The 72089-nt window shown below is 48.4% G+C and overlaps 2 protein-coding genes and 1 non-coding gene across 3 annotated transcripts; all 3 read right to left on the reverse strand.

The window, feature by feature from the left end:
* Positions 1 to 27559: 27559 nt before the first annotated feature.
* LOC123451503 lies at positions 27560 to 27712 on the reverse strand. Its single transcript, XR_006632358.1, has one exon. It is a non-coding gene; the product is annotated as a U4 spliceosomal RNA (small nuclear RNA).
* Positions 27713 to 28353: 641 nt separating this feature from the next.
* LOC123447450 (coatomer subunit alpha-3) lies at positions 28354 to 33400 on the reverse strand. The gene is made up of 3 exons (XM_045124054.1): positions 33016 to 33400; positions 31938 to 32432; positions 28354 to 31435 (listed from the first exon to the last, which is right to left on the reverse strand). Exons 1-3 carry the CDS (start codon positions 33221 to 33223, stop codon positions 28485 to 28487), a joined length of 3654 nt encoding a protein of 1217 aa, XP_044979989.1. The 5' UTR covers positions 33224 to 33400; the 3' UTR covers positions 28354 to 28484.
* Positions 33401 to 38693: 5293 nt separating this feature from the next.
* On the reverse strand, positions 38694 to 40104 carry LOC123447451 (HMG-Y-related protein A-like). The gene is made up of 2 exons (XM_045124055.1): positions 39749 to 40104; positions 38694 to 39616 (listed from the first exon to the last, which is right to left on the reverse strand). The coding sequence occupies exons 1-2, from the start codon at positions 39821 to 39823 to the stop codon at positions 39002 to 39004; spliced, it is 690 nt and encodes a 229-aa protein (XP_044979990.1). The 5' UTR covers positions 39824 to 40104; the 3' UTR covers positions 38694 to 39001.
* Between the last annotated feature and the right edge of the window lie 31985 nt (positions 40105 to 72089).

Raw genomic sequence — 72089 nt, forward strand, 5'->3', positions numbered from 1 at the left:
GAGAGCACTGAGACGTAGGGCTATTACCTCCACCGCAGAGGGGCCCGAACTCATACATCCTCGCCGTAGCTGGGACTCTGCCCATCTCATTCGTACCCTACACATCTACTGTCAGGCTTATACCCACGACAGTTGGCGCCCACCGTGGGGCAGGCGTCTAAGCGACTTCCGGCGAGTTTGCGACTACTTCCTTTCGTCATGTCGTCCGGTGGAGATTCGAGCATGGGTCACCAGATCTCCTTCGGCGCTCTCTCCTTCATCGTCGACGATTCGGCGTGGCTTCGGGATGCGCCCCTCTATGTCGAGGCGCTTCCCCGTTGCGGGGCTACGCACTTCCGCGCCGGCGCTCGCGGCATCCTTCTTCTCCAACAGTCGACTCCTGTGTCGACCTGCACCGCCGCCACGAGTCGCAGCAAGCGGTCCCGCCGTCCGCGGCTCCAGCGTTGGGTGCAGCATGACCAAGCACGCCAGAACGTGTCTTCGCAAGTGGCGGTTCTTGAGTCCGTTGTGGTTGCCCCGCCGTCCCAGCACTCGGACTCGATTCCGACTGAGTTTCCTTCCGAGTATGCAGGTCGCGAGCCTGCAGCAGAAGTACACATGGCCAACTCCCATGAAGATCCCCGTCAAGCTCGCCGAAGCGAGCACGAGGTCGGTGAAGCATCCGGTGCGCGCCGTCCACCTCGCCGTTCCGCCAGTCGGCACACTCGGCGGAGCAAGGTGGAGTTGTTCCGCACGCCCCTCCTCAACTTGGCTGCAGCTGCCAAGATAGCCGATTCCCTCCAGCCGACTGATTCAGAGGCAGGAAGGGGGATCGAGCAGATCCGAGCCCTGTTGCACGCGGCGCAGCAGCAGAATTCGGCGGTCTCCCAGTCTAACAACTGGATCTATAATAGTTCAGTCCACGCGAATACGCATCGGTCGGTTCGCATCCCAGGTTCCCATCAGCGGCACAGAGGAGGCAGCCATTCCATAAATCACGAAGATCGCCGCCGTTCACGCACCCCTCCGCGGGGTGGGCCCTACGGGCCCCGACATCATGCTGATCGGCGTTCAGTCGGTGACACTTACGACCCAAGGCCCGACGCAAGAGGGCATATCGCCCAGCGGAGGGTCGACAGGGGTCGGGCCCACCGCGATGGTCGCGATATCGACCGTCCAAGTGGAAGCAGGGGCGCCGTTTCTGGTATCGAGTGTTTCAGTCGAGCTATCCGTTCGACTGACATCCCTCCCAACTTCCGATTGGCGACGGGAATTAGCAAGTTCACAGGAGAGTCCAAGCCAGAAACGTGGTTGGATGACTACCGAGTGGCAGTCCAGATCGGAGGAGGGGACGACCATGTCGCCATGAAGCACCTCCCTCTGATGCTCGACGGCTCGGCGCGAGCGTGGCTGAACCAGTTGGCCCCTCAAGCATCTACAGTTGGGCAGATCTGGCCCGAGTGTTCATCAGGACCTTCGAAGGGACGTGCAAGCGCCCTGCTGGCCTTGTGGAGCTCCAGCACTGCGTCCAGAAGCAGAATGAGCCCCTGCGTGACTTCATCCAGTGCTGGACAACTCTCTATCACACGATGGAGAACGTCACCGAGCATCAAGCAGTCTGCGCCTTCAAGGCAGGCGTGCGGTACAGGGATCTGTACCTGAAGTTCGGCCGAACAGGCGACATCTCCATGAGCAAGATGATGGAGATAGCAACACGCTATGCAAATGGTGAAGAAGAGGACCGCATCCGAAGCGGCAAGCACAAAGCAGTCGCTGATGGCGATGGGGGCAACACTCGGAAGCAGAAGCAGAAAGCTCCGACCGCTCCGCAAGCAGAAGCTGCAGCCGTAACCAATGCCAAGTTCAAGGGCAAAGGGAAGGCTCAGTTCACCCCCAAGAAAAAGCAGTTCAATAACCCCATCCTGGACCAGCCATGTCCGGTTCATACGAAGATGGATGAAGAAGGCAACCCCATATATGCGAAGCATACCACTCGACAGTGTCGCCTCCTGATCCAGGGGTTCAGCAAAGGGCAACCGAGTGAGAAGCACCATGAACAGGATGAGGAGGATAAGGAGGATCCGTTCCCACAAGTCCATGCAACCCTGATGATCTTTGCTGACGTCGAGAGCAAGAGCCGACTGAAGCTGGTGAACAGAGAGGTGAACATGGCCACCCCTACCAACCCCAAGTTCCTCAAATGGTCTCAGACTGCGATCACCTTCGACCAGTCGGATCATCCGGCACATGTACCCACCCCGGGAAGACAGGCCCTGGTCGTCGACCCGGTGGTAGAAGGAGTCCGACTGCGCAAAGTCCTCATGGATGGCGGCAGCGGCTTGAACATCATGTACGCTGACACCCTCAAGGGGATGGGAATCCCGATGTCCAAACTCAGCGAGAGCGGCATGCAGTTCCACGGAGTCGTCCCTGGACGGAAGGCCAAATCACTCAGCCAGATCACGTTGGACGTCATTTTCGGCTCCGATAAGAACTTCCGCAAGGAAAAGCTGACGTTCGAAGTGGTTGACTTCCAGAGCGCTTATCACGCAATTCTGGGTCGCCCAGCGTATGCGCACTTCATGGCCCGTCCATGTTACGTATACCTGAAGCTGAAGATGCCAGGCCCGAAGGGTGTGATCACCATCACCGGCAATCGGCAGCGGGCTGAAAAGTGTCTGCAGCCGGGATCAAGAATCGCCGACCAGCAGATGGTCGTCCTCGAGCTGGACGAGTACAAGAAAACAGTCGACCCCGCCGACCTGATGCGCTCGAAGAAGCCAGCTTCAGAGTCTGCATTTCAGTCGGCGGGAGAGACGAAGAAGGTCAGCATCCACCCGACGGACGCCACTGCTGCCCCGACGAACATCTCCACCACCCTCGATCCTAAATAGGAAGCCGAGCTCACCCAATTCCTCCGTGAGAACTGGGACATCTTCGCATGGAAACCCTCCGACATGCCAGGTGTACCCAGGGAGTTGGCTGAGCACCGACTGCACGTGGATTCCATGGCTCGGCCTGTCCGAGAGCGCCTGCGCCGGTCCGCCGCGCACAAGAGGAAGGCAATCGGGGAAGAGGTGGCCAAGCTGCTGGCAGCCAACTTCATTCGCGAGGTTCACCACTCCGAGTGGCTCGCCAATGTTGTCATGGTGCCCAAGAAGGACAAGTCACTCCGAATGTGCATCGACTTCAAGCATCTCAACAAGGTCTGCCCGAAAGACCATTTTCCGCTCCCCCGCATAGATCAAATTGTCGATTCGACTGCGGGTTGCGAGCGTCTGTCATTTCTCAATGCTTACTCGGGCTATCATCAGATCCGTCTGTATGGTCCCGATGAGTTAAAAACAGCCTTCATCACCCCATTCGGGTGCTTCTGCTACATCACTATGCCATTCGGTCTGAAGAATGCAGGAGCTACCTTTATGCGCATGATCCAAAAATGTCTCCTCGACCAGATCGGTCGGAATGTGGAGGCGTATATGGATGATATCGTAGTCAAGTCCCGCAAAGGTTCCGACCTGGTGACTGACTTGGCAGAAACATTCGCCAACCTTCGTAGGTACGATATCAAGCTCAACCCCGCCAAATGTTCATTCGACGTTCCCAGCGGAAAGTTACTCGGTTTCTTCGTTTCCGAACGGGGGATCGATGTCAACCCCGAAAAGATCAGGACCATCGTCCGAATGAAGAGGCCGGTCAGAATACACGATGTTCAACGGCTCACAGGTTGCCTAGCGGCTTTGAGCAGGTTCATCAGTCGACTCGGCGAAAAAGCACTTCCTCTGTACCGACTCATGAAGAAATCAGATACTTTCGAGTGGACAGATGAAGCCCAAGTCGCATTCGATGACCTCAAAGTCCTACTTTCCACCCAGCCGGTTCTTACTGCTCCGCTCAGTAAAGAGCCCCTTCTTCTGTATATCGCGGCTACAAATCAAGTCGTCAGTACTGTTCTTACAGTCGAACGAGAAGAACAAGGCAAAGCATACAAAGTTCAGCGTCCAGTGTACTACATCTCCGAAGTCCTGACTCCTTCCAAGCAGAGGTATCCCCACTATCAAAAACTTATCTACGGGATTTACATGACTGCGAAGAAGGTGGCCCATTATTTCCAAGACCACTCGGTGTCTGTCGTTTCTGATGCTCCATTGTCGGAAATTCTCCACAATCGAGATGCGTCAGGTCGAGTGGCGAAGTGGGCGATGGAGATGCTGTACTGCGATATCAAGTTCGAGGCCAAGAAAGCTATTAAGTCTCAAGCTCTGGCTAACTTCATAGCAGAATGGGTAGAACAACAGCAACCGACCCACATCTGCTCGGCCCATTGGACAATGTTCTTCGATGGGTCCAAGATGTTGAATGGCTCCGGCGCTGGCGTTGTGATCATATCACCAAAAGGCGACAAGCTCAAGTACGTGCTACAGATACACTTCGATTCCTCCAACAACGAGGCAGAGTATGAAGCTCTCCTCTATGGGTTGCGTATGGCCATCTCACTCGGCGTCCGTCGCTTGATGGTCTACGTGGATTCGGATTTGGTGGTCAATCAAGTGATGAAAGAGTGGGACGTCAGAAACCCCACCATGACTACATACTGCAATGCAGTGAGGAAGCTTGAGAAGAAGTTTGAAGGTCTAGAACTTCACCATGTTCCAAGACTGAAGAACCAAGCAGCTGATGAGTTAGCAAAACTCGGATTCACTCGGAGACCAGTCCCGAGTGACGTCTGCCTCGAGCACCTCCACCTCCCCTCACTCAAAGAAGATCCTTTCACAGAGGTGCCGGTACAACCAAAGAGTTCTACGGATCCGACTGAAGTCGATGTTCGTGCTGTGGTTGATCTGGTCATGGAGATTCTTGTCGTCATCCCCGATTGGACAGTGCCGATCGTTGCATATATTCTGAGGCAGGAACTACCAGAAGACGAAGTCCAGGCCAGGCAGATAGTCCGCAGGTCGAAGTCATTCACTGTCATTGATGGCCAATTGTACAAAGAAAGTATCTTAGGCATTCTTCAACGATGCATCTCCCCAGAGGAGGGGCAGCTGATCCTGGAGGATATTCACTCGGGGACCTGCGGTCATCATGCTTCTTCGAGAGCAATCGTTGCCAAGGCATTCAGGGCTGGTTTCTTCTGGCTGCAGGCTAACGAGATGGCTAAAGATATGGTTGACCGATGTGAGGGTTGCCAGTTCTACTCCAACAAGTCCCACAAGCCGACATATGCGTTGAAGACGATCCCTCTTGTGTGGCCGTTTGCAGTGTGGGGATTAGATGCAGTCGGCCCATTCAAGACAGGCCAAGGTGGATACACACATCTGTTGGTGGCAGTCGATAGGTTCACGAAATGGATCGAAGCGAAGCCCATCAAGAAGCTCGACGCCTCAACAGCCGTCAAGTTTGTCAGGGACATCATCTTCAGATTCGGTGTACCTCACAGCATAATCACGGACAATGGGACAAACTTTGACTCGGACAGATTCAAAGGTTTCTGTACAAGCCAAGGCATCCGAGTGGATTTTGCTTCCGTAGCGCATCCTCAGTCCAATGGACAAGCGGAGCGGGCAAACGGACTTATTTTGCAAGGTTTGAAGCCCCGACTCCTGCGAGAGATAGGACATGCCGCTGGCGCTTGGGTTACCGAGCTACCTTCAGTGCTTTGGGGACTTCGCACAACCCTGAACAGATCTACAGGGCGATCACCGTTCTTCCTCGTTTATGGAGCAGAAGCGGTTCTTCCGAGTGACTTGCTTCACAATGCGCCACGAGTCAAACTCTTCTCCGAAGCCGAAGCAGAACAAGCAAGGCAAGACGGAGTGGATCTTCTGGAGGAGGAGCGCGAGATGGCACTAGCTCGCTCGACCATTTATCAACAAAATCTGCGGCGTTTTCACGCACGCCACGTTAGAAGTCGCACGTTCCAAGCAGGCGACCTGGTGCTCCGAATGGATCAGCAAAGACCTCACAAGTTGGCTCCGGACTGGGAAGGACCCTTCATCATCTCCAAGGTGATGAACAACGGAGCATACAGACTCTACAACATCGAGAGGGAGACACACGAGCCGCGTGCATGGAACAGAGATCTCCTGAAGCGCTTCTACACGTGACCGTCGACTGAAGCAATGTAAAGAACAAGTATTGGTGAAATAATACAAAGAAGATTGAGTTTTTTGCAGGTTCAAAGTTCTTCCGCAGTCGCAGACTCCGGTCTAAAAAAAATAAAAAAAAGCTTAGCTGTGATCCAGAATCGCCTAAGTATTAACCTTCTCCGGGTGTGCGCTACACATCACACTCGGGAGCTTAGCCGCGATCCAGCATCGCCTAAGTATTAACCTTCTCCGAGTGTGCGCTACACGTCACACTCGGGGGCTTAGCTGCGATCCAGCATCGCCTAAGTATTAACTTTCTCCGAGTGTGCACTTCACGTCACACTCGGGGGCTTAGCCGCGATCCAGAATCGCCTAAGTATTAACCTTCTCCGAGTGTGCGCTACACGTCACACTCGGGAGCATAGCCGCGATCCATAATCGCCTCAGTATTAACCTTCTCCGAGTGTGCGCTACACGTCACACTCGGGGGCTTAGCCGCGATCCAGAATCGCCTAAGTATTAACCTTCTCCGAGTGTGCGCTACACGTCACACTCGGGGGCTTAGCCGCGATCCAGCATCGCCTAAGTATTAACCTTCTCCGAGTGTGCGCTACACGTCACACTCGGGGGCTTAGCCGCGATCCAGCATCGCCTAAGTATTAACCTTCTCCGAGTGTGCGCTACACGTCACACTCGGGAGCTTAGCTGCGATCCAGCATCGCCTAAGTAATAACTTTCTCCGAGTGTGCACTTCACGTCACACTCGGGGGCTTAGCCGCGATCCAGCATCGCCTAAGTATTAACCTTCTCCGAGTGTGCGCTACACGTCACACTCGGGAGCTTAGCCGCGATCCAGCATCGCCTAAGTATTAACCTTCTCCGAGTGTGCACTACACGTCACACTCGGGGGCTTAGCTACGATCCAGCATCGCCTAACTATTAACTTTCTCCGAGTGTGCACTTCACGTCACACTCGGGAGCTTAGCCGCGATCCAGAATCGCCTAAGTATTAACCTTCTCCGAGTGTGCACTACACGTCACACTCGGGGGCTTAGCCGCATCCAGAATTGCCTAAGTATTAACCTTCTCCGAGTGTGCGCTACACGTCACACTCGTGAGCTTAGCCGCGATCCAGAATCGCCTAAGTATTAACCTTCTCCGAGTGTGCGCTACACGTCACACTCGGGGGCTTGGCCGCGATCCAGAATCGCCTAAGTATTAACCTTCTCCGAGTGTGCACTTCACGTCACACTCGGAAGCTTAGCTGCGATCAAGAATCACCTAAGTATTAAACTTCTCCGAGTGTGCGCTACACGTCACACTCGTGAGCTTAGCTGTGATCCAGAATCGCCTAAGTATTAACCTTCTCCGAGTGTGTGCTACACGTTACACTCGGGGGCTTGGCTGCGATCCAGAATCGCATAAGTATTAACCTTCTCCGAGTGTGCACTTCACGTCACACTCGGAAGCTTAGCTGCGATCAAGAATCGCCTAAGTATTAAACTTCTCCGAGTGTACTCTTAATGTCACACTCAGGGACTTAGGGAATTCCACGGACCCTCAATGAGGCTCACGCAGATGTCAAAACAACTGACATGTTTCGAATGTTTGCCTTTGGCTTCACCAAGAAACGCCAAACAAAAACTCGAATCAACATTGCAACAGAAGAGCAAAAATTTGATTCAAAGCTCTAGCACAGATAGTTCACTCGGTGCGGATCAAGCTTACCCGCACCGATCTAAGAATGTGACGGCCAACAGCAGTGGCCAAAGTACCTTACAAATAAACACTCGGCATACCGAGGATAAAGTTTTCTTATGCGTCAGTTGGGTCGGCGCCAGGACTGGAGGGCTCCACGAAGGTGTCCAAGTCGATTCCGTCGGCGATGCGGGTAGCACTCTCAAGGAACGTCTCCATGAAGTCTTCGAATCGAAGTTTCTTCGTGTTGGCGACCTTCAGTGTCTTCAGCTTCTCCTCACGCACCTCCTTGCAATGGACTCGGACCAAGGACAGAGCAACATCTGCACCGCAACGAGCTGCAGATTTCTTCCATGACTGCACTCGGTTGGGAATCTCCTCCAGTCGGGTCATTAGGTTCTCCATCTCCTGCCGCGACTCATCTTCTGGCCAAAGCTCCTTGTCGATTCGGTCGACAACTTCTCTCAGTTGATCGATGAAAGGACCCACTTTGCCTACGCGGATATGCGCCCGGAGCAGATCCCGATGGGCGTCCTCGCCGAGTGGCACGTTGTCGCGAATGGACCGCTCCACGTCCGCTACTTCAGCTTCAGCATCAACGCAAAAATCTGCAACAAAAGGGCAAGCATACAATAAACGCCGAGTGTCACGCACACAGTACAAGCACTCGGCAAAACATAAGACTTACCAGCCACACGCGTCATCATCTGCCCAGCCCAGTCGCTGACATACTTCTCCTGAGCTGTGCATCGTTTATTCAGGACGACCATCTGATTCGTGAGAGCAGTCCTCTGTTTCTTCATTTTTTCCACTTCCTCAGTCAACACCTTGTTCGCTTCACGCGCCTCCTCCAAGGACTTCTCTCGTCCCTCCTGAGCATCCTTCATGCCGGCCATTGCGACCATAGCCGCATCAAGCTCACCAGCGAACTGGTTCCTCTCCGCTCTGAGAGCCTCATAGGACGTCCCCATTTCACAAGTTTTCTGCCACCAAGCACCAAGGGATAATCAGAAGGTTCAACAGTTAAAGGTCTAAGTTCTTCAGACCCGTGTCGACGCAAGCAGTCGACAGCGGTCTCAGGGACTACACCCTGTGGGTTCACTGAGAGTGACCCCACTAGCATGCAGCTCAAGCAGGCCTGCCCTATTGAGATGCATGTTATCACCTACGCCTACGAGGCAAATACTACCCGACCTGAGTGCAACTTACTCTCGGAGACTCTTACAGTAAGTGCACTCCGAGTGCCACAACTGCTAGCAGTCGGCCATATTATTTACAGACACGACCAAAGCACAGACAATATGTATAAAGACAACTGTCGGTGCAAGCACTCGACAGAAGTCTCGGGGACTACACCCACTGGGTTCACTCAGAGTGAACCCATTGCAAACGACAACTGCTATTCAAGAACACCCAGTGGGTTATAGGAGAAAAGTAAATACTTACTAGACCACTTACTCGGATATCATCCCGCGGCTCCAAGCTCCGCTGGTACAAGGCCGCAACGGAGTCGTAGGCCCTCTTGGCTTCTCCAGCCATCAGCTCCGCCTGCACCATAGCCCCCTTGGCCGCTCCCACCTGCTCCTCCGGAAGACGCTGGATGCTGAATTCAGCATTCGACGAGCCTGGAATCGTCGGAGGTTCCTCAGGCATCCCAAGGCCCGCCCCAGTCGGCTCCTCATCCACCAGCACTGGTTCAGTCTGTGGCAGCGCCTCAGTCGGCAGCACATCGGCGGCGGGAGCGGCAGCAGGAGGGGCAGCCTCAAGAACAGGCTCCACAGCTGGGTCGGCTCTCCCCTGGTCGCCCTCGTCCAGGCAAATCGCCCCTGATAGGCCAAATGACACGAGGTCTCAGAAAAAGAAAGAGGCAGAACCTATGATAGAATAAAACACTCGGAGTCACTACAACACACCTGGCTGGGACGAGACGATGTTGTCCGTGTCCATGGGGTCATCTTCTTGCCGGAGAGGTGGCAGAAGTAGCAACTCTGTCGAGTGAAATCCATTCGACCAATGAACAAGAATTCACTCGGATATCAGAAGAAATTAGAAGATCGATACACTTACGTGGAGGTGACGGGGACAGCAACCCTCATCCGCGGCAGAGCCTTCTGAGGTTTGGACCCACTCGGTTTGGCCGCCTTGGAAGACTGACCCGCAGGCTTAGCGGCAGCATCCCTGGCCCTATTGGTGCTCCGAGCACTCGGGACCACCAGGGCAGTGGGCGGAGCACTCGAAGATGCTGGAGGGGCCGAGGGAACGGCAGGCTCGTGTCGACGCTTGGTCCGATGCTCTATTTGCGGAGGCGGCGAGTCCTGCTCTTCGTCTTCCTCCTCTTCCTCGCTGGTCTCTTCCTCCGACTCCCCGCTCTCGGAGACATATTCAGCGCTCTCCACGCTGCCCTCCCGGCTGCCTTCCTCCTCCTCGGCCGGGTTCCCGTTCGAGACGGGAGAAAACCAGTTGGTCTACTCCTGCATAAAATTCAGTCGGCGACATCAGACGTCACACAGAGATTCAAGCAAACGACAAGATTAAGACAGTTAGGAGCACTCGACAAGTGCCACTCACCTGATTTGGGGGAGGGTTATCCACGCAGAAGGGCTTCACTCGCCGAGATCCTTTGGGATTCTTGCAGGGGCCTGTGATTTGGAGCACCCACGAGGTCACCCTCTCCTCAGTCACGCCCACGACGTTGGTCCGAGTGGAATCCTCGGGCCCCGTATAATGCCACATGGCGTGGTCGCGAGCCTGCAGGGGCTGGATACGCCGACCGAGGAAGACCTCCAGCAAGTCTATGCCAGTGACCCCCCTCCTGACGACATCTACGAGCGCCCCGACCAGAGGCTGGATGTCGTTCTTCTCCGCCCTTGTGAGCACGAGTTGCTTAGGTGGGGCAGGCCGATCTAAACTAAAAGGAGGCAGCCCAGTCGACGCATTCGGACAGGCGATATCCTGGCAGTAGAACCACGTCGACTGCTAGTTCCTGACCGACTCACTTAACTGAAGAGCAGGATAACTACTCCGACTCTTTTTCTGGAAACCTAAGCCCCCGCAGAGCTAGAGGAGATGCGTCTTATCATCCGACTGGCTAAGTCGTTTGATGGTTTGGGATCTGGCGGAAAAGATGTGTTTGAACAAACCCCAATGGGGAGGGCAGCCGATGAAACACTCGCACAAAACTATGAAGGCAGAAAGATGGGCGATGGCATTCGGAGGAAAATGGTGAAGTTGGGCCTCGAAGTGATTCATGATGCCCTTGAAGAAAGGATGCGGGGGCAAAGAAAAACCTCGATAGACGTGGCTGAGAAGCAAGACGCGCTCCCCCTCCCGGGGCGCCGGCTCGACCTCGTTCTCCGCCGGCAGCCTCCAGGACTTATGCACGATCATTCCATGCTGCACCAGCTGCAGCAGATCCCCCTCCGTCACCGTGGAGGGGAGGAAGTCGCCCTGAATCCACCCCGCCGGCAGCGGCCGCTGCCGCCGCTAAGCAGGCGCCGCCGCCTTGCCCTTCTTCTTCCTCGCCTCCATTTTGCTGGTCTGACCCTTGGTCATGGAGGCGACGGCGAACCCTCGGGAGGAAGGAGAAGGAAGGAGTGTAGGAGCGCTGGAGGCGGCGAGGAAGACGGAGCAGGCGAGAGCGAAAGATTCGGCGAGCGTAACGAAGAAGCCTCGCCGCCGAGATTTAAATAGGGTTCCGACTGGGTCACTGGTGGGTGGCCCCGAAACCTTATCCGCCCGACCGGCCGCGGCGATATCAGTGGAGGAGTTGAAGGCGCGAGAATCGAGGCGTCAGGCGCTACTCGAGCGCGCCGGCGTCATCCCCGCTGGACGCGCGGAAACCGAAATTTGAAGATCCCGGAAAATCTGCCGCTGTCAGTTGACCGGTATCGTCAAAAGATGTCGCAGAAGCACTCGGCTTCCGACAGTCTGTTTCGCGAGTACTTCCACTCGGATCGTTGGTCAAAAAAGATAAAATGGATCGGGGCAGGCAACGCCCAAGCCAAATCTGTTCCAGTCGGATCCAAACTTCAAGCACCGCTTCGTCGTTTCAACCCCAATCCATTCGGGGACTAATGATGGGGTCATAGTCCTAGGGCAGGGTCATAGGCCTGCCATGTAGGTCCTACCCAAGGACTACCCCTCACAAAGGACAAGGCCCTTAGTCAGTCCCGACTGAATTAAGGAGTCCGCATCATCCAGTCGGTAACGGGTCCTCAACCATCCAGTCGGATACTAGCATTCGGAGTATACCAAGCTAACCGACCGGCTACACTCGATACATCGTAACCTCTCTGGAGGGAAACGGCCGTATGTTTCCGGGTGCATTTATTAGCATTTAGAGCATACGTTACCTGTAACGTACGCATTCAATCCCCACTACTCCACCCCTGTGCCGGAACCGTTGTGGAGGGCAGCGCACTCTATATAAGCCACCCTCCCCCACTGGTAGAGGGGTTAGCAAATCATTGTATTCCATATTCCACTCGACAACAAGCTCCGAGAGCACTGAGACGTAGGGCTATTACCTCCACCGCAGAGGGGCCCGAACTCATACATCCTCACCGTAGCTGGGACTCTGCCCATCTCATTCGTACCCTACACATCTACTGTCAGGCTTATACCCACGACAACTGTGTTGTAAGGTGTGAATTTGAGTAAGACTCAAAACCCGACCACGGCAGAATAAAGAGAATAGATGAAGGTCGTCTTCTATGCCTTAGCCGTAGACTCTAAAGTATGCCATGCTGAGTACCGCACCTGATGTGTGCCTTGCAGCAAGTCTGTTAAGAGGTACACAGAGTGATCCAGGATTGAATCACTGATTAGCGGTCAAAGTTATCCTTAGTAACTAAATAGACTAAGGAATTTTTCTCGATTATGGAGGTGGTTAAAGAGTTCGTCGTAAAGGGTTACGTCGAAGCAAGCTTTGACACTAATCTGAATAACTATGAGTAGTGAAACGGATTCGTATAGTAGAGTAGATATTTGGAGCATTTCCGAATAGCACGTAGTAGCAGCATCTATAAGATGACATAAAGATTTGTAAAGAATGCACGGATCTGAAAGTTTCAGAACCGTTCACTAAAACCTCTCTCACGAGCAAGACATGATCAGACCCCAGAACTATATGGGTGTTGGATTCGTTGAAATCACATGGTGATGTGAACTAGATTATTGACTCTAGTGCAAGTGGGAGACTGTTGGAAATATGCCCTAGAGGCAATAATAATTAGTTATTATTATATTTCTTTGTTCATGATAATCGTTTATTATCCATGCTATAATTGTATTGATTGGAAACACAATACTTGTGTGGATACATAGACAAAACACTGTCCCTAGTAAGCCTCTAGTTGAATAGCTCGTTGATCAAAGATGGTCAAGGTTTCCTGGCCATAGGCAAGTGTTGTTACTTGATAACGGGATCACATCATTAGGAGAATCATGTGATGGACTAGACCCAAACTAATAGACGTAGCATGTTGATCGTGTCATTTTGTTGCTACTGTTTTCTGCGTGTCAAGTATTTGTTCCTATGACCATGAGATCATATAACTCACTGACACCGGAGGAATGCTTTGTGTGTATCAAACGTCACAACGTAACTGGGTGACTATAAAGATGCTCTACAGGTATCTCCGAAGGTGTTCGTTGAGTTAGTATGGATCAAGACTGGGATTTGTCACTCCGTAGGACGGAGAGGTATCACGGGGCCCACTCGGTAATACAACATCACACACAAGCCTTGCAAGCAATGTGACTTAGTGTAAGTTGCGGGATCTTGTATTACGGAACGAGTAAAGAGACTTGCCGGTAAACGAGATTGAAATAGGTATGCGGATACTGACGATCGAATCTCAGGCAAGTAACATACCGAAGGACAAAGGGAATGACATACGGGATTATATGAATCCTTGGCACTGAGGTTCAAACGATAAGATCTTCGTAGAATATGTAGGATTCAATATGGGCATCCAGGTCCCGCTATTGGATATTGACCGAGGAGTCCCTCGGATCATGTCTACATAGTTCTCGAACCCGCAGGATCTGCACACTTAAGGTTCGACGTTGTTTTATGCGTATTTGAGTTATATGGTTGGTTACCGAATGTTGTTCGGAGTCCCGGATGAGATCACGGACGTCACGAGGGTTTCCGGAATGGTCCGGAAACGAAGAATCATATATAGGATGACCTCATTTGGTTACCGGAAGGTTTTCGTGCATTACCGGAAAAGTTTCGGGCTCATCGGTAGTGTACTGGGAGTGCCGGGAGGGGTGCCGGGGACCATCAGGAGGGGTGTCACGCCCCAAGGGGTCTCATGGGCTATGGGAAGAGATAAACCAGCCCCTAGTGGGCTGGAATAAGTTCCCACTAAGGCCCATAAGGTTTGAGAAGGAAAAAACACAAGGTGGAAAGAGTTTCCAAGTGGGAAGGTGGAATCCTACTCCAAGTAGGATTGGAGTAGGACTCCTCCACCTCCAATTTCGGCCAAACCTTTAGGTTTTGAGGCTGCCTCCTCCCCTCCCTCCCTCCTATATATAGTGGGGTTTTAGGGCTGATTTGAGACAACTTTGCCACGGCAGCCCGACCACATATCTCCACGGTTTCACCTCTAGATCGCGTTTCTGCGGAGCTCGGGTGGAGCCCTGCTGAGACAAGATCATCACCAACCTCTGGAGCACCGTCAGGCTGCCGGAGAACTCTTCTACCTCTCCGTCTCTCTTGCTGGATCAAGAACGCCGAGATCATCGTCGAGCTGTACGTCTGCTGAACGCGGAGGTGCCGTCCGTTCGGCACTAGATCGGAGCGGATCGTGGGACGGATCGCGGGACGGTTCGTGGGACGGTTCGCGGGGCGGATCGAGGGACGTGAGGACGTTCCACTACATCAACCGCGTTTCTTAACGCTTCTGATGTGCGATCTACAAGGGTACGTAGATCGGAAATCCCCTCTCGTAGATGGACATCACCATGGTAGGTCTTTGTGCGCGTAGGAAATTTTTTGTTTCCCATGCGACGTTCCCCAACAAATATATGCTTAGCCGCTGCTGCAACCTCATCACTTAACCATACCTCACCCATTAAGCTTTGCTAGTCTTGATACCTTTGGAAATGAGATTGCTGAGTCCCCTGTGGCTCACAGATTACTACAACACCAGTTGCAGGTATAGGTAAAGGTTACTTGACCGAGCGCGTTGATTGTTTATTTGGAGTTGCTTCTTCTTCTTCTTCTTCATCGATCTAGGATGGGTTCCAGGCCGGCAGCCTGGGATAGTAAGGATGGACGCCGTTCTTATTTTTCTCGTTTGTTTTCGTCCGTAGTCGGACCCTGCTCTTACTCTTGATGATTATGTAATGTATTGATGTGACTTTGTTGTAGCTTGTGGCGAGTGTAAGCCAATTCTGTATATATATCTCTTCTTTTCAGTACATGTACTTGTAACGATATTCATTCTTGCGACACGACGAGATGCGCTTCTATCCCTGACGAGGCATTCGTGCCAAATTGAGGATAGGGTCGCATCTTGGGCGTGACAGAATATTTGGGAATTTATAGGCCGAAGAATAGGGTTAGGAGACGTGCAGGGGACCCACAAGCCAGGGTGCGCCCTGGAGGCTTGTGGCCTCCCGGCAGGTGCCCTGCCCCTACTCCAAGTCTTCTAGGTTTCTTCCCGTCCAAGAAAAATCATTTCGGAGATTTTATTCCGTTTGGACTCCGTTTAATATTCCTTATCTGCAATACTCAAAAACGTAGAAAAAACAAAAACTGACACTAGGCTCTAGATTAATAGGTTAGTCCAAAAAAATAATATAAAACAACATATTAATGCATATAAAACATCCAAAACAGATAGTATAATAGAATGGAACAATCAAAAAATATAGATGCGTTGGAGACGTATCTGTTGGAATTATGCCCTAGAGGCAATAATAAATGTATAGTTATTATTATAATTCCTGTATCAAGATAATAGTTTATTATCCATGCTATAATTGTATTGAATGAAGACTCATTTACATGTGTGGATACATAGACAAAACACCGTCCCTAGCATGCCTCTAGTTGGCTAGCCAGTTGATCGATGATAGTCAGTGTCTTCTGATTATGAACAAGGTGTTGTTGCTTGATAACTGGATCACGTCATTGGGAGAATCACGTAATGGACTAGACCCAAACTAATAGACGTAGCATGTTGATCGTGTCATTTTGTTGCTACTGTTTTCTGCGTGTCAAGTATTTATTCCTATGACCATGAGATCATATAACTCACTGACACCGGAGGAATGCTTTGTGTGCATCAAACGTCGCAACGTAACTGGGTGACTATAAAGATGCTCTACAGGTATCTCCGAAGGTGTTAGTTGAGTTAGTATGAATCAAGACTGGGATTTGTCACTCCGTGTGACGGAGAGGTATCTCGGGGCCCACTCGGTAATACAACATCACACACAAGCCTTGCAAGCAAAGTAACTTAGTGTAAGTTGCGGGATCTTGTATTACGGAACGAGTAAAGAGACTTGCCGGTAAACGAGATTGAAATAGGTATGCGGATACTGACGATCGAATCTCGGGCAAGTAACATACCGAAGGACAAAGGGAATGACATACGGGATTATACGAATCCTTGGCACTGAGGTTCAAACGATAAGATCTTCGTAGAATATGTAGGATCCAATATGGGCATCCAGGTCCCGCTGTTGGATATTGACCGAGGAGTCTCTCGGGTCATGTCTACATAGTTCTCGAACCCGCAGGGTCTGCACACTTAAGGTTCGACGTTGTTTTATGCGTATTTGAGTTATATGGTTGGTTACCGAATGTTGTTCGGAGTCCCGGATGAGATCACGGACGTCACGAGGGTTTCCGGAATGGTCCGGAAACGAAGATTGATATATAGGATGACCTCATTTGATTACCGGAAGGTTTTCGGAGTTACCGGGAATGTACCGGGAATGACGAATGGGTTCCGGGGGTTCACTGGAGGGGGGCAACCCACTCCGGGGAAGCCCATAGGTATTTGGGGGGGTCACACCAGCCCTTAGTGGGCTGGTGGGACAGCCCACCAAATCCTATGCGCCAAGGAAGAAAAAAATCAAAGAAAGAAAAAAAAAAAAGGAGGGGAAGTGGGAAGGGGGAAGGACTCCCTCCCACCAAACCAAGTAGGACTCGGTTTGGGGGGGGAGAGTCCTCCCCCCTGGCTCGGCCGACCCCCTTGGAGTCCCTTGGACTCCAAGGCAAGGTCCCCCTCCCTCCTCCTATATATATGGGGGCTTTTAGGGCAGATTTGAGACGACTTTCTCACGGCTGCCCGACCACATACCTCCATAGTTTTTCCTCTAGATCGTGTTTTTGCGGAGCTCGGGCGGAGCCCTGCTGAGACAAGATCATCACCAACCTCCGGAGCGCCGTCACGCTGCCGGAGAACTCTTCTACCTCTCCGTCTCTCTTGCTGGATCAAGAAGGCCAAGATCATCGTCGAGCTGTACGTGTGCTGAACGCGGAGGTGCCGTCCGTTCGGTACTAGATCGTGGGACTGATCGCGGGATTGTTCGCGGGGCGGATCGAGGGACGTGAGGACATTCCACTACATCAACCGCGATCTCACATCGCTTCTGCTGTACGATCTACAAGGGTACGTAGATCACTCATCCCCTCTCGTAGATGGACATCACCATGATAGGTCTTCGTGCGCGTAGGAAAATTTTTGTTTCCCTTGCGACGTTCCCCAACAGTGGCATCATGAGCTAGGTTCATGCGTAGATGTCTTCTCGAGTAGAACACAAAAGGTTTTGTGGGCGGTGATGTGCGTTTTGCTGCCCTCCTTAGTCTTTTCTTGATTCCGCGGTATTGTTGGATTGAAGCGGCTTGGACCGACATTACTCGTACGCTTACGAGAGACTGGTTTCATCGTTACGAGTAGCCCCCTTTGCTCAAAGATGACTGGCAAGTGACGGTTTCTCCAACTTTAGTTGAATCGGATTTGACCGAGGAGGTCCTTGGATGAGGTTAAATAGCAACTCATATATCTCCGTTGTGGTGTTTGCGTAAGTAAGATGCGATCCTACTAGATACCCTTGGTCACCACGTAAAACATGCAACAACAAAATTAGAGGACGTCTAACTTGTTTTTGCAGGGTATGATTGTGATATGATATGGCCAATGATGTGATGTGATATATTGGATGTATGAGATGATCATGTTGTAATAGAAATATCGACTTGCACGTCGATGGTACGGCAACCGGCAGGAGCCATAGGGTTGTCTTTATACTAACATATGTGCTTGCAGATGCGTTTACTATTTTGCTAGGATGTAGCTTTAGTAGTGATAGCATAAGTAGCACGACAACCCCGATGGCGACACGTTGATGGAGATCATGATGATGGAGATCATGGTGTGGCGCCGGTGACAAGAAGATCGTGCCGGTGCTTTGGTGATGGAGATCAAGAAGCACGTGATAATGGCCATATCATGTCACTTATGAATTGCATGTGATGTTAATCCTTTCATGCACCTTATTTTGCTTAGAACGACGGTAGCATTATGAGGTGATCTCTCACTAAAATTTCAAGACGAAATTGTGTTCTCCCCGACTGTGCACCGTTGCTACAGTTCGTCGTTTCGAGACACCACGTGATGATCGGGTGTGATAGACTCAACGTTCACATACAACGGGTGCAAAACAGTTGCGCACGCGGAACACTCGGGTTAAGCTTGACGAGCCTAGCATGTGCAGACATGGCCTCGGAACACATGAGACCGAAAGGTCGATCATGAATCATATAGTTGATATGATTAGCATAGGGATGCTTACCACTGAAACTACTCTCGACTCACGTGATGATCGGACTTGGGATAGTGTAAGTGGATCATGAACCACTCAAATGACTAGAGAGATGTACTTTTTGAGTGGGAGTTTAGCATATAATTTGATTAAGTTGAACTCTAATTATCTTGAACATAGTCTAAGTCCACTTTGAATATATTTGTGTTGTAGATCATGGCTCACGCAAGTGTCATCCTCAATTTTAATACGTTCCTAGAGAAAGCTAAGTTGAAAGATGATGGAAGCAACTTTGTAGACTGGGCTCGTAATCTTAGGCTAATCTTACAAGCTGGAAAGAAGGATTATGTCCTTAATGCTGCGCTAGGAGATGAACCACCTGCTATGGCTGATCAGGATGTTAAGAACGCTTGGTTGGCGCGTAAGGAGGACTACTCAATAGTTCAATGTGCAGTCTTGCATGGCTTAGAGCCGGGACTTCAACGTCGCTTTGAGCGTCATGGAGCATTTGAGATGTTCCAGGAGTTGAAGTTTATCTTTCAGAAGAACGCCCGGATCGAGAGGTATGAGACCTCCGATAAATTCTATGCTTGCAAGATGGAGGAAAACTCGTCTGTCAGTGAACATGTGCTCAAGATGTCTGGGTACTCAAACCGTCTAGCTGAACTAGGGATTGAACTCCCGCAAGAAGCTATCACTGACAGAATCCTCCAATCACTGCCGCCAAGCTATAAAGGCTTTGTGTTGAACTACAACATGCAAGGGATGAACAAGTCTCCCGGCGAGTTGTTTGCGATGCTGAAAGTCGCAGAGTCTGAACTCCGTAAAGAACATCAAGTGTTGATGGTCAGCAAGACCACTAGTTTCAAGAGAAACGGCAAAGGCAAGAAGGGCAATTCGAAGAAGAGCGGCAAGCCTGTTGCCAATCCGCCGAAGAAACCCAAGGCTGGACCTAAGCCTGAAACAGAGTGCTTCTATTGCAAGGGTATGGGTCACTGGAAGCGCAATTGCCCCAAGTATCTGGCAGATAAGAAGGCGGGCAAAGAAAAATCAGGTATATTTGATATACATGTTATTGATGTGTTCTTAACCGGCTCTCGTAGTAGTGCCTGGGTATTCGATACCGGTTCTGTTGCTCACATTTGCAACTCGAAACAGGAACTGCGGAATAGACGAAGGCTGGCGAAAGACGAAGTGACGATGCGCGTAGGAAACGGTTCCAAGGTTGATGCAATCGCCGTCGGCACCGTATCACTTCAACTACCATCGGGATTAGTGATGAACTTAAATCATTGTTATTTAGTGCATGCGTTGAGCATGAACATTATATCTGGATCTTGTTTATTGCGAGACGGTTACTCTTTTAAGTCTGAGAATAATGGTTGTTCTATTTCTATGAGTAACATCTTTTATGGTCATGCACCGAATGTGAGAGGATTGTTCATATTGAATCTCGATAGCGATACACATATACATAACATTGAGACCAAAAGAGTTAGAGTAAACAATGATAGCGCCATATTTTTGTGGCACTGCCGCTTAGGTCATATTGGTGTAAAGCGCATGAAGAAACTCCATGCTGATGGACTTTTGGAGTCACTTGACTTTGATTCACTTGACACGTGCGAACCATGCCTCATGGGCAAGATGACTAAAACTCCGTTCTCCGGAACAATGGAGCGTGCAAGTGACTTGTTGGAAATCATACATACCGATGTGTGTGGTCCGATGAGCGTGGAGGCACGCGGCGGATATCGTTATTTTCTCACCTTCACTGACGATTTAAGTAGATATGGTTATGTCTACTTAATGAAGCACAAGTCTGAAACATTTGAAAAGTTCAAACAATTTCAGAGTGAAGTGGAAAATCATCGTAACAAGAAGATCAAGTTCCTACGGTCTGATCGTGGGGGTGAGTATCTGAGTTTCGAGTTTGGTACTCACTTAAGACAATGTGGAATTGTTTCGCAGTTAACACCGCCTGGAACACCACAGCGTAATGGTGTGTCCGAACGTCGTAATCGTACTTTGTTAGAAATGGTGCGATCTATGATGTCTCTTACTGATTTGCCATTATCGTTTTGGGGTTATGCATTAGAAACAGCTGCATTCACTTTAAATAGGGCACCATCAAAATCCGTTGAGACGACACCATACGAACTGTGGTATGGCAAAAGACCAAAGTTGTCGTTTCTTAAAGTTTGGGGATGTGATGCTTATGTCAAAAAGCTTCAGCCTGAAAAGCTGGAACCCAAAGCGGAAAAGTGCGTCTTCATAGGTTACCCAAAAGAGACAGTTGGGTACACCTTCTATCTCAAATCCGAGGGCAAAGTGTTTGTTGCTAAGAACGGAACTTTTCTCGAGAAGGAGTTTCTCTCGAGGGAATTGAGTGGGAGGAAGATAGAACTTGACGAGGTTGTCGAACCTCTCATCCCTCTGGATGGTGGCGCAGGACAAGGGGAAACTCCTGTGATTGCGACACCGGTTGAGGAGGAAGTTAATGATGATGATCATGAAACTCCAGTTCAAGTTTCTGTTGAACCACGCAGGTCGACGAGATCACGCGCTGCTCCAGAGTGGTACGGTAATCCCGTCTTGACAATCATGTTGTTAGACAACAATGAACCTGCAAATTATGAAGAAGCAATGGTGGGCCCAGATTCCAACAAATGGCTAGAAGCCATGAAATCCGAGATAGGATCCATGTATGAAAACAAAGTGTGGACTTTGGAGATACTGCCTGAGGGCCGCAAGGCTATTCAGAACAAATGGATCTTTAAGAAGAAGACGGACGCTGACGGTAATGTGACCGTTTATAAAGCTCGACTTGTGGCAAAGGGTTTTTCACAAGTTCCAGGAATTGACTACGATGAGACTTTCTCTCCCGTAGCGATGCTTAAGTCCGTCAGAATCATGTTAGCAATAGCTGCATTTTTCGATTATGAAATTTGGCAGATGGATGTCAAAACGGCGTTCCTTAACGGTTTCCTTAAGGAAGAGTTGTATATGATGCAACCCGAAGGTTTTGTCGATCCTAAAAATGCTGACAAGGTGTGCAAGCTCCAGCGATCCATTTATGGACTGGTGCAAGCATCTCGGAGTTGGAACAAACGCTTTGATGAGGTGATCAAAGCATTTGGGTTTATACAAGTGGTTGGAGAATCTTGTATTTACAAGAAAGTGAGTGGGAGCTCTGTGGCGTTTCTAATATTATATGTGGATGACATATTACTGATTGGAAACAACGTAGAGCTTTTGGAGAGCATAAAAGGTTACTTGAATAAAAGTTTCTCTATGAAGGACCTAGGAGAAGCTGCTTACATTCTAGGCATTAAGATCTATAGGGATAGATCAAAACGCCTGATAGGACTTTCACAAAGCACATACCTTGATAAAGTTTTGAAGAGGTTCAAAATGGAACAGTCCAAGAAAGGGTTCTTGCCAGTGTTACAAGGTACGAGATTGAGTAAGACTCAGTGCCCAGCAACTGATGAGGATAGAGAGCATATGCGCTCCGTCCCCTATGCTTCAGCCATAGGCTCTATCATGTATGCGATGCTGTGCACTAGACCGGATGTTAGCCTGGCCATAAGTATGGCAGGTAGGTTCCAGAGTAATCCAGGAGTGGATCACTGGACGGCGGTCAAGAATATCCTGAAGTACCTGAAAAGGACTAATGAGATGTTTCTCGTGTATGGAGGTGACGAAGAGCTCGCCGTAAAAGGTTACGTCGATGCAAGCTTTGACACAGATCCGGACGACTCTAAGTCGCAAACCGGATACGTATTTATTCTTAATGGGGGTGCAGTAAGCTGGTGCAGTTCCAAGCAAAGCGTCGTAGCAGATTCTACATGTGAAGCGGAGTACATGGCTGCCTCGGAGGCGGCTAAGGAGGGTGTCTGGATGAAGCAGTTCATGACGGATCTTGGAGTGGTGCCAAGTGCACTGGATCCAATAACCTTGTTCTGTGACAACACTGGTGCCATTGCCTTAGCAAAGGAACCAAGGTTTCACAAGAAGACCAGACACATCAAACGACGCTTCAACCTCATCCGCGACTACGTCGAGGAGGAGGACGTAAATATATGCAAAGTGCACACGGATCTGAATGTAGCAGACCCGCTGACTAAACCTCTTCCACGGCCAAAACATGATCGACACCAGAACTGTATGGGTGTTAGATTTATTACAATGTAATTCACATGGTGATGTGAGGGCTAGATTATTGACTCTAGTGCAAGTGGGAGACTGTTGGAATTATGCCCTAGAGGCAATAATAAATGTATAGTTATTATTATAATTCCTGTATCAAGATAATAGTTTATTATCCATGCTATAATTGTATTGAATGAAGACTCATTTACATGTGTGGATACATAGACAAAACACCGTCCCTAGCATGCCTCTAGTTGGCTAGCCAGTTGATCGATGATAGTCAGTGTCTTCTGATTATGAACAAGGTGTTGTTGCTTGATAACTGGATCACGTCATTGGGAGAATCACGTAATGGACTAGACCCAAACTAATAGACGTAGCATGTTGATCGTGTCATTTTGTTGCTACTGTTTTCTGCGTGTCAAGTATTTATTCCTATGACCATGAGATCATATAACTCACTGACACCGGAGGAATGCTTTGTGTGCATCAAACGTCGCAACGTAACTGGGTGACTATAAAGATGCTCTACAGGTATCTCCGAAGGTGTTAGTTGAGTTAGTATGAATCAAGACTGGGATTTGTCACTCCGTGTGACGGAGAGGTATCTCGGGGCCCACTCGGTAATACAACATCACACACAAGCCTTGCAAGCAAAGTAACTTAGTGTAAGTTGCGGGATCTTGTATTACGGAACGAGTAAAGAGACTTGCCGGTAAACGAGATTGAAATAGGTATGCGGATACTGACGATCGAATCTCGGGCAAGTAACATACCGAAGGACAAAGGGAATGACATACGGGATTATACGAATCCTTGGCACTGAGGTTCAAACGATAAGATCTTCGTAGAATATGTAGGATCCAATATGGGCATCCAGGTCCCGCTGTTGGATATTGACCGAGGAGTCTCTCGGGTCATGTCTACATAGTTCTCGAACCCGCAGGGTCTGCACACTTAAGGTTCGACGTTGTTTTATGCGTATTTGAGTTATATGGTTGGTTACCGAATGTTGTTCGGAGTCCCGGATGAGATCACGGACGTCACGAGGGTTTCCGAAATGGTCCGGAAACGAAGATTGATATATAGGATGACCTCATTTGATTACCGGAAGGTTTTCGGAGTTACCGGGAATGTACCGGGAATGACGAATGGGTTCCGGGGGTTCACTGGAGGGGGGCAACCCACTCCGGGGAAGCCCATAGGTATTTGGGGGGGTCACACCAGCCCTTAGTGGGCTGGTGGGACAGCCCACCAAATCCTATGCGCCAAGGAAGAAAAAAATCAAAGAAAGAAAAAAAAAAGGAGGGGAAGTGGGAAGGGGGAAGGACTCCCTCCCACCAAACCAAGTAGGACTCGGTTTGGGGGGGAGAGTCCTCCCCCCTGGCTCGGCCGACCCCCTTGGAGTCCCTTGGGCTCCAAGGCAAGGTCCCCCTCCCTCCTCCTATATATATGGGGGCTTTTAGGGCAGATTTGAGACGACTTTCTCACGGCTGCCCGACCACATACCTCCATAGTTTTTCCTCTAGATCGTGTTTTTGCGGAGCTCGGGCGGAGCCCTGCTGAGACAAGATCATCACCAACCTCCGGAGCGCCGTCACGCTGCCGGAGAACTCTTCTACCTCTCCGTCTCTCTTGCTGGATCAAGAAGGCCGAGATCATCGTCGAGCTGTACGTGTGCTGAACGCGGAGGTGCCGTCCGTTCGGTACTAGATCGTGGGACTGATCGCGGGATTGTTCGCGGGGCGGATCGAGGGACGTGAGGACGTTCCACTACATCAACCGCGATCTCACATCGCTTCTGCTGTACGATCTACAAGGGTACGTAGATCACTCATCCCCTCTCGTAGATGGACATCACCATGATAGGTCTTCGTGCGCGTAGGAAAATTTTTGTTTCCCTTGCGACGTTCCCCAACAGTATCAAGCATTCCCAAGTTGAATTCATGCTCTTCCTCGAGTAGGTAAATGCTAAAAATAGAATTTTTTATGTGGAATGCTACCTAACATACTTATCCGTGTAATATTCTCTGTTGTGGCATGAATGTTCATATCCATAAGATTCAAAACAAAAGTCTAATATTGAGATAAAAACAATAATACTTCAAGCATACTAATAAGGCAATTGCTTCCTTTAGAAATAACATGGTCTTAGAAAGTTATCCCTACAAAATCGTATGGTCTGGCTATTCTCCATATTCACCACACAATCCAAGGGGGCGCGACCACCCCCCTAGGGCACGCCCTGCAGGCTTGTGGCCTCCCGGCAGGTGCCCTGCACCCTACTCCAAGTCTTCTGGGTTTCTTCTCATCCAAGAAAAATCATTCCGGAGATTTTATTTCGTTTGGACTCCGTTTAATATTCCTAATCTGCAATGCTCAAAAACGTGGAAAAACATAAACGGACGGAGGCGACGCGAACGTAGATGAAGCAGTCGGACGGAGGTAAGCAGTCGAGTGATCGCTCCCCAAAAACCTAATCGCCCCTCTCCCGTACAGGATCCGGAGAGGCGGGGTTTGTAAGCCTGCTCTCTCGTCGACCGTGTACGCGATGAACAAGACGGATTCACCGATGGCAGCAACATCAGCAAAAGGAACGAGCGCGTGGAGGCAGATGTGATCTGATCGTGACTTCCTGACCGGCAAAAATAAGCGTGTAGCTATGAGCTCGGCTCAGCTCATTCCCGCAACCCACGTCGTGGCGGGCGGCCGAGGAGGATTGCGCGAGGGCATCTTCTCATCTCATGCTCCAATAGCATGTAGAAGAGAGACCCTTATAAAGGGGTCCAACTCCTTCTCCACTAGCAAGGTGGGACTAAACTTTCCACCACCCCTTTTCATGCTACCACCTACATAGGCCCTAAGAGATTTTCTGAAATTGTCTCATGGGCCCAAAGCCCATCTGAGATTTCAACAATCTATGTTTCATCTAGATATGCCCTAGACACACCCATATGTTTTTATTTCAAATACATAGAAGGTTTTTTTTCTAAGAAAGAAACTCTTTTTTTCTCTCTAAATATACATGGAAGGCCGACTAGGGCAAAGCCTTTCTCCCCTCGATCCCCGCCGGCAAGCCCATCAATTATCGCTCCGGCAGCCGACGAGGGAGGGAAATCTTGATGCCTTGGCTCCGGTTGGTAGATAAGTTAGGGTTTTGGTCCTCGTAAGAACGTCACTCAGGTGAATGATGATGCTTTTATCTTCTTTGTTTTCCAGGCTCCAATTCTTCTTGAGGTTGTCCGTCAGAGAGGATTACACTATTGAGGAAAACCCTAGCTGTAGCGCGAGGTAAAGGCCTACCAGTAGTGTGGGCTCCTGCGCTACAACTACGGTGTTACTTAACAGTTACACGTTTCATGACAAGCGATGACGCTATTGAAGCTAGCAGTAGCGCTTGTTTGGGCCTGGACTACTGCTAAATAGCAATAGCGTCCATTCATGTCACGCGCTACTAATATTAATGTGTATTTCATTTCTTTATATTTATACATTGTTATACATTTTTTATACAATAGCAATATAGAGATTGTGAAAGAAATACAAATCTGATTCAAGTGGACTGATTCAAGTGAACAAGTTGAATTAGTAGGATGATGTGATGTTGGAACGACGCACAAAAGTCAAACACTTCAGTGCAAGATCAAAGGAATATAACGTCGATTGAAACATAACGAAAAAGTCTAGGTTACTTGTAGCTGATGGGTTCTGAGTCGTCGCCCTATTCAATTCTATGGATGCCGGGCTAGATTAGTTGTCCCTAACTATATCTGAGGTCACAACATCTCAAACTCTCAATAGCAATGTTATATAAGAAACTGAAGTGTCAGCATTTTCTCAAAGGAAATAAAGATGTCTGGTTTATTAGTAATGGCAATGTGCTGTTTTTTTCACAACAAAGTCTGAAGAAATTTCGAAGTAAAAATGAAGTCTGAAGAAGGCATTGGACAAAGGAGTGAGAATTACCGTATGAACCCGGCCAGGCTGAGCTACACTTGTTAAGAAATTCAAAATAAATAGCAAAAAACTAAAATGTAGGATGCTCGGATGCGCAAGGTGGATGCGAAATTATTTTACGGTGTTTGGACATTTTTTTTTTCTTTTTTCGAGTTGATTGTTCACTGCGGGTGCAATTTAGCCTGCACTTCGAACCGCCCTCTCCTTGGACAAAGATACTTGGTACAAAACTGAGTACAAAGAGAAAGCATGACAATGCTTAAGCAACACACGATGCCTTCTCATATGACAGTCTCCCCTCCATGCATGGTTCCACCACACAGTCTCCCCTCCATGAAACATCAGTGGTTGGGGGTCCAAAATGAGAGAGATCTTTTAGAAGTGTCATCACGGCTAGTCATATTTTCAAATCAAAAGGAGGTGCATCATCCCTCATTACAGAACCACGAGGATTTTTCGTGAACCAGGGGATTCTCCGTGCACACAACTTCAGGCTGAACCCTAACACTAAACTAGCTAGCGGCGCAATGCTCAATGACCATATAAGCAAATCCGTTGATAATCGAAACGGTCGTCGACAAGGAACCTGATTCATTCCACGAACACCGATCAATCAGTTTACCATCTGGCTGCACGAGCGCTCTTGAGCCTGAGGTGGCCGCATGCATGGAAGGGGTGCCTTAACGCTCGAATGGAGCTCCCAGCCGTACTCTAATATGATCAAAGAAAGTGAACAAAACAGGTCCCAGTTGCTGCCATTGTCGAAGAAGCTAAACCGCTCCTTGCACTTGGATACCAACAACAGGCCACACCTCAGGACAATTGATTCACTTGTTTGCACATAACTATGAGCACCACAGAAAAATGCAACTGTTTATGTTAGAAATTTGTAGGGCTTTACCCTCGCCCGAAGGAGAGGGAGCCCTTGCAGAAATTCTCAGTGGCCCCGAAGGGCCAAAGAGGGGGTTTGGAAATAGTTTTCAACCAGCAATTGACGCGCCTCGGTATAACCTCACTAGCTGCGTCATTGCCCCAAGCGCAAAGATGCTGCCAACGGTTCCCCGGCCTCTCCATTTATGCCCCATCTCCACCTCCCCCGCCCCACTCTCCCACCGGTGTGGGACAAAAGAAACGGCACCAAAACTGAGCTGCGGGCTTCTCATGGGCCGCCCTATCGTGCAGGGCCGTTTATTTCTCTATCTTGGGCTGATCGGCCTGCAGGTAACCAGAAGCTAAGATCATACCATCAAGAAAAAAAAGTTAACACCTGATGTTTTTGCCCAGGAAAAGGTGAACTCCATCATTTTTTAGCGGCGATGCCGCGACGCCTTCGTCTGTCTGCGAGTCGGTGCTGCGACGACCGTCAATGCTTCAACGGATGCTGCGACTACGACATAAGTGGTGATGCTGCTCCGACGGCTCGACGACGTGCTGTGAGTTGATGACGAGCGAGTACAGATGTTGTTTTCATTTGCATACGTAACTCATCGATAGACTTCATGTATTACTCACATATATAACCTGGCATCAACATATAATCTCACTGTGAGAAAAACTATGATACATCAACGGGGTAGGAAAAGTTTGCATGAGTTGATCATGATAAGTCTCAAGCATAACAGCATCCTCAAGGCAAGCAAAAACCGGGGGTATATGGTATGGAGATAGAAAAAAGTATGAGAAGAACTCCGACAAAACCATGTACTATTATACTTATTCCTTACACAATCAGTAAACCTCCTGGTAAAATATAAGACAAGACAGGCTTTACGAGACTAGAAAGAATATAGGGGAGCTCTAACGACTAGCCTCTTCTGCTCATCTCGTCTGTGTAGGGGAGCACAGGAGGCCCGAGGCGTCCGCGCCGACCACCGCCAGCTCGCATATGGTACAAAGCTGCCCTTCCGTGGCAGGAACAAACCGGGATCCGCAGTAAGGGCACGAGATGTCCTTTTGGCCGCGGTAGATGGGGACATACGTCGAGCCACAGACGACGAACGGATTTCTGTAGTCGTAGTTGAGCTCATGGCTGTCCTGCTTGCCGTTGCACTGCTGCTGCACCTGCCGAGCCTTCTTCGCCTGGACCTCGTTGGGGCTGTTCTCGAGGAGCAGCCTCGCAAAGTGCTCGGCGGTCGCGAAGTTCTTCTGCTTGTAGCATAGAGCCATGGCGTTCGAGAGCACGAGTCTCATGTGAACCCTCTGGAGCTTGCAGTTGGTGAAGTAGGCCGCCAGCTCCTGTTGCCGGTTGACATTGTCCTTCAGTTCCTTCCTCTTGAGTTCCATTCTTAGACCAAGAACATACTCCCTCACTATCTCGATCAACTCCTTCACTTCATCAACTTCTCTCCGTGAGTCGACGACAATAAGGGGAATGGTATGCAAGATGCTGAGGAATTGTCTCAGCGCTTCTGGGAACTTCCCCTCGGTTGTGGCTTTGTAGGCTGCCTTGAGTCTGTCTTCCATTTGTGAGAAGGTGAAAATTAGTGCAGGAGGGCCCCTCACGTTAGGACTCGATGACTCACTCCAGCCTTTCTCAACAGCAATTGATATAACGGGAGCAGTTGCAAGTGCGCGAAGATATGAATGACTGCCCATGTGCAGATCAAGAAACAAGGGCTTCAGGGGAGCAAAGTTCTTGATGCCCAACTGGCGGCTGAGCAACCTCATTGCAGTGTCAAAGTTTCCTGCTGCTGCATGCTCCCCGGCAAGGGAAGATTTCTGAGTCCAAATTTGGCTGACAGGCATTCCTGGTGCAGGAGCAACAAACACAGTAGAGCGAGCATTTCCAGCAGCTTTGGGGGTCTCTGATTCAGGCAATTCCAGATCTTCAAGATCCCAACCACCTTCCTCGCCATCCTCCTCATTCGCTTCACCCTCCTCAGGATCAAAACCATCACCCCCATTTGCTAATGCATCACTTGCATCCACAATATCCAAGTCCTCATCACCCCAGTCAGCACCAGCAGCTTCATCGTCTTCCTCTACTTCTGCTCTCCCAGTAGCATCCAGCCCACCCTCAAATATGCCACGCATCACCCGGAGCAATGGCCAATCAACGCTGGATATGAGAGGTGCCGGCGGAATTAAAAGTGAGCGAGTTTTTCCCTCGGGTAGAGAAGGAACATTCTCACCCAACTCAGCAGCAAGCCTTTCAGCAATTTCAGTGAGCCCATGAGTGGCAGCAGTAACATAGGCTAGAGGAAGCTGTCCAGCATTCTCCAGGATCTCAGCTCGCTTCCTAGCATCCCCAAGATATAATGCATTGTGGAACTGACCCATCAAATTGTTATTCTGTCCAGCAATTTTGCACATGAAGCCCACCTTGTCCATGTAACCAGTAATAAGATACAGAAAAGTCAGCCTCTCAAAATTCTTCGTCCGCTGGTATGCATATTCCACAATACCAACATTCCCCTGCCTCAAGGCCTCAATTCCCAACCTGTACCAGTGATCCTTGTCATCAATCTCTTTTGCAGAAGCCACTGCGATTTGGATGTTACCACTTTCAAGAGCTAGATTAAATCTTGTCTTCTCATCTTTCACAAAGTGGAGAGCAACTTCTGGAAATCCTTTCTGTTGCAAATATGAAATCACTGCCTGCCCACAGAGCTGTGAGCTCTTAATCATACTCATAACATGGTCATAACGTTTCCGGAGAAGGGCGAGCTTGAAAATGTATTCAGAAGCATCGACTGTTATCAGCTTGTTCTTTCCATCACGATCAAGACAGAAAATATTGTTCCCAATAACCCTTGTTATGTAAACAGGGACATCAAGAGTCTTTATGATCCCACTGTCTCCATTGGGAAGACAGTATTTGATATGGTTCAAAGTAGAGTAAATAAAAACACCGTTCTCATCCCAGGCACCACTTTTCACACGAATGGTTTCATGCAGTGTAGAGCGATGGACAAGCTTCTTGCTAGCTATAACTACTGCATGCTTGCTCAGCAGTGCAACATACTCCATGTCACCGGACCAAACTACATATTTAACACCAGGTGCCTGGAGTTCACCAAGAACTAGCCTTTGTTGTAGATCAAAGATGGTCACACGATCTTCAGCTTTGCACAACAAACTACCAGTTCCAGCATAATAAATTGCATCAGTCGCAATAGGAAGAGGACTCTTCTTCACAATTTCATTCTTAAGATTCTTCACCAAAACTTGATTGCTACTCTTCTCAAGGACAGCAAACCTATTCCGTGCCACAAAAACAGCCGAGCCACCAGCTCCCTTCTTTGCCTCTTGCAAATAATCAGCCCTGCCAGCAGAATCCTTAGGAACAATGTACAGATCATATGAGCCGCCGTCCACATCAGAGCAAATCAACACAGCATTTTCCGTTGGACTATAAGATAGTGTCCTGGGTGACTGGTTCAAGCTGACGGATCCTGGTCTTCTTATTGGAGCCACCTGAACTTCCTTCTGGGTGGAGTACTCAAAGAACCGGAGGAATCTGTCCTTCACATAGAACACAGTATCAGCACTCACGCTGAAAGCTGGGCGTTCCCTCTCTAATTTAAACACAATCATGCCACTGTCATGACCAGCAGCAAGAAGATTCATTTCAGGGTGGGCAGCAAGGATCCAGAAACGGTCATGTTCCCGCCTAAATGTCTGAATGCCGGTTCGCTTTGTGGCATCCCAGATGCGAATGCTTTTGTCCTCTGAGTTGGACACAATGATGTCTTGCTTCGCATGGAACATCACACAGGACACATTATTCATGTGCCCCCTCAAAGTATCAACTTCCCAAGCCTTGGTATCTGTAAAACAATATCAAACATTATTTTATTTTTCGTTCAATTCAACCATCAACGAGTACTCAATGATAAAATAATTAGTGCTATACTCGACCTTCAATTGACATTTCTCAGGTTGAACAAACAAGGGTGATTTTATCATTTGTTTATAACTTGCTCAGTTCTACCAATATGCAGAGCGTTTTACTGGATATTCAATGGATACATACATGTAATCACTCAGAATCAACAAAAGGTTAATTTGATAATTATGAAACATGTTTCTTACGTTCAACTAGTTTTGGTGACAACTGATAATTTACTTAACATTGTTTATGATAGACTAAGGAGTAAAGAGTAAAAGGTTCTGTACAAGTAATATCACTTAAACAGAATCAGAAGGATTCACAGTAAAATGACTAATTCACGAGCATTGCTTCAAACTGTCATACAATAGAATAAAATGATGTACAACAAAATAAAATAAACCAGACATAAGTAGTTAAAGAAGTGCTGGCACTGTTACCATTCATTCTCCACAGCTTCACTTGCCGGTCATCTGCCCCAGAAACAATGAGTGGCAATGTGGGATGGAAGGATGCCCAGTTGACACCACGGTCATGGCCTTCCAAGACATATTTCACAACCGCATCGACGCCCCCAAACAGATCAGTGTTCATCTGAGTGAGACGCATGATGTCATCTGCAGGTGACACCGTCTTCTTCCTCAGGGCACCAATATCCCAAACACGAACAGTCTGATCTAGCGATGCTGACACAACCAGGTCCTCCTTGGGGTGGAAGGACGCGCACATGACATAGTGATTATGCCCAGTGAGCACAGCCACACAAGTACGTGACTGCCAGTTCCAGATACGGATTGTCTGGTCATCGCTGGCACTTACGATCCATGGGTACTCATGGTGGAACTGCACAGTACGAATGTAGTCGAGATGCCCAGTAAGCGTAAACAAGCAGCGGTGTGTCTTGTAATTCCACACCTTAATCTTGTAATCGTCACCTGCATTGCATCACAACCAAAAATCTTAGTTCAAGCTTTGTGAATGCTAACGAGCTTGCATTGGATTATGTTACCACCTATCCTACATTCACTCAGTGTTCAAGTATTGACTCACTGTTAAGCTGATAACTAAAACATGAACCAGACTAACCAGAGTGCATCCCAGTGTCGTCACCCACACAAATCCCATCATGGTTTTGTGAATGCTAATGAGCATGCATTGGATTATTTTGCCACCTATTCCACACTAACTTTCAACTGGCTGAAAACCTACGTTAACGCCAGTCACTAATAACAACCAAATGGCACCTGATGCTCGCAGTAACCAATTCTAGAAACAGCAAAGATCATAAAGTGAGCAGCAGATCCGACCAATTTGGGATTCCTCAACAACCACCTCTACACATCAAGCGCGATCTAACAGCAGCGTCGACATCTGACGGCCTCGAAACCCGCGCGCAGGGCCTCCAATCCAAGTGAAGGCCCGGGGCCGTAGCGCGGAGTTCCGTGTCAATCCGCAAATGGCAACTCACGTGCGAACCGATCGAGCCGAGTGGTGGGATCTAGCAGGGAAGGGGAGTACCTCCGGAGACGAAGAGGGGCTGGGTGGCGTGGAAGTGCACGCCGCGGACGGGGCCGTCGTGCTCGTCGAAGCGGTCGAGGAGGGTGCCCATGCGGTAGTCCCACATCTGGATCACCCCGCTGTGGAGGCTGGCGAGGATCCATGGCCGCCGCGGGTGGAAGCTCAGGCCCTTGACCCTGTTGCTCTTGGTCTCGAACTTGGTCAGCATCTTCCGTTCCCGTCCCCCGCCGGCGGCGCGTCGTCCCCGGCGACGGCGGCCCTGGCCGCCGAGAGGAGCGGAGGAGGGGGGGTCGGTGGATCTGGGGCGGTGGAGGGGGGCGGTGGCGGTGGCGGTGGCGGTGGCGGAGGGAATGGCGATGGGTGGAGAGGAGGAAGGTGCTTTAGATCTCGGGGAAGACGAGATCTGGGTTTCCGACGCTGCTGAGGTGGTGAGAGGCGGCGCCGCCGTTGGATCCTCGGGGAGGGCGATCGGAGCCGTCCGAAATGGTGCGCCCTGGTTGTCAGTCACGCGCTCGCTTGCCGCAATGCTAAGATAAGCAGATTGGTCATGATTAACTTTTTTGTAACAAATTGTAAATTTCATAAGAGCATGTGCAAGTACCATCCAACTGCTTACCTCTTAGCAAACATTTTTTCTATTTTCTATTCCATCCGTTTCTAAATATAAGTTTCTTTTAGATATATTTCACTACAGAACTATATACGGATGTGATTATATTTTAGAGCGTGGATTCACTCTTTTTTCTTCGTATGTAGTTTTTTTATGAAATTTTAAAATGACTTATATTTAAAACCGGAGGGAGTAGATAGGATGGTATATGTTTTTGTATAGAACATCGAGTGTACGCTCACAACTACGCGCCTATCATCACAAGAACATGTTTGTGCGATGTCACTAAAGACTCATAACTTTAAGATTTATCAATGTCGTCACTAGCATCTCGATATCAATGAAAACATCACCTTCTACAAAAAAATAATTTATCTTGTGAGACAATGAAACGGCAAAACATATTATTATATCGCTCATGGGCTCGGAGTACAGGTATCATTCGCGAACATCCGGATTGACTCTCGCGTGGGATGGTATTTGTATTGGAAATAACATAGATATAGAGTCGAATAAGCACAATGTGATATTTGTATTGATGCTTATTTCAACATAAAGCGTTAAAGAATGAAAGTGCTAGTTATCGACTAGATGGGGGGGGTGAATAGACGTTCTTTATGAAAAGTTTCGAAGCAGTAAATGCATTCAAAGTTAAGCGGAAGCGATACAAGATCAGGTAGGGATAACAATTAAGGATCTAAGCATAGCATTTGTTGGACCATATCGAGTTGTTGTAACAAAGACACAAGATTTGTTGGATCAGTTGCGGTTGTTGTGACAACTCTCGTCTGGTTGGGAAGGCTGAGATTGAACTTTGAACACCTCGTCTTCACCTTTTTCCCCTTGAGACGAGGTCACTTAGATCACGTCCAATCACACAGGTCAGTCCTCAGGAGAGGCTTCCAAAACCCGTACAAACTTGGTCATCCGACAATCCACAATGACCCCTCGATTGTTATGGTCATCAGGCTATTCACAATGACCGTTGGATGCAGTAGACCACGACGTCTAACCGTTAGGAAGATCACAATCTTCAGGTGTAATAAGTATTCAGTTCTCTCATAACAAAACGGCTTCGGTGATGCCCAAACACTTTGGCTCTAGGTGTTTGGGTTTATCCTCACGGGATAGTTCTCTCTTAATGTCTTTGAGGTGGGTAGCTCTAAAACGACAACGGACGTATCTAACTGTGAGCAGCCACCAACATATGGTGGAGGGGTGCGCTATTTATAACCAACAGGCAACCCGACATGATATGATCGAAATGACAATGGGTCAACGGACAACCGACATGTGTTCCAACGATCGGATTTTAAAGACACACGCGACAACGTTACTTGGAGTACAAGCAATGCTCACTCAACCAACTATGAAAGATATTTCCTCTCACAACCTTCATTCGAAGACATAGGTATTTTTGGTTGAGCAACATGCCAACATCTGACTTCGATTGCATCCACCCCCACTTAACAATATGATGGTTCTCATGGCTCAGGAAAGAAGAAACAAAACTACCAAAAGTCTCCGTCTTCACGTTTCGTTATCTTAAAGCGATTATTTTCGCATACCACCAATGGCTTCGCTCATCATCAATGTCTTCGAACATTTTTAGGGTCGTCTTCGAGGGTTAAACCGAATCTTCAGGGGACTTCTATCTGTGTTAACCCTGAACTCTCACAAACACATCAGTCCCTCAATCACGTGTGTCTTCAATACTTCAAAACCAACTAGGGATAGCACTAGATGCACTTACATGCACACGAGAGAGAGCTCGACTTATGGTGCTAAGCGTGTTGGGATGCTATCCAACTCCTCTTCCACATCCATAGGAGGCCCCTTCAAGGTTTTCTAGGCCTGGAATATTTTTCTCATGATCTAACCCAGAGTTCTAATTTCCGACCGACGCCTATACTCTATCTAGAGCGCTCCCTCAATGATTGGTGATGGTGAATCCAAACTTTTCGGTGCCAGGCTCGTGTTCTCCCTTCAAATTTCACGTGGGAGGATTTGCTAGAGGGTTGTAGTGTTGATGCTCTTCATCTTTGCGGGTGGCAGCCTCGGGCTTTTGTTCGTGAGCATCGGTGGTCAAACCATTGGCCGGTGGGCGACCAGACTCAACAGCACCAGGTCGCCTTCATGGTAGCTTGGAGGTCGGTGTGTAGCTTTATTTGCTATTGTTGTTTACACGTGCCTCTTGCTAGTAAAGTTGTATTTCATGATGTAGTAGTTTTTTTGCTTTGCGTGTAATGTGCAATTTTGATCTTTCTATTCTTCTGATGTTTGGCCCAATTTGCAATAGGCCTTTGCAATGATTTTGAAAAGGTGTTCGTTGAATTTGCAATAGGCCTTTGCTAGTGTGAATTTTGAAAAGAAAAATAATAATCAAATAGTAAGGTGTTCACTGAATAAGAAAATTCATGATTTTGAAAAAATGTTCACGTACTCATGATTTTGAAAAAAGTTCAAGAATCAAGATATGTTCATGATTTTGGAAAAAAAATTGTGTCTTAAAAGTGCGTGCGAATTTGAACAAATGTCTGCGAATTCAAATAATGTCTGCTGATTAAATAATGTTCATGAATTGAAAAAAATGCTCATGTGTTTCAAAAAAATGTTCACCTAATTTTTTTTTTTACGAGTTTCAAAACATGGTAAACAATTTTAAAAAATGTACTCGATTTTTTTAAATGTTAATGCATTAAAATAATGACCATTCTATAAAATATTTTCATGTATTTAAAAAAAATTCATGGTTTCATTAAAATGGTTGAGAAATCATAAAAGTTATTGAATTTGAAAAAATGTTCACGAATTCAAAATTTCTTCAGAAAGTTCAAGAAATGTTGATGAATTCAAAAAAGTTCATGCATTAAAAAAGTAAAAATAAAAATTATAACTGAATTTCAATAATTGTTCCACAATTACAAACAAATGTTTGCAAATAAAAAACATTTCATGAGTTTCAAAATTGTTCGTGATTTCAAAAATTATTTGCAAATTTGTAAAAAAAAGGACCATAAATTTGTGAAATGTTCATGATTTCAGGAAATGTTCACAATTTTATGAAGGGCACAAGTCTTCCATTAAAAAACGAGTACTTGACATGGGGGTTGATTCATGCCCCCCGTGGTTTTATTGTGAAAAAAAAGGATTTCCGCCCATGTTACACTTTTTAGACCAAGATCTAGGATATTTAAACCGTGTTATTTGTTAAATCTTGGGCGTGCTTCTTAGAACCATAAAACTAAAATATTCATACATGGTCGTAGTGTCACTTAGGGTGAAAACTTCATACCCCGTTTTGCCAAGCCAAATGGCACTGGCTGCTGCTAGCGTCACTCCCTCGTAGGAGGCGACACCTTGGAGACCTTGACATGATATGGTGTTGTGAGGCCGGTTTGAGTCTGTCGGTGTTGCTACTTTGGGAAAGCGATAGCTCATCATCGGGCAAGCATCATTGGTCATGGTGATTGTCGATGTTCTCTTGGTGTTCAGAGAGGTGGAAATCTTTCTTAGGCACCGGAGCTCTGACGGAGGTTTGCCTTGCCAATGCAGCTTTTTGATCTGACGATGTTTCAGGTATATTGTAGATAGTTGGCATCATCATAGCGTAGGTTGTTGGCTTGCTCATAGTTATGCTTGTGCTTTTCGGGCGGAAATCCCATTTTGTATTTTTTTTTGTGCTTTCTTATAAACCATGCCAATTCTCTTTGATTCTTCAACAGACAAAGAACATTCGTGGATATGTTGAGGTGAACTAGGAACATGAACCAAGCGGACGGCATAAGTGGTCATGGCTTCACAGTGAAGATACACTCATATGATGTCGTTACTTTCCCAAGCTGTGGTGTGCTGCAGAGATCGTTCAATTGCACGCCTGAAGCCCCAACAAGATTCAGCGCACACTTCACAATTTTTTCACTAGCATTATTTGTCGCAAGAATGCATGTATCTAGAACTAAAAATACGTCTGAGATACATCATCCGCGACAAGTAGTTTTGGACAGAGGGAGTGACAGATAATAACAGAAAAATTTGCACAAAACGTCGAAGTTACTGCATTTCAAACAGAGTAACAAGAGGGTTTGAATTACCAAAGAAATAGCCCAAGGTTGCGGTAGCAGGGGAGAGAAGGGAATGCATGACTAGGACAAGATACACGATCACCCAGAGCTTTGCCGCCGCCACCACATTCCTAACCAACTGGCGTTTCTTTCAGAGCAGGTAAGATCGAAGCCATTTCGCTCAACAAGCAAGAGACCAGTCACTGGTCAAATTTCGCTCAAACCGACTGGTCCCAGTGAATGATCTCTCCACTCTCAAGCCGACGCGGGCCGCCGGTTAAATGAAACGAGGAAGAAGACGACGCGAGCAATTCGTCTCGAAATCAGCGCCGCGTGGAGCCATTGGTGTCGTCACCACCGCCGGCAGCTGGAACTCAGCACCACATGGGATGATGGAACGGAAGAAGATTGAACCACTCTTTTGCCCAGATGATAAGCACCGGAGCACAGACCATATCGTGCTCAGCCATCTCTCTCTACCTGCGTGGTCCGTACAGGTACAACGTCGGCAGCTGCAGCTGCATTGATGCCGGCCATGAACATTCTTACAACTACCTAGGAGGCCAGGAGCATGACTGCTTTGCCGCCGCTTCACCGTCGCCATCGCCAGGAACGGTTCCCCGCGTCAGCAGATCACCCGACTCTGTCGTGCAGCAAAGGCAAGGCATATCATGCGTGATGATCCTTGTCCTTGCAGAATGGACAAGAAGCTCCATTGGGCACACACACACACACGCGCGCACACATGTAGATGCAAGCAAAATGTAGCTGAAATCATGCGGGAAATGGAGCATCAAGAATGACTACGACTTACTTGCAAATGCATTTTAACAGCTACTGCTGGAGAGCAGTAAGTTTTCACATCACAACAGATTTACAGCCAAAAATCATGGGAGATGGAGGTCAAAAGGAAGATGGAGCAACAACAAAAATCAATGTGATTCACGCTTTGGAATGAACTGCGAAGAGCATCAATCAATACACACGCTGGAGCAGGCGCCTGGTGGAAGGAATTGAAATGATGGACTAAGTGGCAATGCATTGTGTGCGAGCTGACAGAGATACAGAGGGATACACCGTCGCCGGGGGAGACGACACGACACCCACCCCTCCGGCGACCAATACCACACCACGGACTGACACACCACCCACACTCACTCACCGGACGAACGCTGCTGCTGCTGCTGCTGCATCGTCTCGTCTTCCACCACGAATTAGAACAACACGAACGGAGAAATGACCCCCACGCTGAAGGGAAGACACGCCGGGCACAAGTGGAAATGTTAGCTCGCTCGCTCCGGCCCGGCCTCGCTCACACGAAGCCGACCTCGGCGAACTGCGGGCGCGGCTTGGTCGTGGTGGACACGGGCCGCGGGACCGGCACCATGCCGTCCGGGAGCGGGTTCTTGCGCGGCCGGCCGCGCGGGCGCGGGATCTTGGGCGGCGCGTCTGGGTCCCGCGGCTTGGGCGGGCGGCCGCGACGGCGCGGCGCGGTGGCGACGGCGACTGCTAGTCCGTCGCTGGGAGGGGCGCCGATGGTGGCGGGAGGCCCGCCGGGGTAGCCTGGCGGGCGCACCTTGGGGGGCCGGCCGCGGCCGCGCTTGGCGGGAGGCGGGGGCGGCAGCGGCAGCGGCGCGTCTTCGGAGTCGTCGTCGTCGTCTTCCTCTTCCTCCTCCTCCCTCTCGGGCTCCATGTCCTCCTCCTCGGCGGGGGACCGCGAGGGCGGCGGGGGGAGCGCGTACTTGCCCCCGGCGAAGGCGACGAGCTCGGCGGCGGCGGACATGCGGGAGAGGTGCGCGGCGACGAGCGCGGGGTGGGACGGCGGGAGGTCGCCGCCGGCGCCGTGGGCCGCCTCGATGCGTCGCGCTATGGCGGCCTGGCTGGAGCCGTTGGGCTCCCGGAGCGACGCGATGGCCTCCACGATCATCTGCACGCAACCACAAGGAGCCAAAGAAGTCAATTTTCCCAGATCGGTCGGGGGGGGGGGCGGGCCGCAGATCTGGCGAAAGAAGCAGGCGGCCGCGGCGGGGGGCGGCTAGGGTTTGGAGGGGCGGCTTGCCTCGGGGTAGGAGGGGATGACGGCGAGGTCGGAGGCCGCGCGGGGCGACGACTGGCCGCCGCTGGAGGTGGCCATGCCTGCCTGCCTGCCTGCGTCGCCCGCCGGCTGGGCTGGCTGTCTCTCTCGCGAGCGCGTGTGCGACTGTGCGCGTGTGTGAGTGAGCGAGCGAGGGGGTGGGAATTGGGGGCGCAGCGCACGCGGATCTGAGGCAGGCGCTGCGGGGCGGAAATGGAATGCAAGTACGGTTCAGACGAGGAATCTGTCGGGTGGTACCGGGGCGGGGCGGCCTCCCTCGGCCGTGGTCCGTCGCGACCGGCTTCGCTTCCCACTCGCGCACCCCCCCAACCCACTACCCTACCCACGACCCGCCACGCCGGGTACCGCTTTCTTTGCACATTCACTGTTCTTTTCTTTGAAAAAAAAACAGGTCTGTTGCAACCAATACCGATGCCAGAACAAGCCCGTTGTCGCCGCTTCCCTATCGGAGCCGGCTTTACTTTGTCGATGACAACCAGAAAATTTTTGTAGGCGTGTCCCTAAGGATTAGCATTGTGGACCCGCAATCATTGCCCGTGTACCCTTGCATGGATTTGAATATTTAAAGCACCTAACATCAAATCTCGTCGCATGATGTATATTCCAGACGAACGAGCTTGATGAGGATCGGAGCTCGAAAGACAAACTCGAAGAAGAAGCTCATCCATCCGTTGTGTGGATGGCAAACTACACAGGCTCTCACTCGTCATGCGGAAAATTAATCAATAAAACTTGGCCAGAGTAGACTGATAGATCAAAAAGAAACATAGAGAAATAAAATTATGCAATAAAGAAGGCTTAAGAACTCAAAATAGATCAATGAATAATCAGATCATAAACCCACAATTTATCAAATTTCAACAAACACATTGCAAAAAGAGAGAGAGAAATTCATCTAGTTACTACTATGCACCCGTAGGTCCTCAAGGAATTGCTTACACATTATCATGGAGGCAACAAGGTTGATGAAGATGCCCCACCCCCAATGATTTCCCCCTCCGGCACATTACCGAAAAGGGCTCCGGATGGGATCGCTGCAGAACAAAGGCTTGCGGCGGCGATAAAAAATTTGGGTCTTACGTCAAGTGTTTAAGAATATATGTGAATTTATAGATCATGAAATAGTTCAATCGAACCACGAGGTGCCCACAAAGTCACGGGGCGCGTCAGCCTGGCTTGTTGGCCCCTCGTGTGTCTTTAGTCATCCTCCTAAGCTTATATGGTCCCTTATGCTGCAGAAAAAATCACCAAAAAGTTTCATTATGTTTGGACTTTGGTAGGTATGGTTTTTCTGCAAAACAAAAACAATGCAGAAAATAGGAACTAGCACTTGCCACTATATTAATAGGTTAGTGCATAAAAATAATATAAAATGAAAAAAAAGCGATAATGTAATTGCATCTAACAATAAAATATTGTAGATAGTTGGATACGTATTAGCATCCCCAAGCTTAATTCCTACCCGTCCCCGAGTAGGTCGATGATAACAAAATAACTTTTGATGTTGAATGCTACCAAACATGTACTTGATCGAGCAATGTAATTTGGGTTTGAATATTGGGACACGCATGATTCAAGGCAATAGTCTATCAATTTGACATTCAAAATAATAACACACAAACATGCAAGCAAACAATTATTGCCTTTCGAAATATTGATGCTAAAGAAAGTGATCCCTATACACTTAATCACGATAAGCATGCCATACCTAGTCTTCCTAGCATAGAATATGAACTCAAGAATAATCCTGGTGCCAAACCAAGCAATTAAATCATATATTTTCACAGTTCAACCTTTTAAAATTCCATGCACTACTTGAGCATGAGCAAGGTCTTTAGCACTTGGGATGACAAAGAGAATGATGATAGGGGTTATAAGGGAAGAAAAAATGTATAAGTAAGTATCACATCAAGGAGGCTCGATCGTTATGTAACGGGGAGGCCTTATAATCGATGGCGATGAGAGGAGTAGGGATTTTCATGTAACAGACGCACTAGAACTATAAGTACATAAAAGCTCTCTATATAAAAGCTCTCAATGAAAACAAGGCCTTCTCATGTGGTATGATTTGCATGTCACTTGTGATTCAAAATCAAGTGAGTATAAAGATCCATCAGCATGGAGCCTCTTCATGCAATTTATACCAACATGACTCAAGCGGCAGTGCCACAAGTAAGTGGTACTATCATCATTACCTCGTATCTTTTGGCACCAATATCATGAACATGTGTGACACTACGATCGAGATTCAATAAACCATTGAAGGTGATTATTCAAGCAAATAGAGTAACCATTATTCTCTTTAAATGAATAATCGAATTGCAATAAACATGATCCAATCATGTTCATGCTTAACGCAAGCACCAAATAACAAGTATTTAGGTTTAATACCAATCCCGATGGTAGAGGGAGCGTGCGACGTTTGATCATATCAACCTTGGAAACACTTCCAACACGTATTGTCACCTCGCCTTTAGCTAGTCTCCGTTTATGCCGTAGCTATCATTTCGTGTTACTAATCACTTAGCAACCGAACCGGTATCCAATACCCTCATGCTACTAGGAGTACTAGTAAAGTACACATCAACATCATGTATATCAAATATACTTCTTTCGACTTTTGCCAGCCTTCTTATCTACCAAGTATCTAGAGTTGCTCCGCCTCAGTGACTGTTCCCCTCATTACAGAAGCACTTAGTCTCGGGTTCGGGTTTAATCTTGGGTTTCTTCATTAGTGCAGCAATTGTTTTGCTGTTTCACGAAGTATCCCTTCTATCCCTTGCCTTTCATGAAACTTAGTGGTTTTACAAACCATCAACTATTGATGTTCCTTCTTGATTTCTACTTTCGCAGTGTCAAACATCGCGAATCGCTCAAGGATCATTTGTATCTATCCTTGATATGTTATAGTTCATCACGAAGCTCTCACAGCTTGGTGGCAGTGACTTTAGAGAACCATCACTATCTCATCTGGAAGATTAACTCCCACTTGATTCAAGCGATTGTCGTACTCAGACAATCTGAGCACACGCTCAACGATTGAGCTTTTCTCCTTTACTTTGTGGACAAAGAATCTTGTTGGAGGTCTCGTACCTCTTAACAAGGGCACAAGCATGAAATCACAATTTCATCTCTTTAGAACATCACTTATGTTCCGTGACGTTTCAAAAACGTTTTCGGCGCCTTGCTTCTAAGCCATTAAGTATTTTGCACTGAACTATCGTGTAGTCATCAGAAACGTGTATGTCGGATGTTCACAACATCCACAGACGACGCTCGAGGTGCAGCACACCGAGTGGTGCATTAAGGACATAAGCCTTCTGTGCAGCAACGAGGACAATCCTCGGTTTTACAGACTTAGTCTGCAAAGTTTGCTACTATCAACTTTCAACTAAATTTTCTCTAGGAACATATAAAAAACAGTAGAGCTATAGCGCAAGCTACATCGTAATTTGCAAAGACCATTAGACTATGTTCATGACAATTAGTTCAATTAATCATATTACTTAAGAACTCCCACTCAAAAAGTACATCTCTCTAGTCATTTGAGTGGTACATGATCCAAATCCACTATCTCAAGTCTGATCATCACGTGAGTCGAGAATAGTTTCAGTGGTAAGCATATCTATGCTAATCATATCAACTATACGATTCATGCTCGACCTTTCGGTCTCATGTGTTCCGAGGCCATGTCTGCACATGCTAGGCTCGTCAAGCTTAACCCGAGTGTTCCGCGTGTGCAACTGTTTTGCACCCGTTGTATGTGAACGTTGAGTCTATCACACCCGATCATCACGTGGTGTCTCGAAACGAAGAACTGTCGCAACGGTGCACAGTCGGGGAGAACACAATTTCGTCTTGAAATTTTAGTGAGAGATCACCTCATAATGCTACCGTCGTTCTAAGCAAGATAAGGTGCATAAAAGGATTAACATCACATGCAATTCATAAGTGACATGATATGGCCATCATCATGTGCTTCTTGATCTCCATCACCAAAGCACCGACACGATCTTCTTGTCACCGGCGCCACACCATGATCTCCATCAACGTGTCGCCATCGGGGTTGTCGTGCTACTCATGCTATTACTACTAAAGCTACATCCTAGCAAAATAGTAAACGCATCTGCAAGCACAAACGTTAGTTTAAAGACAACCCTATGGCTCCTGCCGGTTGCCGTACCATCGGCGTGCAAGTCGATATTATCTATTACAACATGATCATCTCATACATCCAATATATCACATCACATCGTTGGCCATATGACATCACAAGCATACCCTGCAAAAACAAGTTAGACGTCCTCTAATTTTGTTGTTGCATGTGTTTACGTGGTGACCATGGGTATCTAGTAGGATCGCATCTTACTTACGCAAACACCACAACGGAGATATATGAGTTGCTATTTAACCTCATCCAAGGACCTCCTCGGTCAAACCTGATTCAACTAAAGTTGGAGAAACTGACACCCGCCAGTCATCTTTGAGCAACGGAGTTACTCGTAGCGATGAAACCAGTCTCTCGTAAGCGTACGAGTAATGTCGGTCCGAGCCGCTTCGATCCAACAATACCACGGAATCAAGAAAAGACTAAGGAGGGCAGCAAAACGCACATCACCGCCCACAAAAACTTTTGTGTTCTACTCGAGAAGACATCTACGCATGAACCTACTTCTGATACCACTGTTGGGGAACGTCGCATGGGAAACAAAAATTTTCCTACGCGCACGAAGACCTATCATGGTGATGTCCATCTACGAGAGGGGATGTGTGATCTACGTACCCTTGTAGACCGTACAGCAGAAGCATTAGTGAACACGGTTGATGTAGTGGAACGTCCTCACGTCCCTCGATCTGCCCCGCGAACTATCCCGCGATCAGTCCCACGATCTAGTGCCGAACGGACGGCACCTCCGCGTTCAGCACACGTACAGCTCGACGATGATCTCGGCCTTCTTGATCCAGCAAGAGAGACGGAGAGGTAGAAGAGTTCTTCGGTAGCGTGACGGCGCTCCGGAGGTTGGTGATGATCTCGTCTCAGCAGGGCTCCGCCCGAGCTCCACAGAAACGCGATCTAGAGGTAAAACCGTGGAGATATGTGGTCGGGCTGCCGTGGCAAAAGTTGTCTCAAATCAGCCCTAATACCTCAGTATATATAGGAGGGAGGGGGAGGGAAGAGGCAGCCTCAAACCCTCAAGGTTTGGCCGAAATTGGAGGTGGAGGAGTCCTACTCCAATCCTACTTGGAGTAGGATTCCACCTTCCCACTTGGAAACTCTTTCCACCTTGTGTTTTTTCCTTCTCAAACCTTATGGGCCTTAGTGGGAACTTATTATAGCCCACTAGGGGCTGGTTTGTATCTTCCCATAGCCCATGAGACCCCTTGGGGCCTGATACCCCTCCCGATGGTCCCCGGCACCCCTCCCGGCACTCCCGGTACACTACCGATGAGACCGAAACTTTTCCGGTGACCAAAACAAGACTTCCTACATATCAATCTTTACCTCCGGACCATTCCAGAGCTCCTCATGACATCCTGGATCTCATCCGGGACTTCGAACAACATTTGGTAACCAACCATATAACTCAAATACGCATAGAACAACGTCGAACCTTAAGTGTGCAGACCCTGCGGGTTTGAGAACTATGTAGACATGACCCGAGTGACTCCTTGGTCAATATCCAATAGCGGGACCTGGATGCCCATATTGGATCCTACATATTCTACGAAGATCTTATCGTTTGAACCTCAGTGCCAAGGATTCATATAATCCCGTATGTCATTCCCTTTGTCCTTCGGTATGTTACTTGCCCGAGATTCGATCGTCAGAATCCGCATACCTATTTCAATCTCGTTTACCGGCAAGTCTCTGTACTCGTTCCGTAATACAAGATCCCGCAACTTACACTAAGTCACATTGCTTGCAAGGCTTGTGTGTGATGTTGTATTACCGAGTGGGCCCCGAGATACCTCTCCGTCACACGGAGTGACAAATACCAGTCTCGATCCATACTAACTCAACGAACACCTTCGGAGATACCTGTAGAGCATCTTTATAGTCACCCAGTTACGTTGCGACGTTTGATACACACAAAGCATTCCTCCGGTGTCCGTGAGTTATATGATCTCATGGTCATAGGAACAAATTGTTGGGGAACGTCGCATGGGAAACAAAAAATTTCCTACGCGCACGAATACCTATCATGGTGATGTCCATCTACGAGAGGGGATGAGTGATCTACGTACCCTTGTAGACCATACAGCAGAAGCGTTAGTGAACGTGGTTGATGTAGTGGAACGTCTTCACGTCCCTCGATCCGCCCCGCGAACTATCCCGCGAACAGTCCCACGATCTAGTGCCGAACGGACGGCACCTCCGCGTTCAGCAGACGTACAGCTCGACGATGATCTCGGCGTTCTTGATCCAGCAAGAGAGACGGAGAGGTAGAAGAGTTCTCCGGCAGCCTGACGGTGCTCCAGAGGTTGGTGATGATCTTGTCTCAGCAGGGCTCCACCCGAGCTCCGCAGAAACGCGATCTAGAGGTGAAACCGTGGAGATATGTGGTCGGGCTGCCGTGGCAAAGTTGTCTCAAATCAGCCCTAAAACCCCACTATATATAGGAGGGAGGGAGGGGAGGAGGCAGCCTCAAAACCTAAAGGTTTGGCCGAAATTGGAGGTGGAGGAGTCCTACTCCAATCCTACTTGGAGTAGGATTCCACCTTCCCACTTGGAAACTCTTTCCACCTTGTGTTTTTTCCTTCTCAAACCTTATGGGCCTTAGTGGGAACTTATTCCAGCCCACTAGGGGCTGGTTTATCTCTTCCCATAGCCCATGAGACCCCTTGGGGCGTGACGCCCCTCTCGATGGTCCCCGTCACCCCTCCCGGCACTCCCGGTACACTACCGATGAGCCCGAAACTTTTTCGGTAATGCCCGAAAACTTTCCGGTAACCAAATGAGGTCATCCTATATATGAAACTTCGTTTCCGGACCACTCCAGAAACCCTCGTGACATCCGTGATCTCATCCGGGACTCCGAACAACATTCGGTAACCAACCATATAACTCAAATACGCATAAAACAACGTCGAACCTTAAGTGTGCAGACCCTGCGGGTTCGAGAACTATGTAGACATGACCCGAGAGACTCCTCGGTCAATATCCAATAGCGGGACCTGGATTCCCATATTGGATCCTACATATTCTACGAAGATCTTATCGTTTGAACCTCAGTGCCAAGGATTCATATAATCCCGTATGTCATTCCCTTTGTCCTTCGGTATGTTACTTGCCCGAGATTCGATCGTCAGTATCCGTATACCTATTTCAATCTCGTTTACCGGCAAGTCTCTTTACTCGTTCCGTAATACAAGATCCCGGAACTTACACTAAGTCACATTGCTTGCAAGGCTTGTGTGTGATGTTGTATTACCTAGTGGGCCCTGAGATACCTCTCCGTCACACGGAGTGACAAATCCCAGTATCGATCCATACTAACTCAACGAACACCTTCGGAGATACCTGTAGAGCATCTTTATAGTCACCCAGTTACGTTGCGACGTTTGATACACACAAAGCATTCCTCCGGTGTTAGTGAGTTATATGATCTCATGGTCATAGGAACAAATACTTGACACGCAGAAAACAGTAGCAACAAAATGACACGATCAACATGCTACGTCTATTAGTTTGGGTCTAGTGTGACATCCTCGACTTTTGCTACACTAGTGGTTGTAATTAAGCTACAGTGATCAGCAGCTGATGATGCCACGTCATCGAATTCCCATCTCAGACCCGCGTTGATTCGAGTCTGTCCGGATCCAAACTTTGAGAACAAACAAAAAGTATTTTATAAATTCATGTTAAGTATCGAAAGAACATATATGTAAAAAAGGAAAGTATTAAAAAAATCATAAAAGAAAGAAAAGGAAACTGAAAGAAAGAATTAATAAAAAGAAAAGGGAAAAGGTAAAACAAAACAAAACAAATCAAAAAAAAAGGGAAACAACCCCCCCCTGGCCCAACTAGGCTCAAGGCCCAGCCGGCCACCTCCCGCGCCCCCTCCCGCCAAACCCTAGCGAGAGGCGAGCCCCTCCCTCGCTGCTCCCACCGCCGCCGCCAGCCCCCCCTCGTGGGGGGCCCCACCCCACCCCACGCGCCGACAGCGCCATCTCCTCCCCCTCTCTCGGTCCCAGCCCCATCCCCCCACGAGAGCCCCCCCCATCCCCACGATCTCTCTCCCTCCCCTGCCGAGCCCTCTGCCCCTCTCGCCTCTCCCTCCCAGATCGCCTCCACCTCGCCCCTCTCCCTCCCCGGCCGGCGGCCACACCTCCTCCCGCCGGCAGCCCCCCCCGGCGGCCACTCCTTCTCCCGCCGGCGGCCTCCTCCCCCCACGGCCACCTCCTCCACCGAGCCGCCCCACCCCACGGCCCCCTCCCTCCCGCGGCGACCCCTCCCCTCATCCTCCTCCCCGGCGGCCCCTCACCCTCCCGGCCGACGAGCCGCCCGCCCCTCGGCCTCCACCCCGCCGGCAGGGGGCCCCGGCTGCCTCGGCCTCCACCTTGGCCGACCTCCCTCGGCCCCTTCACCACTCCGGCGAGCCCCTCTCCCACCGGGCCTCCCCTACGCCTCTTCCTCGCCGGATCCGGCCGGCTCCCCCTCGCCGACACGTCACCACCATCGTCACCGTCACCGTCACCGCCTCCACGCCGTCTCCACCATCACCTTCGTGCGAACTCCGGCTTCACCGGGCCGTCACGTCACCGTCGGTGAGCCCCTCCTCGGGCTCCTCCCACCGTGTCGATCTCCTCGCCGTCCCGGTTCCGTTCCGGCAAACGGGGCCTCGATCCGTCGACGGTGGACTCCGGTTGGAGGATTTGAAGTTTGTGTTCTTCTAGGTGGAGTTAGAGAGAGTTCTGTGTCTGTGTTAACACAGAGATGAGTGTTGAGAGTTTTGAGAGAAAAAAAAATAAAAACAAATGTTGTATTCCGTATGTATGTATGTATGTATGTATTCGATACCCGTATTATGTATGTATTTGCGTATATAGGCATGTGGAGAGATACGACATTTGTATGTTTATTTATTTGTGATTTAAAATGTGTATTTGGCCTTAGGTCACTTACCGGTGGGGCCAATGCACCCGCTGTCTATGACAGGGAGGCCCCACGCGAGAGTTAATATAAATATTAAAAATAATGTTTTATTAAATAAATAGATATATTTAGCTAAAATAATTAATTAACATAATTAGAGAATGACACGCGGGTCCCTCACTAAATTAATCTGATAAATCAATATTTAATCGATATTAAAACTTGTGCCTATGACGTTCGGGACCCGCTGGTCAGTTGACCGGTCAAATGTTGATGTCAGCATGACATCGCGATGATGTCATAATAGGATTTTATTAAATCTTTTAAATATGTTTTTAATTCCTAAATAATTAATAAAACTTTGAAAATTAATATTAAATAATCCGTAAGTCAGATCAAAATAATTTCAACATGAAAGTTGATCAGGAAAGCGAGACGAACCCGGATACACGGCCCGTTCGTCTGTCACGCGTCCCTAGCATAGCAAACTTGGAACTTTTCCTTCGTTTCCAGTGTAGCCGGTAGTAGCCCGAGACCCGGAAAATATCGTCAGATATTCTTCCGACCCGTCTATGACGGATGTTGCTGCGTTAGCTCATGTCTAGCCTGCATCTTTTCATGTCATGCTTTGTGTTGCATCGGTGCTATTATTTATTGTTTCTTCCCCCTCTTCTTACCGGTAGACCCCGAGACTGACGCTGCTGCCGGGTACATCTACGACCCTGCCGATCAGTCCTTTGCCGCAGAGCAGCAAGGCAAGCAAACCCCCCTTGATCATTCCTATATCGCCTATGTCTTTCTTCCTACTGCTTGCATTAGTATTTTGCTACTGTTGTAGTTAGCTCCTATATCTGATGCATAGCCTGTTTTTTTGATGAACTGCTACTTTCAGTCCTGTATCCTTAATATGCTTAGTATAGGTGGAGCAGTCATCCCCTCTGACCCCGTAGATCAGTTGCCCCGCTTGTTTTCAAATCTCGATCTCTGATCGACGAGCCAGACCCGACACAGCACATTCACCCCCCTTTGTTGTACGACGCTACAGAGATACTATCGGGTACCGAGGGTGACACCTCGCTAAGTACTCTTGATGATATCTCTGTAGTATAGCTAGTCGGTCGTGGTTATCGAGGGTGATTCCTCTTTCACCATTCCCGATGACGCCTCTGTCGTGCAACCCCGCGAGTGTGGGACCCCCGAGGGTGATTCCTCTAAGCCCACCTTGACGGGTACATCGTTCGGAATCCAACGAGGGTAATACCTCGGATTCCCCCGATGTTACAACCACACAGTTACTCGACCATGTTACTGGGATCTTCGGTGATTAGTTGTAAGACGGGTGGATTCCCGCGAGACTGTGTTGCTTGCCTAATTAAAATGCTAATGGATTTGGGTATTTGATCTGGGTTGGTCGGAGACCTTTTCGCACTAACCGGCTACGCGGGAAGAATTATGGGTACTCGGCGTCGCGGTATCAGCCGAAGCTTTTCAGATGCCAGCAGTGTAGCGGCGCACGCCCGAGTGGTCCCGAGATGCATCGCGCTTGTGATTAAGGGATGCTAGGACTGACGTCGGCCGCCCACGCCACGTGCAGGAGCGTGAAGGGGAACTGGGCCCACGAACCCTTTGTGCTTAGGATTTAGACCGGCGGGCTGGCCTCTCTGATTAGTCTTAGGTGGGGCTGCGACGTGTCGATATTCCGAGGCCGGGCAGGACCCAGAAAAGTATGTCCGGCCAGAGTGTTATCGAGCGTGACGGGACATGTGGTGCACCCCTGCAGGGATGAAAGTTAACTATTCGGATAGCCGTGTCCACGGTTACAGGACGACTTGGAGTTGTGCCCCGATCTTTTACAACTACAATTGTTACTTAACTGGAATTAGTTTGCCTCGGGATTGCTTCCTCGCAGGGAGTCGAGGGAGGATCTTTAGGCGTGACCTCACTTTATTATTGCTGCAACAATATGAATATTAATGTGTTACCCCTGTTCTACTCTCGTCTATTGCTGCAAGACCCTGAAGATGCTAGTCTTCGACAGGACTAGGCCTTCTCTCTCTATTCTCGCTTTGCTGCAGTCAGTCCACATATAACCCCCTTCTTTGATACTGATGCATAATTAGAATAGTTCTGATGTAAGACTTGCGAGTACTTTGGATGAGTACTCACCGCTGCTTTGCTCCCCCCTTGTCCCCTTGATCCGTTTGCTGCGACCAGATGATGAAGCCCAGGAGATGGAGGTCCCCGCCGCCGACGACTGCTACCCCGACGGTGCCTACTACTACGTGGAGGCCGCTGATGATCAGGAGTAGTTAGGAGGTTCCCAGGCAGGAGGCCTCGCCTCGTTCGATCGTTGTATCTTTTGTGCTAGCCTTCTCTAAGGCACCCCATTTTTTATGTCTGTACTCAGATATTTGTTGCTTCCGCTGACTCGTGTGCTTATCGAGCTTTCGTATTCTAGCCCTCGAGGCCCCTGGCTTGTAATATGAAGCTGATGTTATTTTATTTGTGTCTAGAGTTGTGTTGTGATATCTCCCCGTGAGTCCTTGGGTTTGATCGTACGCATTTGCGTGCATGATTAGCGTACGATTAAGCCAAGGGCGTCACAAGTTGGTATCAGAGCCAACTGCCTGTAGGTAGCCCCCTTTCCAACTCCTTGGCCGAAGTTGAGTCTAGTGTTTGAAAAACTTTACTAACACTGATGTTGTGGCTTACGGGCCCACATCTCAACTGGGTGGTATTAGTATCTTTTACTCCTTTCCTGTACTCTGGGATCTACTTTCTCTTCTCTTTCGGGTCAAAGATTTTACTAACTCTAACATTAGGTTCTCGAATCACATCAATCCGGAGCGCTGGACTATCTACTCTTTTTCTCCTGAATATGTATTACACACACTGTCATTGACATCCGTCAATCTTATTTTCAGATGCGTCCCGCAAGACAGCACGTGCGCCTGACACAGGCCACCGAGACGACTGGGTTCCCGGCCATTTTGGTCGATCTTCTGACCAGGCTGGGATATCGCTGGTACCCCGAGTACACTGTGTTCGAGGATTTCCGCGAGTACAACCAGTGCCAGTACCAGGCTGAGGTTCGCATCTTCGACCAGAGGGGCGGTGAGACCCTCGAGCGCCACGTGTTCTGTGGTATTGGAGTGTCGGTCCAGATGGCCGTCCATGATGCAGCCTACATCGCCATCACCCGTCTCCGTGGAGCGTACCCTCACCTGGAGGAGAGCCCTTTCAGATACATCCCGCATGCTCCTGCTGGGGATGAGACTGGGTCTGATCTCACTGCCTACGCTTCTGACGTCCGGGAGCGCAGCGACCGTTCCTACGTCGCTGTCTGCGCCCCCTACGTGATGCGTCGCTACGACGCGCGGATTCTGGTGCAGTACAATGCGGCAATGGATGCTTTCCGAGCTCTGACTGTGGAGCTGTATGCTACGCGCGCTCGTCTTTACGACGCGTTGACAGAGCTGCAGCCATCACACTGTCCGAGGGTTCCACCTATGCGCATCCGCGAGCCGAGCAGGACAGAGCTACCATCAGCTCTCGAGTGGACTGATGTTGGGGGTAGAACCCCTGCACGTGGACCTCAGCTGCTCGACTGGATGCGGTACGCTCACTAGAGTCACAACGGGACACAGGGTCCTGTCCCTACCTTCTATCACCGCCAGCTACCAGGATTCGATCGTCCTCTCCGACGTTGATGTAGCCTTATCGCTACATCTCGTTGTGGTACTCTTCCACCGCGTGCCTGCGCGCCGCCTACTGAGTCTAGGGTATCGTCAAATGCGTCCGGGCTATCGCCAAATTTCGAGTTTTTAATCGTTAGTCTGTAATCGAACTTATGTATGGATCTGTATGTCGAACTCAACTACTATGGAGTATCTATCGCATTTCCCTTTCATTATGCTTGATTACTTCATGAATGCGTGTGATGCCTTTCAATTACTTTAAGCTAATCTACCCCTGCTAAATATTTAACAGGATGGTTAGACCAGTTGGCCGTCCGCGTGGCCCTGCCAACGATGCACCACCCCCGCCTCCTGAGTATATGGCGGGGATGATCCAACAGTTTGAGCTGAACCGCCAGTTTATGCAAGGGCTCATGGATCAGTTCCAAAGGCCGAACATGAACCAACCACAAGGCGTGACACTGCAAGACTTCTGCCGTCTCAACCCTGCGATCTACCGCAGCTCAACTCAGCCTCTAGATGCTGATGACTGGCTCCGTGACATTTCCTATGAGCTGGAGTCTGCCAATGTGCCCCTGGCGAGCTATGTCAACTTTGCCGCCTACTTTCTGAAGGGTCCCGCTGCTCAATGGTGGGACAGCCACAGGCGCTCTCAGCCCGATGGAACTATCATCACTTGGGCAGAGTTCAAGGCTGCTTTCCGTGCTCGATACATTCCCCAGGGAATCATGGACCGGAAGAAGCGTGAGTTCCGCAACTTGGTCCAGGGCAACAAGACTGTGGATGCTTATCAGCGGGAATTTCTGGAATTATCTCGCTATGCTGAAGAAGACATTGCGACTGATGCACGCAGGCAGGAGAAGTTCCGTGAAGGCCTCCACCCTGATATCAAGCTGACACTCCTCGTTCAGGACTATGCTGACTTCGCCACCCTCGTGAACAAGGCTATCCAGGTTGAGACTGGTCTGCAGGAATACAAAGATAGCAGCAAGCGCAACCGTGACATGGGCTCATCTTCGGGCTCATCTGCACAGAAGCGGAAGATCTGGATTCCCAACAACATGTACCATGCACCTGCTCCTACTCCGAGGCCGTCCTATGCTGCACCTCGCCTGCCTCCTCCACCACCTAGGCAGCCGAGGTTCCCAGCTCCACCGCCTCGAGTTCCTCCTTCCCGCCCTGAGGACGGGTTGTGCTTCAAGTGTGGCCGTCCAGGTCACCGTGCTAGAGACTGCAGGCAAAATTAGAATCAGCTGGCACTTCCCGCAACTGGCCGTGGCAACAACCAGAACCGCAACTTCAACGCTAAGCCTGCTTATGTTCGTGGTCAGGCCAACAACATTGATATGGGTCAAGCTCAAGACCAGCCTGCTACCGTGATGGGTACACTTCTCGTTAACTCAGTACCTGCTTCTGTATTGTTTGATACAGGAGCATCGCATTCCTTTATGTCGGAAAATTTTGCATACATGCATGACATTAGGAGCGAAGAGATGAACATCCCGATAGTGGTAAACACCCCTGGGGGCGAATGCCGAACCTCTGTGGTTTGCCCCCATGTTCCAGTTGAAATTGAAGGATTAGAATTCCTTGCCAACCCCATCCTACTAAAGTCATCCAACATTGATCTCATATTGGGGATGGACTGGTTGACAGCTCATACGGCATCGATCGTTTGTGCCACCAAGACCGTCCACCTCCTACACCCTTCAGATGAACTAGTAAGCTACCATGCTCATCTCGTCCGTAATGCTGAGGCACGGCTGTATGCTTTGAATGCATTAAATGCGTCGCCTCTTGAAGGGATTGAAAACATACCAGTGGTCCGAGAATTCCAAGATGTTTTTCCAGAAGAACTTCCGGGGATTCCCCCTGCTCGAGCTGTCGAGTTTGTCATCGACTTGGTACCCGGTACCACTCCTATTGCCAAGCGTCCTTATAAAATGCCTCCACATGAACTCCTTGAACTTAAGCAAGAAATTGACAACTCGCTCCGTCTGGGTTTCATCCGTCCGAGTTCCTCTGCTTGGGGAGCACCTTCTCTCTTTGTTAAGAAGAAGGATGGGACAAATCGATTGGTTCAAGACTATCGTCCTATCAACCAGGCCACTATTCAAAACAAATATCCTCTCCCTCGGATAAATGATTTATATGATCAACTTGCTGGTTCCACCGTTTTCTCTAAGCTCGACTTGAGATTGGGATACCACCAGATCCGTGTTCGCAAGGAGGATATTCCAAAGACCGCCTTTGTTACTCGATATGGATCATACGAGTACACTGTCATGTCCTTCGGCTTAACCAATGCACCGGCAACCTTCTCTCGATTGATGAACTATATATTCATGGACTACCTCGACAAATTTGTCGTGGTATATCTGGATGATATTCTGGTGTTTTCGAAGAACAAAGAAGAGCATGCTGAACATCTTCGTCTTGTACTGGATAAGCTTCGGGAGCATAAACTCTATGCGAAGTATTCCAAATGTGAGTTCTGGCTAGACGAAGTGACTTACCTTGGTCATGTGATCTCCAAGGATGGTATTGCGGTCAACCCCGAACGAATTCAAGCTATTCTTGACTGGACTCCCCCGAAGAATGTCAAGCAAGTCAGAAGTTTTCTCGGACTCGCCAGCTATTGCCGTCGATTCGTCGAGAACTTCTCCAAGATTGCGAAGCCCTTAACCAACCTGCTTCACAAAGGTGTTAAGTATGAATGGACTGATAAATGCCAGGAAAGTTTCCAGGCGCTCAAGGACAAGCTGACGTCCGCTCCAGTACTTGCTCCTCCAGATACGAAAAGGGATTTCGTCATATACTGTGATGCTTCTCGTCAAGGAATAGGTTGTGTCCTAATGCAGAATCGCAAGGTGATCGCTTATGCTTCACGTCAACTGCGTGCTCATGAAGAGAACTACCCAGTTCATGATCTCGAGCTTGCCGCAGTCATTCATGCATTGAAGGAATGGCGACAATACCTTGTCGGTAATCGCTGTGAAATCTACACCGACCATCAAAGTCTGAAGTACTTGTTCACTCAACCGGAGCTGAACCTGCGTCAACAAAGATGGATGGAGCGTATAGCAGATTTTGACTGTAGTATATCATATACCCCTGGCAAGGCTAATGTAATGGCTGATGCCTTAAGTCGCAAGTCATACTGCAACCACCTCCAGGTTCATCAGGTTCACGATCGTCTGCAAGAGGAATTCCGTAAGTTGAACCTCCACATTGTTCCTCAGGGTTACCTTGTTCCCCCTCCTGAAGAGTATCAAAAGATGAACCTTCGTGTTGTTAATCAAGGATCCCTCAGTAACCTAGTGGTTGAACCAGATCTTGTGAGCTCCATAAAGAATATACAAAACTTTGACGATGATGTCGATAGGATTAAGAGCTATATTGCGAAGGGTAAACCCTCCTTTTTCACCGTTGATGAAGGTGGCGCCTTGTATTTCAAGGGTCGCCTATTCGTCCCAAATAAAAAGGAAAGTCTCAGGATGACTGGGAAGGTGATGGAAGAAGCTCATGACACACCATTGTCTATTCACCCGGGTAGTACCAAGATGTACCAAGACATCCGGCAAAGATTCTGGTGGCCCAATATGAAACAAGACATTGCACGCTATGTGGCAGAATGTGATATATGCCGGCGTATCAAAGCAGAACACCAAAAGCCTGCTGGAACTCTGCAACCTATCTCTATTCCCGAGTGGAAATGGGACCACGTTGAAATGGACTTTGTCACTGGTTTTCCCAGATCTCAAAAAGTTAATGATGCTATTCTTGTCGTCATTGATCGACTGTCCAAAGTTGCACATTTCCTGGCCGTCAAGGAAACGATTAATGCTAGTCAACTGGCAGATCTTTATATGTCCAGAGTTGTTTCACTTCACGGTATTCCTTTGGTAATCAGTTCAGACCGTGGCAGCTTGTTCACTTCAAAATTCTGGGAAAGTTTTCAGAAGTCTATGGGGACTCATCTGTCCTTCAGCACTGCTTTTCATCCTCAATCCCAGGGACAAGTTGAACAAGTCAACCAAATTCTCGAGGACATGCTTCGAGCTTGTGTCATTTCTTTCGGTAAGAAATGGGAGGAATCTCTCCCGTATGCCGAGTTCTCTTACAACAATAGCTATCAAGCTAGTCTGAAGATGGCCCCTTTCGAAGTATTGTATGGGCGAAGGTGTCGAACTCCTCTGAATTGGTCAGAAACTGGGGAACGGTCACTCTTCGGCCCGGATATTATTCAACATGCCGAAGATCAAGTCCGCATTATTCATGAGAATCTGAAGGCTGCTCAGTCTCGTCAGAAGAGTCAGTATGACCGTCATCATCAAGATATGGTCTATCAACCTGGCGAAAAGGCTTATCTTCGTGTCACACCAATGAGAGGTGCACACCGTTTCGGAATCAAGGGCAAGTTAGCTCCTCGTTATATTGGTCCTTTCACTGTTCTCGAAAGGCGTGGAAGAGTGGCTTATCAATTGGAACTGCCGGCGAACCTTTCTCAGGTTCACGATGTCTTCCATGTTTCTCAGCTCCGTCGCTGCTTCAAGGACCCTATTCGAGCAGTGGATCACGATATGCTAGAGCTACAACAAGACCTCTCTTATAAAGAGCATCCGGTCCGCATTCTCGATCAAGCTGAACGTAAGACTCGTCGCAAGGTCACTAAGTTCCTTAAGGTGCAGTGGTCAAATCACTCTGAAGATGAAGCCACTTGGGAACGCGAGGATCATCTTCGTGATGAATACCCCGGGCTCTTTCCCTCTACCTCTTAATTCTCGGGACGAGAATTCTTGTTAGTAGGGGAGAATTGTGACATCCTCGACTTTTGCTACAGTAGTGGTTGTAATTAAGCTACAGTGATCAACAGCTGATGATGCCACGTCATCGAATTCCCATCTCACACCCGCGTTGATTCGAGTCTGTCCGGATCCAAACTTTGAGAACAAACAAAAAGTATTTTATAAATTCATGTTAAGTATCGAAAGAACATATATGTAAAAAAAGGAAAGTATTAAAAAAAATCATAAAAGAAAGAAAAGGAAACTGAAAGAAAGAATTAATAAAAAGAAAAAGGGAAAAGGTAAAACAAAACAAAACAAATCAAAAAAAAGGGAAACAACCCCCCCCTAGCCCAACTGGGCTCAAGGCCCAGCCGGCCACCTCCCGCGCCCCCTCCCGCCAAACCCTAGTGAGAGGCGAGCCCCTCCCTCGCTGCTCCCACCGCCGCCGCCAGCCCCCCCTCGTGGGGGGCCCCACCCCACCCCACGCGCCGACAGCGCCATCTCCTCCCCCTCTCTCGGTCCCAGCCCCATCCCCCCACGAGAGCCCCCCCATCCCCACGATCTCTCTCCCTCCCCTGCCGAGCCCTCTGCCCCTCTCGCCTCTCCCTCCCAGATCGCCTCCACCTCGCCCCTCTCCCTCCCCGGCCGGCGGCCACACCTCCTCCCGCCGGCAGCCCCCCCCCGGCGGCCACTCCTTCTCCCGCCGGCGGCCTCCTCCCCCCCACGGCCACCTCCTCCACCGAGCCGCCCCACCCCACGGCCCCCTCCCTCCCGCGGCGACCCCTCCCCTCATCCTCCTCCCCGGCGGCCCCTCACCCTCCCGGCCGGCGAGCCGCCCGCCCCTCGGCCTCCACCTTGCCGGCAGGGGGCCCCGGCTGCCTCGGCCTCCACCTTGGCCGGCCTCCCTCGGCCCCTTCACCACGCCGGCGAGCCCCTCTCCCACCGGGCCTCCCCTACGCCTCTTCCTCGCCGGATCCGGCCGGCTCCCCCTCGCCGGCACGTCACCACCATCGTCACCGTCACCGTCACCGCCTCCACGCCGTCTCCACCGTCACCTTCGTGCGAACTCCGGCTTCACCGGGCCGTCACGTCACCGTCGGTGAGCCCCTCCTCGGGCTCCTCCCACCGTGTCGATCTCCTCGCCGTCCCGGTTCCGTTCCGGCAAACGGGGCCTCGATCCGTCGACGGTGGACTCCGGTTGGAGGATTTGAAGTTTGTGTTCTTCTAGGTGGAGTTAGAGAGAGTTCTGTGTCTCCGTTAACACAGAGATGAGTGTTGAGAGTTTTGAGAGAAAAAATAAATAAAAACAAATGTTGTATTCCGTATGTATGTATGTATGTATTCGATACCCGTATTATGTATGTATTTGCGTATATAGGCATGTGGAGAGATACGACATTTGTATGTTTATTTATTTGTGATTTAAAATGTGTATTTGGCCTTAGGTCACTTACCGGTGGGGCCAATGCACCCGCTGTCTATGACAGGGAGGCCCCACGCGAGAGTTAATATAAATATTAAAAATAATGTTTTATTAAATAAATAAATAAATAGATATATTTAGCTAAAATAATTAATTAACATAATTAGAGAATGACACGCGGGTCCCTCACTAAATTAATCTGATAAATCAATATTTAATCGATATTAAAACTTGTGCCTATGACGTTCGGGACCCGCTGGTCAGTTGACCGGTCAAATGTTGATGTCAGCATGACATCGCGATGATGTCATAATAGGATTTTATTAAATCTTTTAAATATGTTTTTAATTCCTAAATAATTAATAAAACTTTGAAAATTAATATTAAATAATCCGTAAGTCAGATCAAAATAATTTCAACATGAAAGTTGATCAGGAAAGCGAGACGAACCCGGATACACGGCCCGTTCGTCTGTCACGCGTCCCTAGCATAGCAAACTTGGAACTTTTCCTTCGTTTCCAGTGTAGCCGGTAGTAGCCCGAGACCCGAAAATATCGTCAGATATTCTTCCGACCCGTCTATGACGGATGTTGCTGCGTTAGCTCATGTCTAGCCTGCATCTTTTCATGTCATGCTTTGTGTTGCATCGGTGCTATTATTTATTGTTTCTTCCCCCTCTTCTTACCGGTAGACCCCGAGACTGACGCTGCTGCCGGGTACATCTACGACCCTGCCGATCAGTCCTTTGCCGCAGAGCAGCAAGGCAAGCAAACCCCCCTTGATCATTCCTATATCGCCTATGTCTTTCTTCCTACTGCTTGCATTAGTATTTTGCTACTGTTGTAGTTAGCTCCTATATCTGATGCATAGCCTGTTTTTTTGATGAACTGCTACTTTCAGTCCTGTATCCTTAATATGCTTAGTATAGGTGGAGCAGTCATCCCCTCTGACCCCGTAGATCAGTTGCCCCGCTTGTTTTCAAATCTCGATCTCTGATCGACGAGCCAGACCCGACACAGCACATTCACCCCCCTTTGTTGTACGACGCTACAGAGATACTATCGGGTACCGAGGGTGACACCTCGCTAAGTACTCTTGATGATATCTCTGTAGTATAGCTAGTCGGTCGTGGTTATCGAGGGTGATTCCTCTTTCACCATTCCCGATGACGCCTCTGTCGTGCAACCCCGCGAGTGTGGGACCCCCGAGGGTGATTCCTCTAAGCCCACCTTGACGGGTACATCGTTCGGAATCCAACGAGGGTGATACCTCGGATTCCCCCGATGTTACAACCACACAGTTACTCGACCATGTTACTGGGATCTTCGGTGATTAGTTGTAAGACGGGTGGATTCCCGCGAGACTGTGTTGCTGGCCTAATTAAAATGCTAATGGATTTGGGTATTTGATCTGGGTTGGTCGGAGACCTTTTCGCACTAACCGGCTACGCGGGAAGAATTATGGGTACTCGGCGTCGCGGTATCAGCCGAAGCTTTTCAGATGCTAGCAGTGTAGCGGCGCACGCCCGAGTGGTCCCGAGATGCATCGCGCTTGTGATTAAGGGATGCTAGGACTGACGTCGGCCGCCCACGCCACGTGCAGGAGCGTGAAGGGGAACTGGGCCCACGAACCCTTTGTGCTTAGGATTTAGACCGGCGGGCTGGCCTCTCTGATTAGTCTTAGGTGGGGCTGCGACGTGTCGATATTCCGAGGCCGGGCAGGACCCAGAAAAGTATGTCCGGCCAGAGTGTTATCGAGCGTGACGGGACATGTGGTGCACCCCTGCAGGGATGAAAGTTAACTATTCGGATAGCCGTGTCCACGGTTACAGGACGACTTGGAGTTGTGCCCCGATCTTTTACAACTACAATTGTTACTTAACTGGAATTAGTTTGCCTCGGGATTGCTTCCTCGCAGGGAGTCGAGGGAGGATCTTTAGGCGTGACCTCACTTTATTATTGCTGCAACAATATGAATATTAATGTGTTACCCCTGTTCTACTCTCGTCTATTGCTGCAAGACCCTGAAGATGCTAGTCTTCGACAGGACTAGGCCTTCTCTCTCTATTCTCGCTTTGCTGCAGTCAGTCCACATATAACCCCCTTCTTTGATACTGATGCATAATTAGAATAGTTCTGATGTAAGACTTGCGAGTACTTTGGATGAGTACTCACCGCTGCTTTGCTCCCCCCTTGTCCCCTTGATCCGTTTGCTGCGACCAGATGATGAAGCCCAGGAGATGGAGGTCCCCGCCGCCGACGACTGCTACCCCGACGGTGCCTACTACTACGTGGAGGCCGCTGATGATCAGGAGTAGTTAGGAGGTTCCCAGGCAGGAGGCCTCGCCTCGTTCGATCGTTGTATCTTTTGTGCTAGCCTTCTCTAAGGCACCCCATGTTTTATGTCTGTACTCAGATATTTGTTGCTTCCGCTGACTCGTGTGCTTATCGAGCTTTCGTATTCTAGCCCTCGAGGCCCCTGGCTTGTAATATGAAGCTGATGTTATTTTATTTGTGTCTAGAGTTGTGTTGTGATATCTCCCCGTGAGTCCTTGGGTTTGATCGTACGCATTTGCGTGCATGATTAGCGTACGATTAAGCCGAGGGCGTCACATCTAGTCCATCACATGATTCTCCTAATGATGTGATCCCGTTATCAAGTGAGAACACTTGCCTATGGTCAGGAAACCTTGACCATCTTTGATCAACGAGCTAGTCAACTAGAGGCTTACTAGGGATAGTGTTTTGTCTATATATATATCCACACATGCACTGTGTTTCCAATCAATACAATTACAGCATGGATAATAAACGATTATCATGAACTAAGAAATATAATAATAACTAATTTATTATTGCCTCTAGGGCATATTTCCAACAGTCTCCCACTTGCACTAGAGTCAATAATCTAGTTCACATCACCATGTGATTTCAACGAATCCAACACCCATATAGTTCCGGGGTCTGGTCACGTCTTGCTCGTGAGAGAGGTTTTAGTCAACGGTTCTGAAACTTTTAGATCCGTGCGTTCTTTACAAATCTTTATGTCATCTTATAGATGCTGCTACTACGTGCTATTCGGAAATGCTCCAAATATCTACTCTACTATACGAATCCGTTTCACTACTCATAGTTATTCGGATTAGTGTCAAGCTTGCATCGACGTAACCCTTTACGACGAACTCTTTAACCACCTCCATAATCGAGAAAAATTCCTTAGTCTATTTAGTTACTAAGGATAACTTTGACCGCTGATCAGTGATTCAATCCTAGATCACTCTGTGTACAGACTTGCTGCAAGGCACACATCAGGTGCGGTACTCAGCATGGTATACTTTAGAGTCTACGGCTAAGGCATAGAAGACGACCTTCGTCTATTCTCTTTATTCTGCCATGGTCGGGTTTTGAGTCTTACTCAAATTCACACCTTACAACGCAACCAAGAGCTCCTTCTTTGCTGATCTATTTTGAACTCCTTCAAAAACTTGTCAAGGCATGCATCTTGTTGAAACTTCCATTAAGCGCTTTCGATCTATCTCCATAGATCTTTGATGCTCAACGTTCAAGTAGCTCAATCCAGGTATTCCTTTGAAAACTCCTTTCAAAAAACCGTGTATGCTTTACAGAAATTCTACATTACTTCTGATCCACAATATGTCAACCACATATACTTATCAGAAATTCTATAGTGCTCCCACTCACTTCTTTGGAAATACAAGTTTCTCATAAACCTTGTACAAACCCAAAATCTTTGATCATCTCATCAAAGTGTATATTCCAACTCCGAGATGCTTGCACCAGTCCATTGAAGGATCACTGGAGCTTGCATATTTGCTAGTATCTTTAGGATCGACAAAACCTTCTGGTTGTATCACATACAATGTTTGCTCAAGGAAACCGTCGAGGAAACAATGTTTTGACATCCTACGTGCAATATTTCATAAATAATGCACCAACTACTAACATAATTCTAACAGACTTTTAGCATCGCTACGAGTGAGAAAGTCTCATCATAGTCAACTGTTTGATCTTGTCGAAAACATCTTTGCGACAAGTCGAGCTTTTCTTAATAGTGACTTATCACCATCATCGTCTGTCTTCTTTTAAAGATCCATTTTTACTCAATAGTCCTATGACCATCAAGTAGTCCTACCAAAGTCTACACTTTGTTTTCATACATGGATCCTCTCTCGGATTTCATGGCCTCCAGCCATTTGTCGGAATCCGGGCCCACCATTGCTTTCTCCATAACTCGTAGGTTTACTGTTGCTCAACAACATGACCTCCAAGACAGGGTTACCGTACTACTCTGCAGTAGTACGCGACCTTGTCGACCTACGGGGTTTGTAGTAACTTGATTCGAAGCTTGATGATCACCATCATCAGCTTCCACTTCAATTGGTGTAGGCGCCACAGGAACAACTTCCTGCGCCCTGCTACACACTGGTTGAAGTGATGGTTCAATAACCTCATCAACTTCTACTACCCTCCCACTCAATTCTTTCGAGAGAAACCTTTCCTTGAGAAAGGATCCGTTTCTAGAAACAAACACTTTGCTTTCGAATCTGAGATAGGAGATGTACCCAACTGTTTTGGATATCCTATGAAGATGTATTTATCCGCTTTGGGTTCGAGCTTATCAGACTGAAACTTTTTCACATAAGTGTCGAAGCCCCAAACTTTCAAGAAACGACAGTTTAGATTTCTCTAAAACTCAGTCTATACTGTGTCATCTCAACGGAAATACGCGGTGCCCTATTCTAAAGTGAATGCGGTTGTCTCTAATGCATAACCCATAAACGATAGTGGTAATTCGATAAGAGACATCATAGCATGCACCATACCAAATAGTGCGTGGCTATGACGTTCAGACACATCATCACACTATGATGTTCTAGGTGGCATGAACTGCGAAACAATTTCCACATTATCTTAACTGCGTACCAAAACTCGTAACTCAGATATTCATTTCTATGATCATATCGTAGACAGTTTATCCTCTTGTTACGACGAACTTCACTCTGAAACGGAATTGAACTTTTCAATATTTCAGACTTGTGATTCATTAAGTAAATACTCCTATATCTACTCAAGTTGTCACTGAAGTAAGAACATAATGATATCCACTGCGTGCCTCAACACCCATTGGACTGCATACATCAAAATGTATCACTTCCAACAAGTTACTATCTTATTTCATCTCAATGAAAACAAAGCCTTGCTCATGTGGTATGATTTGCATGTCACTAGTGATTCGAAATCAGGTGAGTACAAAGATCCATCAGCATGGAGCCTCTTCATACAATTTATACTAACATGACTCAAGCGGCAGTGCCACAAGTAAGTGGTACTATCATCATCAACTCGTATCTTTTGGCACCAATATCATGAACATGTGTAACACTACGATCGAGATTCAATAAACCATTGAAGGTGATTATTCAAGAAAATAGAGTAACCATTATTCTCTTTAAATGAATAATCGTATTGCAATAAACACGATCCAATCATGTTCATGCTCAACGCAAGCACCAAATAACAATTATTTAGGTTTAACACCAATCCCGATGGTAGAGGGAGCGTGCGACGTTTGATCATATCAACCTTGGAAACACTTCCAACACGTATCGTCACCTCGCCTTTAGCTAGTCTCCGTTTATGCCGTAGCTTTCATTTCACGTTACTAATCACTTAGCAACCGAACCGGTATCCAATACCCTCGTGCTACTAGGAGTACTAGTAAAGTACACATCAACATCATGTATATCAAATATACTTCTCTCGACTTTTGCCAGCCTTCTTATCTACCAAGTATCTAGAGTTGCTCCGCCTCAGTGACTGTTCCCCTCATTACAGAAGCACTTAGTCTCGGGTTTGGGTTTAATCTTGGGTCTCTTCATTAGTGCAACAACTGTTTTGCCGTTTCACGAAGTATCCCTTCTAGCCCTTGCCTTTCTTGAAACTTAGTGGTTTTACAATTATAGCATGCACTGTGTTTCCAATCAATACAATTATAGCATGGATAATAAACGATTATCATGAACTAAGAAATATAATAATAACTAATTTATTATTGCCTCTAGGGCATATTTCCAACACAAATACTTGACACGTAGAAAACAGTAGTAACAAAATGACACGATCAACATGCTACGTCTATTAGTTTGGGTCTAGTCCATCACATGATTCTCCTAATGATGTGATCCCGTTATCAAGTGACAACACTTGCCTATGGCCAGGAAACCTTGACCATCTTTGATCAACGAGCTAGTCAACTAGAGGCTTACTAGGGACAGTGTTTTGTCTATGTATCCACACAAGTATTGTGTTTCCAATCAATACAATTATAGCATGGATAATAAACAATTATCATGAACTAAGAAATATAATAATAACTAATTTATTATTGCCTCTAGGGCATATTTCCAACAGGTGGTGTGGCAGCCCCCCAGATGGGAGGTGCGGCGGCCAGGGCAGGGAGGAGGGTGGCGCACCCCTCTGGTGGGCCTTAGGCCCACCTGCGCTAGGGTCCCCCCCTCTCCCCTCTTCCTGTGCCATGGGCTGAGTGGGGGGGGGGGTGTCACGCCCAAGATGCGACCCTATCCTCAATTTGGCACGAAGGCCTCGTCAGGGATAGAAGCGCATCTCGTCGTGTCGCAAGAATGGATATCGTTACAAGTACATGTACTGAAAAGAAGATATATATATATATATATATATATATATATATATATAGAATTGGCTTACACTCGCCACAAGCTACATCAGAGTCACATCAATACATTACGCAATCATCAAGAGTAAGAGCAGGGTCCGACTACGGACGAAAACAAACGAGAAAAGAAGAACGACGTCCATCCTTGCTATCCCAGGCTGCCGGCCTGGAACCCATCCTAGATCGATGAAGAAGAAGAAGAAGAAGCAACTCCAACTGAACAATTAATGCGCTCGCGTCAAGTAACCTGTACCTGTACCTGCAACTGGTGTTGTAGTAATCTGTGAGCCACAGGGGACTCAACAATCTCATTTCCAAAGGTATCAAGACTAGCAAAGCTTAATGGGTGAGGTATGGTTAAGTGGTGAGGTTGCAGCAGCGGCTAAGCATATATTTGGTGGCTAAACTACGAGTACAAGAAGTAAGAGGGGGAAGATCTACGCATAGCGGACGTGAACTACAGATGATCAAATGAATGATCCTGAACACCTAGCTACGTCAGACATAACCCCACCGTGTCCTCGATCGGAGAAGGAACTCACGAAAGAGATAGTCACGGTTACGCACACAGTTGGCATATTTTAATTAGGTTAACTTCAAGTTATCTAGAACCAGTGTCAAACAAAGTTTCCACGTTGCCACATAACCGCGGGCACGGCTTTCCGAAAAGATTTAACCTTGTAGGGGTGCTCCAACTAGTCCATCACAAATTAGCACTAGCCGCATAGAAATCCTCAATCACGAAGCTCGCGATCTCGTCGGATTCCCTAGTGGAAAACCTCAACTCTGAGATTACCCAAAGCATCACCGGAATCCCGATGCACAAGATATCTCGTCGAAGGTAAAAACTAATCCAGCAAGGCCGCCCGACGTGTCGACGAACCCGATAGGAGCCGCATATCTCGTTCTCAGGACACGACGGATGGAACTAGCTACGAGTGCCAAACCTCGAGTTTCCTTGCGGTGGCCCCGCAGGCAGACCGTTTGGGACCAACACCATCAGCACTGGCCCCTCCTGTTTATGTAAAATTACTCCTCGGGTAGCGCTAACTCCCTATGCATTTCAGTATTATCAAATTATTATGTTGGGCGAATGTAAAACCAATGTTGGGCCTTGCAAGACTAGCTTTAATCTAAAACGAATTATCAAGGGGGTCCCCATAACAACCCCGATCGTGTTAGGAGCGCTCAATTATGGAACATAACACCGGTAGCCGAAACTAAGGGGGCAAAGGTGGAACAAAACACCAGGATAGAAAGGCCGAGCCTTCCACCTTTTACCAAGTATATAGGTGCATTAAATTAAATAGCATTTAAATATGGTGATATAACAAGGAACCCATGTTTTCACATGGAAGCAACTGCACCTGCAACTAGCACGCTAACAACATGGATAAGCAAGCGGTAACATAGCCAAACAGTGGTTTGCTAGGTCGAACAGGTTGAAGGTTAACATGGCATTGTTGAGAGGCTGATATTTAACATGTGGTAGGCAACGAGACATAATCGATAGAAGCGGTAAAACTAGCATGGCAATGATAGTAATGGTATCTGGGGAAATGGTCATCTTGCCTGAGATCCCGCTTGGAAGAAGAATGCCTCCGTGAAGCAGACGAACCGACGTAGTCGAACGGGTCCTCACAATCCGGCACGCTGCGGAACTCTATCGAGATGAAGCAAACTGGAAACACAAATCAACACACGGAACTCACCACACGATGCACAACACAAATGATGCATGAGCAGCTGAATACATGCAAGTCACGGCATGACAATTCAAACAATCAAACCCTACACATTAAGTGAAGTTCAATATGCAACGGGTTGCATATTGATGAAACTCCACGTTTAATTATTTAGTTCTATCCCGATTAGATACACGGCAATATTAAATGCGGTTAAACATGGCAAGAGGTGAAGCGTAATTAAACTACCTATCTAGGCATTTTAAATGAGGTCGAAAATGACATATAGCATCTCCGAGACGACCTCACATGTTAATTTGCAATTCTGTCCAGATCTGAACTAACACATTTAATTGGTTGTTATACAGAAAAACAAATAGGTTCACGTGATTCTACGCGTCATGGCAAGCAATCTACACATAGAGATCATCTCCAACGGAGCTACGGATCAAAAGTTACAAGCACCGCAAGATATGATGGCATGGATGCAATATGTGTGCAACGACGGCTACGAGCACTTCAAAACATCCAACCAACAAGAGAAAATGAAACTACACGAGATTCTAAGCAAGTTCCATATAGGACACGTTCAAATCGGAGCTATGGTTCAAAAACTACGAGCAAAACAAGAAATCACTACAATCTGCCAAAATCAGCCACATAGCATTTTGTACGCCCCACAACTACGAGCTGCAAAATCCCAATAGGCTCAAGCAAGGCATGACACGAAAGAGGGCAAGACGCGCTACTACAAACAACTAGCATGGCAGCAAGGAACACTAGGGAAAGAAGTCACAAAAAGGCATCGCACACACTATTTCAGACTTAGTGAAAATAGCACTTCATGAAAGTGCGGTTTTCGATCTGAAGCCATATTGACAGCAGAAAAACCTATAGCTACGGGACTCCAAATGGCATGAAAATTTACAGCATGCTAGAGAAACACAAGGGGTACAACTAACTCCATTGGACCAACCTCAAAAGAGCTACAGATCACAAGATACAAGCAAGACAAGACAACAACAAAATATAACAGATTCCAGACGTAGAAATATTTCAGCTCCTCAAAATCAGCACTATTTCTAGCAACTTGAGAGCAATCAAACCACACCTAAACATGTATTTCTATTGCAACCAAAAATACCAGGGGCTAGACTAAACATCAAAGAACAAGTCTCTAGTTGACACCTCCTTCAAACGAAGCACGGAATAATTCCTACTAATTAAACAAAAGGGCATCACGGCAAAATATCGCGCGAACTAACTTACTCAAAAGCTAAAAGTAATTGCACAGAAAAATTCCATGGATTTTTCTATCCCAAAAACATATAAAATATGTGGGGTTGCCCAACAATATAATGCCACACGAAAATGTGAGAAAATAACCTATACACGGGAAAATAAACTAGCGGCAAATCCCTACACGCAAAAATACAAATGACCGCTCTAAAATGCATGGAAAAATGGTTCCTAAAACATGGGCATTTATACTACGGCATACGGGCTATACGGTCTTGCGCGAAAATAAATACGGGATGAAACCTATTGGGACAACACGTTAATCTAGGCATATGGCGTCTCAAACTACGTCAAACAAATATGCAAGTTGTGAAATCGTGATCTACGCGCCAAACTACCTCAAAACCATACATTACTCGCTTCGTTCCGACTTACGGATAATAATCTACGCGCGTTTCAATATACGTATATCTCTGGAATATATCTAATTCGAAAAGCAACTAAATACTTAACGGGCCGAACAGGGGCGCAAAACAAATAAGGTGTGCTGGGGGGCGAGGGATAGCTCACCCTGGCCACTTGGGTCGGCCTGGAGAGGAGGCATGCGAGGCCTCGGGCAGCTGCGCCAGCTGGGCCGATGGGAGGCCGAATGGGCCGAAGCCTTGGGCGCTGGGAGCCCAGGCGGCTAGGGGCGATGCGGAAGCGCTCGGGGCTCTGGCGGCTCGTGGTCGTCCTCCTCGCGCAGGAGGCGGCGCCAACGGTTGACGTGGAGACGGCGGCTCGGTCCGGCGCGGGAACAACGGGAGGAGGCCGGAGATGCCCCGATCTGGTGATCCCCGGTCGGATCCGGGCGCGGCGACGAGGACCCCGGCAGGAGCTCGGCTCGCTCGAGATGGCGGTGACGGATCCGGGCTGGCACGCAGGCGGGGCGGCGTGGGTCCGAGGGTGGCGGGCTCTGGCGCACGGGGAGGCGGCGAGCAGTGGAGAATCGCGACGAGCGGCGGCAGGCTAGATCCGGCGGCCGGCGATAGAGGGAGCTGCGCGGCTGCGCGCACCGGCGGTAGCGCTCCGGCCGGCGGAAGGCAGCGGCGCGAGGAGCTCGCACGGCTCGGGGCAGCTCGGGGTGAGGGTGCTGCCTCGGGCGAGCGGGCGGCGGTGGCTTGGGGACGAACCAGGCTCGGGCGGGCCCCAGATGGGCTTTGCGGGCCCGGCGGCTGGAGAGGGAGAGAGGAGGCCGGCTAGGGTTTCGGGGTTGGCATAGATTTCGAGGAGAGAGGAGATATAATGGAGGGGTATTTATAGAGAAAAGAGGGGCTAGGTTTAACCAGAATCGCGTTCCGGATCCAACCGCGGGGTCAGATTCGGACGATTCCGAACGCAGAAACGGGTAAGTGGCCGTGTAGGGTGGTTTACCGGAGACGAGAGGGAAAACGGGCGGCGCGGCAACGGATTTTTAAAACACCGACGAACGTCCGACGAATAACCGGAGACGGTGCCGCTACGGACGACCGTTCGGGTACCAGACGGACTCCGATCGCGACGAAATTCGACAGGCGGCCTAGCTATATCTAATTACGACCGCATGCCAAGTTTCACCCCGATCAAAGAAAGTTTTACACGCACTTTTAAAACAGGGTTTCGACGGTGCCGCGGGCGCGTGCGTGTGCGGTTGGGATCAGAACGGACAACTACGAGAACCGGCAACTAACAACGGATGCAAGTTTTGAAAAATGGCGGCAACGGAATGCCGATGCAATGCTGATGATGCGCATGATGCGATGATGATGCGACAAAAGAAAAATACACACACGACGAAAACGGAAAGAAGGGGGAATCTTCTGGAACGCCAGCATCGGGCTGTCACGGGGGAGGGGGGCGCACCAGCCCACCTAGGGGCTGGTTCCCTTCCCCACTTGGCCCATCTAGCCTCCCGGGGTTGTTGCTCTCTTTCGGTGGACCCCTGGGGCCACCTTCGGTGGTCCCGGTAAGTTACCGGTGACGCCCGAAACACTTCCGGTGTCCGAAACCATCCGTCCTATATATCAATCTTTACTCTGGTCCATTCCGGAGCTCCTCGTGACGTCCGAGATCTCATCCGGACTCCGAACAACTTTCGATAACCTCGTATAACAATTCCCTATAACCCTAGCGTCATCGAACCTTAAGTGTATAGACCCTACGGGTTCGGGAGACACGCAGACATGACCGAGACACCTCTCCAGCTAATAACCATCAGCGGGGTCTGGATACCCATGGTGGCTCCCACTTGCTCCACGATGATCGCATCGGATGAACCACGATGTCAAGGATTCAATCAACCCCGTATACAATTCCCTTTGTCTGTCGGTATAGAACTTGCTCGAGATTCGATCATCGGTATACCTATACCTTGTTCAATCTCGTTACCGATAAGTCTCTTTACTCGTTCCGCAACACGTCATCGTGTGACTAACTCCTTAGTCACATTGAGCTCATGATGATGTTCTACCGAGTGGGCCCAGAGATACCTTATCTCGATTCGTGCCAACCCAACAGATACTTTCGGAGGTACCCGTAGTGCACCTTTATAGTCACCCAGTTATGTTGTGACGTTTGATACACCCAAAGCACTCCTACGGTATCCGGGAGTTGCACAATCTCACGGTCGAAGGAAAAGACACTTGACATTAGAAAAGCTTTAGCATACGAACAATACGATCTAGTGCTATGCTTAGGATTGGGTCTTGTCCATCACGTCATTCTCCCAATGATGTGATCCCGTTAGCAATGACATCTAATGCCCTTGACCAGGAAACCATGATCATCTATTGACTAACGAGCTAGCCAACTAGAGCTTGCTAGGGACACATTGTGATCTATTTATTCACACATGTATTACTATTTCCTGTTAATACAATTATAGCATGAACAATAGACGATTATCATGAACAAGGAAATATGATAATAACCATTTTATTATTGCCTCTAGGGCATATTTCCAACAAGTGATGCGCCCCTCTCTCTTTTTCTCTCATTTTTTGTTGGCTCTTTTTGCCTCTTTTTTATCCCCACTCGTAGGGTCACATCATAATAATGCATAACACTTTATTTTACTTACGAGTGAAAAGACATAAACAACATGACGATTGAAAATGAATGCCTGTGGTAGTGTATCACGATGTGCAATGATCTAGCGTAACATGTATTATAAAAGTGAACGGTGACTTTGCTAAAAATATCATGTCACCTATATATGATCATGCAAAGCAATATGATAATGAATGCTCAAGTCATAGGAATAGTAACAATAGAATTTGCATGTCAATATCTCAGAATGGCTATGAAAATGTCATGATAGGTAGGTATGATGGCTGTTTTGAGGAAGCATATAAGGAGGCTTATGTGTGTGAGGGTGTGTCATCTCATGAGGTTTGGATGCACCGATGAAGTTTACACCAAGTCTCGAGGTGAGAGTGTACAATGCACCATACCGAAGAGGTTAACAATATTTGGATAGGTGGAAGTGCTTTCAGACCAAAGAATCACATTAAACATAAATAAATCAAGTATTTATTGTAAAAATTTAGTTAACCCTCAAAGCAAAGTATAATGTCCATGCTCCTAGGGAGGAGGTTGGGAGGAGTTACCTCGTGCGTCCCCGATCTGAACACATAAAAGGA

The sequence above is a fragment of the Hordeum vulgare genome, chromosome 4H (assembly GCF_904849725.1).
Source record: "Hordeum vulgare subsp. vulgare chromosome 4H, MorexV3_pseudomolecules_assembly, whole genome shotgun sequence".
Taxonomy (NCBI): domain Eukaryota; kingdom Viridiplantae; phylum Streptophyta; class Magnoliopsida; order Poales; family Poaceae; genus Hordeum; species Hordeum vulgare.

Excerpts from the sequence above, each read along its gene's own strand:
- LOC123447450 (XM_045124054.1), bottom strand. The coding sequence starts at position 33,223 with ATGCTGACCAAGTTCGAGACCAAGAGCAACAGGGTCAAGGGCCTGAGC. Across the intron at positions 32,433-33,015 it reads GCCCCTCTTCGTCTCCGGAG|GTGACGATTACAAGATTAAG; the intron begins GTACTCCCCTTC and ends GATGCAATGCAG. Across the intron at positions 31,436-31,937 it reads GAAGCTGTGGAGAATGAATG|ATACCAAGGCTTGGGAAGTT; the intron begins GTAACAGTGCCA and ends ATTGTTTTACAG.
- LOC123447451 (XM_045124055.1), bottom strand. The coding sequence starts at position 39,823 with ATGGCCACCTCCAGCGGCGGCCAGTCGTCGCCCCGCGCGGCCTCCGAC. Across the intron at positions 39,617-39,748 it reads TCATCCCCTCCTACCCCGAG|ATGATCGTGGAGGCCATCGC; the intron begins GCAAGCCGCCCC and ends GGTTGCGTGCAG.